This window comes from the organism of the source record quoted next, unplaced genomic scaffold (assembly GCF_019419815.1).
Source record: "Pyrus x bretschneideri cultivar Hongxiangsu unplaced genomic scaffold, Pyrus_bretschneideri_v1 Contig34, whole genome shotgun sequence".
Lineage (NCBI taxonomy): Eukaryota > Viridiplantae > Streptophyta > Magnoliopsida > Rosales > Rosaceae > Pyrus > Pyrus x bretschneideri.
Window position 1 is genome coordinate 3,228,597 of NW_025999657.1, and position 72,089 is coordinate 3,300,685.

A 72,089-nucleotide genomic window follows, 5' to 3' on the forward strand; every position below is an offset into this window, starting at 1 on the left:
ATTTTCATCACATCCATATTTACATTTTTCCTTTTAATTACAATTCGTGCATTTAGTTTAATTTCGTCAAAACCTCAATCCCCCTTTACTTGAGTGTCTAATTTAGTTAGGAAGTGTCTTAGTTTGTCTTTATAATTGTTTTGTATTCTTTGAGTCTTTTGATTTGTTTTAGTGTTTATTTGTTTAGTTTTGCATTCTTTGAGTCGTTTAGTGTTTTTAACGTTTGTTTTACGTTTTTGAGTCAGTTTCCAAGTGATTTAGTAATCCCTCCTAATCCCCGGTCTAGAACGATCCCTACTTGCATCTTTACTACAATTGTCAAAAGAGGGTTTTAATTTGTGTGCTTAATTAGTTAGCATCAAATTTTTGACGCCGTTGCCGGGGATTAGCAACTTTGCTAATCCCTTGGTTCTTTTCTTTTTGGTTTAGTTGTTTCCGTTTTAGTTTCTAACTTAGTGTTGTTTTCTTTGTTTGTTGTTACGTTTGATATTTGATTTAGTTCTCTTTCTTTGATTTTAGGTACTAGAGAAGTAAGATATGGATTTTGCTAGCATTCAAGCTCAATTGGCAAATCTTACTTCTCAATTGTCGCCGTATGCCGAAAGGACCACAATGCAGAGTGTCCCTACATTTGGTGCTTCATATAGGCAAGGATTTCAAGCCAATCAATGTCCACAAAGAGATTGGAGGGATCATTCCAACTCTACGTGGTGAGAAGCTCAACAAGTTCAACGTGAAGCATATTGGCAGCCATATGAGGAGTTCTATTCAAGACCTATGCAGCCACCACAACTTCATATGCAATATGCTCAATTAAATTCAAGTTCGTCAATAGATTATAATCAAATTCTTAATGAATTAAATTCTTTGGTGCAGGGGTCACAAAATCAAGTCAAGGAGGCTCAACAAGAAGCATATTGGCAACCATATGAGGAGTTCTATACAACACCTATGCAGCCACCAAAACCTCCCCCACAACAATTCCAATCAAGTTCAAGTATGTCCATGGATAATGATAAAAATTTTCAATTACTAACCTCTGTGACGCAGGACGAACAAAATCAAGACAAGAAGTTGGGTAAATTGGAGGAGCAAATTGGGCAGATTATGGAGTTCATGAAACAAATTCAAGAGCAAAGTGAACTCTCTAACTCAACTATTGAAAACTCGAAGGAAGATTTTGAAATCCATAATGCTATCACTTTGGGAAGTGCTATGGAGGTTGGAGCTGACCTAAAAATGTCCAAACATAGCCTAGAAGTGGATGAGGAGCTGCTAATTGAGGAGGAGGAAGAAGACATGCACACGGCAAGGGTAGAACAACCCTTGCCGCAGCCCCCTAAGCCCTCTAAACCACCCACCACAAGTAAGGACGTCCCAATTCCATGTTATTCTGATGTTATTCCACCCAATGTCCCTTTTCCTAGCAGGTTTTTGATTCCCAACCAAGAAGAGAGTAAAAAGGACATTGTAGAAGCCTTCCCAAAGGTGCAAAATGCTATTCCAATTCTTGGTGCAACACAACAAGTTTTAGATGGTGTTGAATTCTTCAAAGGACTTTGTACACCAAGAAGAATGATTCAAGAGAAGGTAGTGGCTGGAGAAGATGTAGAAGGCATCAAAGAGGACATATTTGAAACCACAAAACCCAAAGAAGTTGAATTTGATGACATTGGACAAGTCATAACCATCACATGCAATCTGGCCAAGTCCAATATCCCTGAAACTTTCAAAGGAGTGGTGTTTGTCATTGAGTTCTTGTCGGACAAAACAAGTAAGTCATCTTCTCCAAATTCCATTACATTTTATACTAACTGGCTGATTTTGATGAATCAGGCACCTACACTAGAATTCAAACCAATGCCGGTTCACTTCAAGTATCACCTTCCATTCAAGGATCCATTCTATGCCGTGAGCCCTAGTGGAGATTAAAAGAAGGTTTCGTCCGGCTGGAAGACGTTAAAGCAAGCGCTACTTGGGAGGCAACCCATGCAATCAACAAAGGAAGAACTTGGGAATCGCTCCACACTCAGATTTGCGTCCCTAAACCCTTTCCTTTGTTGCTTACTTTATGTTATGTGTAATGTGTTTAATTGTGTCTAAAACATTGAAGACAATGTTTAGTTTAAGTGTGGGGGGGTAACATTCTGTTTTGTGATATTTTTGCATGAAATTCGTAGGGTTTTACCACCTAACATGTCTAAACTTGTTTCCCACTGTTTTTAAGTGTTTTTAAGCTATTTTAGAGTGTTTTAGAGTATGTTGACTTAAAAATCCGAAAATACCATAAAAATTTGAAAAATTGTTTTGAAAAACCCAAAAAGAGTTGTTTTTGTGTGTTTGTTTGTATCGTAGGTTACCTTCCAACACAATGATGAGGATTTGGTTTTTAATTGCATGATGGTTAAGAAAGTTACAAACATGGATGGACGTTTGATATACTCTTTGGTTTATGCTTGTTTGTAGTTATAGTTTACGAATTCACATGTAATCACAAATGATAAAAATCAGTTTTTGTAACATGCTTGAAGGAAGGAACTCAAACTAACGTTACATCCCTGTGAGACTTGAGCCTAAACGTTATTTGGAGAGTTAAAATCTGTGCATTATTGTTTTCTAAAGTCGTTGCATGATCTCATTATTCATTGCTTGGTTACTACTTAGAAGGCGTTTCATCACTTAGTTCCAAATGCTAGAACTCATGCCCATTTCATTCAAAGCATGTTATTGATTTGCATAACACGTATTCAAGATGAAGTTGTGTAGTGACCACCATCTAAGCCAAACAGCCATGTGCCCTTCACTCATTTTGTGTTTAAGTTTAACCCCATTGAGCCGTGTTAGCCATGTTCTTTGTTAACCCATATCATCCTCACCTAGCCTAGATTAGGACCATCCGTACCCTTGTTCTTGAAGCATAGTAAGCATGAATGAATTCCTTTTGATTAATGTGCTGCAGGAAATAAGTGTGGGGGAAGGATTATTGATGTGAGTTATGTACCATAGGCACGGCTAGAAAAAAAAAAAAAAAAAAAAAAAAAAAAAAAAAAAAAAAAAAAAAAAGAAAGAGAACAAGAAAGAAAAAGAAGTGAAAAAGAGTTGAAAAGTATTGTTTGTTGAAGTAAGGGCCCAAAACAATGAATTAGGCCCTAAGAGTTGTTTGAATCTCCCCTATTTGTCTAAAAGTTGATTTCTGCATTCTAAGGGAATTCTAGGTCTTAATTTCATTACTTTGCTTGCTATTGCTTAAAGAACTTTTGTTTATTCCTACCTTTCCTTGTGAGCCAATACCCCAAGCCCCGTTACAACCCTTGACTTCTATCTTGAGTGTTGTGCATTTCAATTGTGGAGTTTGAGTTTGGTATGAGCATATGGTGTCACTGGTTCTCGCATCTAAGTAGTAGCATTCCATTCATGAGATCATATCTAAACACGTTTAATTACTCCAGAAATTGCTTTCTTTGTTATAACGTATGTGAGTATTAGTCTTTCATGTTTACATCAATCTTCTCACATATAACTAGTGTAGGATGTGTAGTCAGAAAATCTGAGTGAAAATTGAGTGTATAACTAGTGAGGAATTGAGGGAATTCTCTAAGGCATGTTACTACATTCAAAATGTGTTTTAATTGATTAAATGCGAACTAGTGAATGGTGACTATGATTAAGTATGTGCTCGAGGGGAAGGAAGACTAAAAGCTATGTGAGTAATCATTTTTGACATGTCATGTTTCATTGGAAATCTCTGAGGCAAACGTTGGAAGGTTTAGGTTATGTTTTGTTTGTTTTGTTTCGTTTTGTTTAGTTTAGTTGTTTTGTTTTGCTCGAGGACTAGCAAAAGTTAAGTGTGGGGGAATTTGATAGGAGCATATTCTTGCGACTTAATTAGCTTGTTCTCGTGCATTTATGTTGTGTTTACTTAGCTATTTTAGTGTTTAAGGCTACTTTTGTGTATTTTCAGATTATAAGGCCAAAGTGTGCAAGAAGATGCAAATTGGAGTCTTTTGGAGCGAAAGAGGAATGAATGAGTTGAAGACTTGAAGAAACGACGAATTCCTACTCCAACGATGAATTCTTACCAAAACGAGGAATCCTACTCAAACAAGGTTTCCTACTTGAAGTAGGAAAGTTAACCCTAAGTTTCCCGTTTTGGTAACCTTTCCTAATCTAGACGTCCGTATTTTCTAGCCACTTTGTAGACCTTGTAGGTACCTTAGGACACAAAACGAAGGCCCTAGGCTCCTTATCCATCCTTGCCGTGTCCTTTTATTTTCTTCCCTTCCCTTGCCGTGCAAGGGAGGGCAATTTTGTCCTAGGGTTGCACTTAAAACACATGCTTTTAAACCCTAGCCGCACCTTTTAATTATTCCCTCTTTAATTTCTGATTTTATTTCCTACATTCTAGCAGCCTCTAGGTGAATTTTAGTTAATAAAAATAAACTAGGGTTTAAATTTCTAAAACCCTAGGGTTTCCACCAATTAGCCGCACCTTTTTCCTAATCCTAGTGCAATATTCATTCATACTTTCATCAATCATTCAGCCACCAAAAGCTATTTCTACCACCTAAGCCGTCACTCCCCTAAAGAATCTATCCCATTCTTCTAAGCCGTGGCCCCCCCCCCCATCAAGTTTTCACCCTAATAAACAAAAAAATCACTTTTGCCGCAGCACAAAAATCCCATTCTTTAACCTTGCCGCAGCTTTTCCCATTCACTCCTAATTTTCCCACTTGTGCCGCAGCCACCATACCCCATAAAATTCCAGCAGCCTCCCATTATTGCCGTGCCTTCCTCCACCTTCCCAGCCACTTTCCACACCTCCACACACCTTCCACCAATCTTGCCGCACACCTTTACCACCCTAAATCCATCCCCAACCCAAATTAACATCCAAATCATCCATTTAACCTCACTGCCGCAGCAAGGAGAAGAGGAAAGATGACTTAGACACGCAGAAATTCAAGTGGATTCGTTGGGCGTTCTAGGTGTAATCCATCCTTTGTTCTTTATGTTTAAATTCAATTTTATTTTTCTTGTTGTGAACATGAGAGGCTAAACCCCTATTTAGCTAGGGGGTGATTCGAAACCATGTTTATGCTTGCAATATGATTTGATTACGTTTGGTTGGAATTTCATGAATGGTGAATTCAATTTGTTTAACTACTTGATCGATAACTTATTTGTGTATGTTTATTGAGAGTGCACGCTTAATTTTCATGCATGAATATGACGCTAGAATATAAGTGAGTTTCACCTAATAGTTATGAACTTATATTCACAAGTAGTGGAGGTTGCTTATAAACAATCGCGTTAAATAAATTCTTGGCATAAGTTTCATGCAATCATAGTAACGAATGCCTCGTCAACACTTATAGTTTTCATGATGCTTAATGATTCTTGCTTGTATCTCTATTATGCAATTCATGTAGGGAACTTGTGGGGAATGCTTTGGGTTGTCGCATGCAATCATCCAATTCATTAACTTAAGGAAAACTTGACGGTTAATTTAAGCGGACCTAATTAACCCGGGGTGTTGAGTTTCATAATTTATCGAAAGACCAACCGAAAATCATCTTGTATGCAAGTGTGACATGTGTGGAGAAGAACCTTCTAGCTAGCATTCATCCATATTTTCATCACATCCATATTTACATTTTTCCTTTTAATTACAATTCGTGCATTTAGTTTAATTTCGTCAAAACCTCAATCCCCCTTTACTTGAGTGTCTAATTTAGTTAGGAAGTGTCTTAGTTTGTCTTTATAATTGTTTTGTATTCTTTGAGTCTTTTGATTTGTTTTAGTGTTTATTTGTTTAGTTTTGCATTCTTTGAGTCGTTTAGTGTTTTTAACGTTTGTTTTACGTTTTTGAGTCAGTTTCCAAGTGATTTAGTAATCCCTCCTAATCCCCGGTCTAGAACGATCCCTACTTGCATCTTTACTACAATTGTCAAAAGAGAGTTTTAATTTGTGTGCTTAATTAGTTAGCATCAGATATGCAAGTGCTCAGGTATATATCTCATCAATAGCATAACATCTAGCAGCCGGAGTCACCTAACGTGACCTGTACGGCTGCATATAGAGCTCAAATCTCAAACTCAATAACTGAACCTGCCCACGAGTCGGAACCACCTAAAGTGGTCTGTACGACAGGCCTGGGTGTAATACATATGTACGCTCTAGTGCTACGATCACGTGAAGACTGTGCGAATAATCGCGGGTCACCTACGAGTCGGACCCACCTAATGTGGTCTGTACGACAAGACTGTGCACCTAACTTGGATCCAAGCTGAGCGTGTGGTGCGAGAGGTGAACATCACGTGAAGGACTGTGCCCTACTCTGGGCGGGAGCACTAACACCGGGGGTGCAGGTTATGAGCTCTCTAATCATCTCAAACTACTGCTGAATGTAAATATGAATACCACTTACCTGGCACTTACCTGTGCGTCCACAGCACCCAACATGCATATGTATATGCAAGCCTCTACTAATGCATGCAATTATGCATAAACGATAATAATAAAGTGCATGGCATAACATAATTAACCCTTTTTAAACAATTTCTGGGATAATCAATGTATATAGGTATATACGGAAAACAAAAGCCTACTCACTGGTATGTGGAAGGGTCGTAGCCCACTCACTGGTATGTGCATGGCATAACTATAAAAACGTTAACTTTAAAGCACATAACCAACTTCTCGTAATAACTTCTCATACATTGCTCAAAATGGACAAATGAATATACCAACGTGCTCTACACAACCTCAGGATCACAACCATATTTTTAAAATAATTTTTGGACCTTTCACGCGCCCCCACTCGCCAAAATAGGCACGGACCTACGCGCCCCCACGCGCGGCCACGTGCCATGCACACTAACGGTGTCAATTGACGCCGTCAGGAATATTCCGTTAAAATTCCGGAATATTCCGTTAAACTTAACCGGATACCGTTACTGCCGTTAGGCATATTCCGTTAAAATTAACGGAATATTCCTATTTCTTCTCCGGCCTACCCTCGCCGGACTCCGGTCACCGGAAAACTGGGAAAACTTTAAACTCACTATTCTCCTTCGTTTTTCATCTATTTTTCACGTAATTTATACCAAAATGAAGCCCTAATCAAAATCTACCACGCTGGACAAGTTTTAGGGCCTAAAAACAACGGGATCAAACTTTCCAAAAATATGAAAATTCGGCCAAACTTACAGTTCGTGGTTCCGACGTCCAATTCCGTCCAACGATGCACTCCCAAGCTCCTTGGGACCTCACCAACACATCTACAAGCTTCAAAAGTCCAAAAACTAACTAGATTAATCTTGCATGAACAGTACCCAAGTCGGACCACTTCGAATCGACGTGAAAATGTTGGTTTTCTTACCTGAAAATAGTATGGCTGCACTCGCACGAGCCTCACGAGCTCGAATGTGGTCCTGGTTCCTTCGATCTGTGGGTGAATCGTGTACTTGTGTGTATGTTCGTACGTTTTCAAAGAGAAGAAAGGGAATGGAGCTCGGGGGAGAGAGAGAAAAACAGGGAAAAAGAGACAGAGGGAGAGAGGTAGGGACAGTGTGTGTGTGTGTGTGTGTGTGTGGCCCAACACATGCCAACACCACACCACCCACCAAACAGAATAACGAAACGAACTAGGGGCAAAAATGTCATTTCACTAGTACGTTTTAATAATCCCGGGACGGGATGTCACACTCTCGGTCTAATCTAAGAATACCAAACCTTTGTCCGACGAACCTATTCGTCGGCAATAGTTTAAAAAATTTGACTTGTTTATTATGACCTAAAAAATTCGACTGCCAAACAAACCATTTCATCAGGCAAATATTACCTAGAAACGGCCACGCAATTAAATTATTTGCGGAAAAAAATCTTTGGCCGATGAATTTTACATTGTTTTGTCGGGCAAACTTTTTAATCTAGGGGTTGCGGAATAAGTGAGAATTCGAAAGTTTTCCTAACGAATTTAGTATTGTTGCCGGACGAAATTAGATAAGTTTGGCTGACAAAAATGGTAAATTTTTTGGGGCAAACCCAAAAAATTTGAATTCTTCTCAATTTTTTTATATATTTTCAAATGATTAAAATATCATCGAATTTGATGATCAGGTCAATTCAATGTGTAATTTTAAAGTTATTAAAATGAAAGGTCATATAGTCGTTTAAATCGTGATGATACATTTGTACCGTTGAACCTTTTGTCATGTTACCTAATCCCTAAAATTTTGGTTTTTGGTCATTTTTTACGTATGCGATCTTGTACTATATTCAAACACATTTGATGATTGAATTGTGGAAATTAGTTTTGTAGTTTCTTTATCCAGTCAATACAATAGGTTCAACAAACACTTATAGCTTCTTCTATGCTTCTATTAAGTAGAATGTAAGATTTTGTGGTAACCACTAGTGTAAATATTTATAGCTACTGATCGAATCCCTTCATTGTATTCTTCTAGGGTCGAGGAGTGTAATTGTAAAAAATCATCAAATTCGGAGCCAAAACCATTAAATCATGATGATATGTTTCTAACCGTCAAAGGATTTTGTCTCGCACTAACCTCTGAAAGTTAGTTTTGGGTGATTTTCCTGTTCCTTTTGACTCATGAAAAGCAAAACCTAAACCCTTTGTAAGATACAACTTTGCCCAAATTTGAGTTTGTAGTCGGGCATGGATTTTGCCCGATGACATTTGTCATATTTTTTCAAGAGAAGTCTTTCTAGAGTTTTTTAACGTGAAACTTAAATTGCGAACTGAAATTAAATTAATAGAATACAATGGATTGCACATAATATTACCACAATGAATGTACAAACTAAATTCAATCATTGTTGGTATACTCGTCTGATGCATTATTATCGTTTAAGTCAATTTTAGAACAACAATGAATTTAAAAACTAAATTCAATCATTGTACGAGGTGGTTGCTCCGTACTCCAAGAAGGTTTTTGGTGATTGCGGATAAATTCTCTCAGTAAACATTTTGGTCATCATTAGTATCCTCATCATCATCATATTATGGTTCTAGCAAGTCCAAAATATTTCTTATGTTGTATGAATTTTACTACCACCCCTCCCTCTTTGGATCATCGAGATAGAATACTTGTTTTGCCGTACTTGAAAGGATGTAGGGATCATCCCCAAACCACTAGGTGCTTGTGTTGATGGATAACAAAAAATTATCTCAAATTACATTGCATGAGTTGTCTGGGTTCGCATCATACGAATGACACTTGAACAGAATGACCTCTTTGTGCATTGTATATAAGAACCAAACCACACTTATAAGTTGCCGAAGACCAAACTATTTGCTTTTTTCCACAAGACAAAATCTCCATTGTTTTGAGTGCACAATTTCTCGTCTCATTCTGCTAAACTCTGTTCATGTGATAGCTAGAGTACATTTTGTCTTTAATGGGACCACATGCTATTTCCAGTATTTTCTTTGTCGAACAAGCAATTTGTCATTTCTTAACTGTTTCATCTAGTAAGATCCAAATACCACTATACATATAATTTAAAAAATACTTACATGCTGGGTAAACCAACTCAGAAACAATTGTTTGTCTATTTCAACCTAATTTGAAGGATATTGGGTCTTCATCAATACCTCATGATGTTCGGGGAATGGGTACACTTCGTCGTAGTTGTTTAATATGAGTGAATAAGCCACCTTCAAGTCACCATCTTTGAACGGTTTAGAAGAAGGTATTTCATTAACAAAGACAAATAGTTTTTTTACCCGTTCACACTCATCAAAATTGCTAGGGTGCTTGTTGAAGGATGCTTGAACATTCCAAAGGTACATCACACAAAACCCAAGTGATTCTTGTATACAGATCACCTTCACTATAGATCCTTGAAATCATCCCCTGTTGTGCTTGTACTAGCCAAGCAATTTGAGAACAACGTATTGGCAAGATTACCTTTCAAGAATATTAACAAACATATTGACAAGATTACCTCTTAGTTGGATACATCCAATGATGATGCACCTACCTAGCAAGCTTTGCCTCATCTGGCAGCTATATCAGAAGGTGAACCCTACTCATGAAAAATGTCAATGGATATATTTGCTCTAGCCAGCATAAGACGTACATAAATCTGAAAGAGTTTCTAATCTTTAATTATAATACTTCAAAAATCTCTCCATTTCCAAGCCTTACGGGAAGGCTTTTATATGTACATCACATCAACAACTTTACATATTAAATTACTAGGTGACAACATGTACACCCATGCCTCAGCACTATCTATACACCTTTACATATTAAACTACACACACATGCAGCAGCACCATCTGCTGTCTTCTGACAGTAGCTTTAGTAGTAACCAAGCACGCATGGGAATACTTCGGACAGCACACATGCACCTGCACATTCCTTCCTGCTGTTCATGAGTCAGCAAATGCTTGCTGTGCTGTCTGTACAGTTTGGCCTGCTGTCCTTCTTCCAATACTTGGGTTAACAAGAAAAGCTTGAGCTTGACTTCGTCTAACACCCCCCCGCAAGCTAACAGGTTGAGGAGCAACTGGAAGCTTGGACACCAACAAATTGAATCGAGACGAAGACAGACCTTTGGTAAATAAATCTGCAAGCTGATCTTGTGAACAAATATAATTAACCAACAGTTCACCACGAACCACTTTCTCCCTGACATAGTGATAATCAACCTCTAAATGTTTGGTTCTAGAATGAAACACTGGATTGGAAGCAAGAGCAATTGAAGACACATTGTCACACCATATTTGAGGTCGAGTAAGATGTAACTGCAAGTCCCGAAATAAAGACCTCAACCACGAAAGCTCAGCTGCGGTGTAGGCAAGTTGCCTATACTCGGCCTCAGCACTCGATCGAGAAACAGTTTTATGTTTTTTTGAACTCCATGAAACCAGATTTGAACCAAGATAAATACAAAACCCCCCAGTTGAATGCCGAGTATCCGGATTCCCAGCATAGTCCGCATCTGAAAAAGCAGAAAGATGAGTAGTACCTGGCTTATAAAGGAGACCATGACTATGCGTCATCTTCAAGTATCGTAGAATCCGTTTGACTGCCATCCAGTGAAGAGTTGTTGGAGCATGCATAAACTGGCATACTTGGTTAACTGCATAAGATAAATCGGGACGAGTTATCGTTAAGTATTGTAGAGCACCGACAACACTACGATACATTTCTGGTTTATCAAACGGATCTCCAACATATGCACTGAGTTTTTGACCAGAAGACATGGGTGTAGAAATCGGTTTGGCATCAGTGAAATGTGTGCGTGACAATAAGTCAAGAGCATACTTGGATTGGCACAAATGCATTCGATTTCCATCGTACTTAACCTCTACACCCAAAAAATAATTAAGTAGTCCCAAATCCTTCATGGAAAACAAAGTACCCAGCTTTTGAATTAACTGAATGATGTGAGAAGAACTGTTGCCAGTAATCAGAATATCATCCACGTAGATGAGCAGGATAAGATACACCCCTTTTTGGTTGAACACAAACAAACTATAATCACAAGTTGATTCCTGAAAACCAAGTTGAAGCAGGTAATCTGAAAACCTCTGAAACCATGCCCTCGGAGCCTGTTTAAGACCGTAAATGCTCCGTTGAAGTTTACAAACATGATTGGGTAACTGTTGATCAACAAAACCCGACGGTTGACGCATGTAAACTTCTTCGTTCAAGAAACCATGCAGAAACGCATTTTGGACGTCAAGCTGCCTAACTTGCCAACCTTTGGAAACTGCAAGACTTAAAACAAGCCTAATGGTGCTGTGTTTAACCACAGGACTAAAGGTCTCATTATAATCCACACCAGCCTTCTGATGAAAACCATTTGCGACAAGGCGAGCCTTGTAGCGCTCAATTGTTCCATCTGCATGTCTTTTCAATTTGAACACCCATTTATTTGGGAGCAAATTCATCTTTGGATGAAACGGGACCAAACTCCACGTGCCACATCGTTGTAGCGCATTAAATTCCTGTACCATGGCATTTCTCCATTCCTGAGACTTGACAGCTTGACTGAAACAAGTCGGTTCAATTGGAAACTGATCAACAGTTACATGCATAGCATATTTAGGGTTAGGTTTTTGGATGCCAGACTTTGATCGTGTAGTCATTCGATGGTCATTATTTTCTGACAACACTTGTACTGATTCCATGGATACCACAGCTTGTTCATGTGAAGGTATGGGTGATGACAGAGGTAAGGCCGACACGGGTGTAGTAGAGGGTGGACTGGAGGAGTCAATTGAAGGATTGGGGACAGGTTCAGACGGTGCAGTGGAGGGTAAGGAAAGAATTTCATTAGAAGGACAATTTTGACGGAGAGGAATAGCAGGTACATTAGGTGAGTGAGATAAAGGAGACGTGCTAATATCATCAAAATTAAATAATACCACGGGAGAGTTAAATGTACCTGAATCGACGACATTTTCTGAGGTAGATGTGAGTCCCTTAAAAGGGAAAGAGTCCTCATCGAATAGGACATGGCGAGACAAGTAAATTCGTCTTGTGGACAATTCCAAACATTTGTAGCCTTGGTGATTCAGTGAATAACCTAAGAAAACACAAGCTTTTGATTTTGGTTGCAGTTTATGTTGTGTGTATGGGACTAACCATGGAAAACATCGACAACCAAACACTTTCAACATGTCATACTTTGGAACTCTTTTAAACAACTTCTCATAAGGTGACATATTGGATAAAAGTTTTGTTGGCATGCGATTTATCAGGTACGTAGCGGTAGAACAAGCATCAAACCAAAACTGATTAGGAACGTGAGATTGAGAAAGCATAACTATACTGGTTTCAACAATATGGCGATGTTTCCTTTCTGCAAGTCCATTTTGTTCAGGATGTTTTGGGCAGGAAAAACGTTGTGAAATCCCACTGTCAGAAAGAAACTGTTGAAAAGCACGACTTTTATATTCCCCCCCTTCATCACATTGAAAAGTTTTAATGGCAAGATTAAACATGTTCTCGACAGTGGCTTTAAATTTTACAAATATCTCAAAAACTTCACTTTTATTTTTCATGGGAAAAATCCAAGAATACCTAGAGTAGTCATCCACAAACAACACATAGTAACGAAAATTTTCATTAGAAATAACGGGAGAAGACCAGACATCAGAGTGCAAAAGTTCCAATGGAGACGTAGAAACAGACTCGGACAAATTGAAAGGTAACTTTTTACTCTTTCCTAAGGGACATGACTCACAAAAGCTTACATGAGGAGGACCATGAAGTGGTACTAGTTTATTGGAAATTAAAAACTTAATTATTGAGTTGGCAGGATGACCAAGTCTAGCATGCCATTTTTGCACTGAACACCGTACCCCTACCAAGGCTGACATTGAAGACTGGAACCGTCCACTGCCATTTGGAAATGGGTATAACCCATTCTCACATCTCCCTCGGAAAAGCGTCTTCCGAGTCTTGATGTCCTTAACAAGAAAAAAATATGGGAAGATTAGCAGGTAGCAATTGTTGTCTAAAGTAAACCTATGAGCAGATATGATGTTTTGAGAAGCAGTTGGGCAGTGAAGAACATCATTCAAATCAAAACAACAAGCTTTAGTATTTAGTTGTTGGAAACCAAAATGAGAAATAGGAATGCCAGAATCATTACCTACACCTCCAATAGTTTCATTACCAGTGTACTCTTTGGGATTAACCAAATTTTGAAGGTCAGGAGTGACATGTGCATTCGCACCACTGTCTAACAGCCAGGTACCATTGGATTGCTTGTTGAGAGTAATAGGCGAGGAGGACATGGCTGTGAGTTTGTGAGCAGGAATTCGACCTTCATAAGCAGAATTCATCCTTTGGAAGCAATCAAGCGCAGGATGACCTGGTTTGCCACATATTTGGCAAATAATACGCTCACCAGAAAACGAGGATTTCTCACCATTAAACTGCTGGTTGCGCTGATTGGTGGGATTGCGAGGATTGTTGCCACGCTGATTTGACAGAGAAGCACGGGTGAAGGAAGACATTCCTCTTCCATTCCCACGCGATCGTCCACCACCACGTCCTCTAGTGGCAACGAAGGCGTTGACAGGTGCAGGTGCAGCCAAGGAATTATTCTGATCCACCATTCGTCGTTCAGTTGTCAACAGAAGTGCCTCAAGGGTGGGATAGGTGATCGGGGTATCCCTAGCTTGAGCAGCACTTACTGTCATCTCAAATGCAGGTCCTAGATTGTTCAACACAATCTGCACGAGTTCATCATCACTGACCGGTTGACCCGCGAGAGCAAGATTATCAGCAATCGCATTCATGCGATCCAGGTAATCCGCAACAGAAAGATTACCTTTCTTTGTCTGCAGCAACTCATTCCGTAGGAACAAAATTCTGTTCTGAGAAGTGGAGGCATACCTTTGCTCTAAAGCTTCCCAAGTGGCACGCGCAGTTCTCTTGCTTGCCACAGTAGCTAAAACAGACGCTGTCAAGGAGCCATTTATCCAACTCAAGATCATTTGATCTTGTTGAATCCACGCACTGTATGCAGGATTGACAGTGGTAGCACCAGGCAAGTTTTTTGGAGGGCACACCAAAGTACCATCAACATACCCCATCAGATCTCTACTTTTGAGAATTGGGAGAATTTGAGCCAACCACAGTGGGTAGTTGGTTCTGTCAAGCTTGATATTAACAATAGTGGAAAACGGATGAAACTGATTGGTGGTAGGTGGGTTGGTGGAAGAACTGACATTGTTTTCAGCCATTGAAGCGTGGGAAAAAAAAAAAAAAAAACAAACAGGATCTAGTCGTTAGACAATGAGAGGCTCAATACCATGAAAGAGTTTCTAATCTTTAATTATAATACTTCAAAAATCTCTCCATTTCCAAGCCTTACGGGAAGGCTTTTATATGTACATCACATCAACAACTTTACATATTAAATTACTAGGTGACAACATGTACACCCATGCCTCAGCACTATCTATACACCTTTACATATTAAACTACACACACATGCAGCAGCACCATCTGCTGTCTTCTGACAGTAGCTTTAGTAGTAACCAAGCACGCATGGGAATACTTCGGACAGCACACATGCACCTGCACATTCCTTCCTGCTGTTCATGAGTCAGCAAATGCTTGCTGTGCTGTCTGTACAGTTTGGCCTGCTGTCCTTCTTCCAATACTTGGGTTAACAAGAAAAGCTTGAGCTTGACTTCGTCTAACAAAATCTTCACTCATGTCATCTAAGTCCAACTTTCACAATGTTTTAGGATTGGTGGAAGAATTGGGACAAATATACAATTGTCTCAACAATCTCGTTGTCTAAGTTGGGCCGAATACCAAATGGAAGGAACTGCTAAAGTAACACATGACAAACATAACTCTTCTAACCTGACAATGTATCATTGTCCATTTTAACGTGACTTGATATATCGCTAGCATACCAGTCTGGAAATTTCACTTTGCAACCACTTGAAGAATCATTTCTTGCCATCCGGCTTGAAAGTACAATTTGGCTTGTCTCTTTTCGTATTTACCATTGACATATTCCACCAACAGGTTAGGTCTTATCCCTACCCAATCAAGTCTTCATGGTGTTCTTTGAATTCCCCTCCTCAATAGGAGAGTCATTCCTACCACATTGTCATAAACGTTCTTCTCAATGCATGGGATTCACAATGTGTCTGATTTTCAACTTCAACCAGTATTTTAATTCAGAAAATATACTCTTTCTTGCCAAATTCAGATGTTCCCTTAGTCTCGGTCTTTTCGTGAATTGGAGACTACTCAACTTAGACAATATGTCATTTTTGGACCATTCCTTTGGTCTAGGCCGAACTCCATTTTCTTATCAAATGCTTCAAGCTCTCTACACTACTCACAATCTCATGAGAACCATTCTCGGTGTCCCAAGTATCATACATTTCCAACGTGCTAAAATGACAATGTGTCTTCAGACTACAATCAATCAGTTACATATTACTTGGATATATTGTTTAAGCGTGTAACATTTAATGAGACAGCTTTAATCAATAATTGTTAACCTTAAACTAAACAAAATTAGTTTAACATGTGAAATGTCCATAAAGTAACATCTCATGATTGGCTTGATAGCATATTTCCAATAGCTTGAAAGAGCTTAGTTGCGCATGGAGGCGCCTGGCGACCTCCTAGCAACGCATGTGGTTGGCGTGGACCATTAACTTTTTTACGAATTCAGCTCTAGACTCCTCCTGGGGTATTCAATGGGCTAATTCAAATCAAAACTCCATTTCTCCAAATTCAATTGTTTTAAGTGAGTTTGACTTACAGGTACATGCATTGAATTTCTTTTCTGGATGGTGAACTACGATTGGCTTGATCACTTCATAGGGTACATAGGTAGTTTAACTTCAAAGTTAGATGCCGCCATAAAATTAAATAAAAATTAAATGTTGTATTCATGTCTCGAAGTTTAGGTGTGGCATTAATTTGTTTTGTGATAGCAGCATATTTATGCGACTTTGTTATCTTATTTTTTTGCGTTTACTTTAGTTAATTTCCATTTACTATAGCAATTTAAGTTATTTTCGTATTATTGTAGGTCCAGTTGGTAAAGATGACAATAAATAGTCAAATGGAGCAATCTGGAGCAGTTTTGGACATGGATTGGATAGCATGCGTGGATAGCATATGAGCTGGACATTTTTGGTGTTTAAAAAGTGTTAAACACATGCTAAAATCTGGAGAAATTAAAGTTGAGGCTTGGAAGGCAAGCAATTACACAAGAAAGAGGAATCCTAGTTGGAGAGAAGTTTAGGGGTTTGTTTTGGAGCTCAAATAAAGTTGTTACTTGTTTTGAAGTCCAAATAAAGAATCCAAGATGAATCTGGCTTGTTAGAAGACCAGGAACATAATGGGAAAGGAATTGGAATATCTAGCCTGATATGGAGGTTCCAAATAAGGCAAAAACATGCAAAATAAAGGCTAAGTTGCTGGGATCACTTTGGAATATCTTGCAGCCTCTTTTATCCTATAAAAACTTTCCTTTTAACCACTTTTACATGCATTTTTATTCTAGACGAATTACACAATTTGGAGGATCTATTTTCCTTTCTTTTCATTCACTCTAAAGAAAACCCTAGTCTTGCCCTGTATATATATATTAACACACCTCGACCTCAATTGAGGCATGTTGGCAGTCACGTGAGGGTGACGTAACCATGTGCGCTGTGGGGAAATGGTAACGATGTGAAAATGGGACTAAATAAAAACCACAAGTTATCTTACCTTAAACTAGCTAACAAGTACGAATGAAAGTGATTAGAGTAAAGACACACACAAACAAAGCATAGGTATCAAAGTGTAGTCCAAAAGACTAAATAATAATTATACAGATTATAAAAGAAACCCTACACTGGTGGATGTCTATCAGAACCGCTGAGAAGTCCTCGTGAGCCACCGACACGAACTTCTATCTAGAACCTGAAAAGGCACAAAACAGAAAGTGTGAGCGGGCAAAAACAAAACTTTCAAAACCATTTATCTTTTCAAATATAATAACCCCTCACTGTAAAACCCGTATAAGTTTCCCAGAAAATAATACTATAAACATATATGAAAACTATACTCGAGAATAACCAAACCATGTGTATGCCATGACAATCATCTCAACCATGAATAAGTAAGCCAAGTGAATTGCACTAATATAAAGTGACATATCAGCCGGAGTCACCTAACGTGACCTGTATGGCTGAATCAATAACTCAACAATTAAATCAAATCCTGCACACAAGTCGGAACCACCTATGTGCTCTGTACAACAGGCTAGGTGTAAATAAGTACACTCAAGTGCTACGATCATTTAAAGGCTGCGCGAAGTATTGCAAGTCACCTACAAGTCGGAACCACCTAATGTGGTCTATATGACAGGCTGGCACCTGCCTTGAATCCAAGGTGAGTGTGTGGTGCGGGAGGTAAACGATCACATGAAGGCTAGGCCCTATCCTCGGGCGGAGCACTAACACCGGGATGCATGATATAAATCACTAAAATCAACTCATCATAATCATACTCACTACCATCACAATCATCACTATATACTCACCTGAAGCTTACTTGAGCGTCCACAGTGTCAAGCAGTAATATGCATAGCTATAATAAGGCATATTCTAATATATAATGCATACAACATGGCATTTAAAACGTAAAAACCCATTTAAGCAATTTATAGGAAACATAAGGCATATATATATGTATATATATATAACCAAAAAGCCCACTCACTGGTATGTAGCCGGGTCGTAACCCCCAAGTCTTGTCTGGCTACGCTCGTCCTCTGGAAACGTCTCACCTATATGTGAAACAACTATTTTAATGTTACTTTTAAGCACATAACCATCACTATGAAATAACTTCTCATACGTCACTCAATTGGGGTGTTTGAATATACTATTGTGGCCTACTCAACACCACGAGCATCCCCATACTTATAGAAAAAAATTTCAACATCACACGCGCCCTCACGCGCTGGCAAAGGCACGGCTATGTGCCTGACACAATGGATCCCTAACGGCATTAAGGAATATTCTGTTAAATAACAGCATATTCTATCTAAAAACTAACAGTGTTACTTTACGCTGTTAGCATATTCCGTCAAAGTTGACGGAATATTATTCTTCTTCTCCAATGGTTCGCCAGATTTTGAAGCTGGCCGCCTCTGCACTAGCCGGTTTCTGGAAAAACTTTAAATCTTAATATCTTCGTTGTTTTAACACCAACTTTCATGAAATTGGTACCAAATTGAAGCTCTCAACTAGAAGAACATGATCCTACCTATTTAAAAGCCTAAAATCAATGGAACATGGTCAAAAAATTCTTCGACAGCCCGGCCAAATCTGCAACTTCCTAAACCCGTGTATCTCGACGTCCAAACTACTCCAAAATTGTTCTAAAAGACTAGGGAAGTTGTTTGAGAACTACCACGAGTGTTAAATCCTTAAGTAGATCCCACGATCACGTCGAAGTAGTTTAACTCCGCGCCGAAGTTTAAGGATTCTCAGGTTCTTGAGGTCTTTTCCCCAAACTACTGGTATGACTGTATTCCTCAGCTTGCAAGGAACTTAGAAGTAGTATCCATTAGCTCGATATGTGCACGACGAGATTGGTTGGGTGTGTGGGCGTACGGACTATACGGACGGGGAAGAATCGAGAGAAAGGGTGAGTGCAGGTACGTGAGGGTGAATGTGTGTGTGTGTGGTCCGGGTTGGGTGATAACAAAAAAGATAGGGCCTTAATTTGGGCCATAAAATTTAAGGCTAACAATTTAATCCAAACAAACCCAATTTTCCACTACAACCTAACAAGGCCCTTAATTCACGTCAGCATTCTCGTGGCATCAAATATAATTTGATTTCGTCAATAGAAAAATGATTCACAAATTATCTACGTACACCACGTCACAAGACCCACGAGGGCAAAATCGTCATTTTCACGCATTCCAAGGATAAAATATATATTAATTTGGGACGTGCCATCACATATATGAAGTGTCGTGCAACGTTTGAGGGGTGCCACTCCTACTATTCATCCATTGAAGTTGCTGGAATTTTCAGAGTTCTTTCTCTCTTTGTTTTAAGTTTCAATGTTTATTTTATATTGTTTTTCAGTTATGATGAACATCTGTAACTAAGTTTCTTTTTAGTTAGAGGTAAATTCGAAACCATAATCATATGTTCTATATAAATTGATTACATCCAATTATTGTTTCATAAAACATGAATACGATTTACTTATCTACTTTATAGAAAACTTATTCTTGTATGTTTATTAAGGATGCATACTTAGTTTGCATGCAGGGATTTGATGCTAGAATATAAGAGAATTCCACTTAATCGTTATGAACTTATATTTGCAAGTAGTAAAAGTCACGAGTTATGATCGAGTTAAGTAAATCCTTGGTAAGAGTATCATGCTTTTCATACTTACGAATGTTTTGTCAATGCTTATGATTTTCACAGAACTTAATGATCTTCGAGATGTATCTCTATCATGCTTTTCATAGTTAGCGAACTTGAGAAAAATAATTTGGTTGTGTCGTTGAGTCCAATTCAATGAACTTAAGAAAATTTGAGAGTTAATTAGTGTTGTTCACAGATAATTTGGGGCATTGTTGTTCATGGTTTATACGAAGAATAACTGGAAATCAATTTGTATGCATATGATTCATGTGTAGAGAAGAATCATCTAGTTATCCTTTCATCCATATTTCATTCACAACTTAATTTACTTGTTGCCATTTGCTTTTGTTTTAATTAAATTCGTCCAAAATCCCCCCAGTCATTGTTTTGTTGTTAGTTTAACTTAGTTTTCAATTTATTGAGTTTAATTTGTGTTGATTAGCATCCCTTCTAATCCCCGGAATAGAACAATCCCTACTTACTCATACTACGATTGCATAATTTATAAGGTTTAATTTGTATGTTAATTTCTACCACATCATTTTGATCTAGGTACAGACTAGATTGACAAGGATAAGCTTCTTAGGGGGGAGTAAGCTGAAGGTGTGAATGGATTTTATTTCAGAAATGTCTTACGTATCAAACATGCTTAGCTAATTATGATTGCAGTTACGTATGGAGGTGTGAGTGTGTAATCGTATGTTTCAGCTTACATTATTTATGGCTAGTGAACATGGCATTCATTCATGTCCATGTTACGGACATGACATTCAACTTACACATGTATGATTTATATTCAGCTTGTTCATATTACTGACATGACATTTAGCTTACATGTGTATGATATATATTCAACTTGTCCATACTACGAACAAGACATCCAACTTACATGTGTATGATATATATCCAGTCAGTGTTTAAAATATTGACTTAAGTGGAAGTATCGATGTACAAATTTATAGAAATATCTATGGATATATCGATATCGCTAACATATTAGTGCCTTCAATGAAAATTACGAAAATTTTCAATGGAGTGAGTATATCAACTCATTCAGATTTAATCGAAATAAAATAGAAATTTCTCCATAAAAATTCAAAGGTTCAAAATCTGCAATGGGTTCCGGCAAAATTTAGTAGTGAGTTTGTAAATATCGCTGATATTCATTGATTTTCCTGTGCCTCACCAATATGGAGTTAAGTTTGCGTTTAATCGAAATAAAATAGAAATTTCTCCATAAAAATTCAAAGGTTCAAAATCTGCAATGGGTTCCGGCAAAATTTAGTAGTGAGTTTGTAAATATCGCTGATATTCATTGATTTTCCTGTACCTCACCAATATGGAGTTAAGTTTGCGTTTCACCCTCCCTTTCTATATCAATCTTTAATTTTTTTAGATTTCGATGAAAATTTTAACCATTTCTTGGATATTTGAAACACAATATCAACTTACACGTGTATTATATATCCAGCTTGTCCATAATAAGGTCATGACATCCAACTTACACGTGCATGATATATATTCAGTTTGTCCATATGGGGACATGACATCCAACTTACACTGTGATATATATTCAGCTTATCCATACTACGGACATGACATCCAACTTACACGTGTATGCTATATATTTAGCTTGTCAGCTTCCAGTGTATGATTATATGCTCTCAACTTGTCATTACTTCTAGATTAATCAGTAACTACATAGTTATATTTCAACTTACACTAGTTATGGCTAGTGTATGAGATTGTATGCTAATAACGCTTAAACAACTGGAATAAGTAGCAATTGTTATTAGCATATTCGACGTCGACACACCTTCATAGGCTCTGGCATATTCTTACCGAGTAGGATATCTACTCAGTTTTACCTGTAGAATTGGTATTAGTCAACCGTGCTCTTAACATATTATCGTTTATGTAATAGACGGTCGAAGACCTATCAAGTATGGCCCTTCGGGGTTGTGTTGAAAAATGTGGTAACTTGCAGGTGTTTATTTTGGGCTTATCTCACTTTTCTCAATTGAAAATTTTAGTTATGACTCCATGCACATCATGGCTTCGTCACCTCTTCGGATGATGGTCAGCACACATCAAGTTCAATGTTCACAGAATATCCGGGTCAGAATGTGTCAATGAACCATATTGGTCGATTAAGATTATATTTTCTCACGTTGGAATTCAATTAGTAGCTAGTTTTCAGAGTAGATGCTAGCTGTGTATGCATGCAGACAACCCTGTAATATAGACTCTAAACAGGATTCAAAGAACAGCACATGCGTATAGGGTTTCACTTTAGTATCTTTGCCATTGAAGAGAAAACTTTCTTTAATTGCATAGCTCACGCATGTTAACGGATTTAAACCTTAAAGTTCATAAATACTAACACCTCATAATTTGGATTAACTACGACTAAGTAAACTATCAATTCATATTAGCACACGACTTACAGCAAAAAAGAATAACATCATCACAGAAATAGACAACTTCAAAACGGTAAACACCATAATATGCATCTTTGCACAAGGACAATTCAACTTGTTCGAATGAACGCTGCGCCCAGTGAGACCAAAACCAAGAACATGAAAGCAAACCAAAAACTAGACTAGAATTGCCGAATGCCCCTAACACCGAAAATTCCATCTGGATAAGTCAACATAACTAGGTACTAGAACATATAGGATACTCAATCACTCCACCAGTAAATCAAACCGAAACCAGAGGACATTACCACAAGCAAGCGTATTGGTGAAACTAATAGTGGGTAAGCACATTCACTATCTGTACACTCAGCTCAACTAGATTCATCCCAACATATCGGGGTCATCTACAAGCGACTATTTATCTCTCTATCCAGCCTTTGCCTAAAGCAAAATGTATTTTCTTCATTAGATATTCTTCCTATCTTTCCTCACAAATCACGCTACACATCAATTCAACTTGTTCGAAACACTTCGACCAGTCAGACCAAAACGAATAACATGAAAGTGAACCGAAAACTAGACTAGAATTGCTGAATGCCACTACCACTGAAAATTTCTTCTGGATAAGTCAACATAACTAGGTACTAGAACATACAGGATAATCAATCAGTCCACCAGTCAATCAAACCGAAACCGGAGGACATTACCACAAGCAAGTGTATTGGTGAAACTAATAGTGGGTAGCTTATATTCACTATCTTTACACTCAACTCAACTAGATTCATCCCAACATATCGGGGTCATCTACAAGCGACTGTTTATCGCTCCATCCAGCCTCTACCTAAAGCAAATGTATTTTCTTCATTAGATAATCAATCTTCCTATCTTTCCTCACAAATCACGCTACATAACCGAGAAGTTTTCGATACAACCTTACGGAAATAGCTAAATGCTTAAAGGAATCAAGAAAATGGGCAAAATTATTCCACCCCAAAAAAAAAAAAAAAAAAAAAAAAAAAAAAGAGGTAGAATATATTATAATTAACAAGCATCAATTCCAGTTGAATAACGAAACCAAGAGATACAAGACTATATCAAATCACATGCATATATCATTCATTGTACAGAATTTCGCTTAAGTAATCCATATAACAGATTTGAAGTTTGAATGAATTTACATTTGTAAATGACGGTGACGGATCCATCAGTGCCTCGCAGCTTTTCAACTTCTGAACACGAAAAATCAAATCCGAAATCCTTGTAATCTCTCTAATCTCTCTCTCTCTGTCTCTATATCAAAACTTTGTTTCTGAAATACCAAGAGAAAAATTCCCAAATCAGATTCAGAACAATTCCTAAACTTAAAACTTACTGGGGCAATTTGACCACTATGGGAAATTAAAGGCGTGGGAAATGATGAAAACGAAAAATTTTAAAAGGGCACACCTACGTCTGTTTGGAGTACGAAGAAGAAGTAGGGACGCGCTTGTTACGGAACATCATGTAACCGACGGGTAAGACCACTCCGATCATCATGATCGCAGCTCCGATTATGTATCTCAGCGGGCTCGGCGGTTCCACCTCTATCAATCTCCTTAACTGCACCGCACAAGATTAAGCCTCCATGATTCACAATTTTCATAAACAAAGAGATACAGATCTAGATCCATGATCAGAGAGAGAGAGAGAGAGACTTACAGGCATTGTTGGGGCTCTGAAGGTTGAGAGAACGAGAGGCCGTCCGGAGGTGACAGAGGAGGCGGCGGAGGATCGTTCAGTTTGACGATGGAGGGAGGAAGAGGATCGGCGTTGAGCCCTTGAGTCGGGAATCAATGGCTCCTCACAAAGTTGTTAACTCGAGCCGCTACTTCGTAATGTTGTTTTCTGCACTTCTGGGAGCGTTGGATGGGCCTAAGTTAAGTGGCACCAAGGCACAGCCCAAGTTAGTTAATTTCGTGCACAGTCCACACTTCTTTTTACTTATCACGCACATTTTTTAATTTCGTCTGTCGAATCAAAAGACAAGAATTAACAAGGAGTGTGCAAGGTAAAAAAGGTTGTGTTGCATAGCACCACCCTATAATTTTAGATTTTCAAGTATGCTTAGGATCTTATATATATCTGAATTTTTTGTCGTTGTTATAAATATTGTATTTAAGTGTGATTGTATAAATCCTAGATTAGATTTGATACTTGTTATTTTTCCCTATTACAACTTGTATTCCTTGGAGGAGAAGGATTCTTCCCTCCCTTATTACTATAAATAAAGGCATTGCGTAGGAAGAATAACACATCCTCTACACAACCCTACAAACACATCTCTCTCCCTACTCCTTCTATGTCGTGCGCCCCCTCTCTCCCCTATCAGATAAAATAAGCCACAAGACGTTATCAGCTCACTCATACTGCTGCACTCAGGAATCTGACGTGGAAGTTTTTTGCATCAAACCAGTTCATCAATGTCATCACACAATTAGGTTCTTCCAAAACAACAGTTTTTATCTCGCTATTTTTGCAGCCCTAATAGCATGAGCATTCACCATAATGCATGACCCAACTTTACGTTTTTCAAATTTTAGATTCTACATACATTGTGTCTGCATTATATCCATAATTGTTGAATTATGTGAATTGATATTGCCATGAATTGCATCAAATATATGTTCATGCATTGAATTATATGTTGAATATGCATTGAATTATAATCTAGAAATTTGAAAAAAAAAATTAAAGTTAGGGTTTTTCAAGAAACCCATCCTGTCACCACCATGTCGCGAGCAGTTGGCTTCCAGCCACGCCGCGTCGAGCCACTAGCACCAGCTTGTAGCTTACGTAGCTACGCTGAGCTGCAAGACGACATGCCGGAGCCATGGGCTCCTGGTTTGAAACCCAACAAAATCTGACGCCTCTAATGGCGTCTCTACCATTGCAAAAGGGACTGCAACCCAACCTTGACATTGGGTCATTGTCTCAACGTCCTCATGAACGTCTCCCGCGAGTTTTTCCAAAGATTCCTTCAAATCTCATCAGATTTTTTTTCGAAATTCCGATTTGAATTTCTAGGGTTTTTAGTTGAAACGTTAAGATTTCCCTACCTCCGTTCATATTCGTGATCCCCATTGATTCACAAACTCGCCTTGAGATTTTTTTGTCCAAAAACACGGCCGTCTAAAGCGGTGGCTCTGATTTTCTTCCCCAATGAGCGCACCCAGCTATGGCTGGGGTGTTTTTGGTTCAAACCTAAACCCAATTAGGGCTTGGTTCCTCTCAGCCCAAAGCTAAAACCAATTATTGGTTTTGGGCTTGCATATTGCAGCCCATATTCAATTCATGTGACACCAACATATAAGGCTATGGTGTCCTCGTTCACAGAACCACACCAGATCCCAGCCTGTAGCTGGTAAGTCGATGCATTTGCATCGTGACACACCTGATCACAGCCCCCCAAGGTTGTGATGTTCCCTTGTGCCACAACACATAGGATTGCGTACCCCTGATATGCGTACACTGTGAAACACCAAAGCATACCTCCGGATAGAGCCTGCAGCCCTAGCTTGCTTCTTGGTGCACCAGATGAGAGCTCCTTTTGGGCCTCTTTTCTTAGGCATGTTACCCATATCAACCCAGCCCATGTTTTTGGGCCTGGACCGCACAGTCTCAATCTGCTCAGCCTACCCATGGGCTTTGACCCATTATTTTTTAGGCCCCGAGTTTAATTGCCTATTTTTGCAGGCATTTTTGGGTTTTATAATTTTTCACCCACACTTTAATATTGGCCCGAAGTCCAAATAATTAATTCAATTATAATTCGAGACCTAAAGATCTATTTGCATATTTTCTTGTTGCATATTTCTGTATATATATTTATGTTTGTCTGCATGAACATATGAATCTGAAGTTCATAATTCTTTCAAAACCCGAAGTTTCTAGAAGCATCCCTTGTTTGAAAACCTGAAGTTTTCCTTAAAAACATCACCCGTGAAAACTCCAAGTTTTTTCATGTAAATTTAAACCAATAAATGTCTATTAGAACCTGAATGTTCTACTCCTATGTGAATGGATTGATTTTTTCTCCATTACACTAACCATATTCATGTCCATTAATTTTTTGATAGAGACATGTTGAATTTGAACAAACTCAACTTGACCGCTTTAGAGGTCTCCAGAAAAAACTACCTCAAGTGGGTCCAAAATGTGAAGCTCCATTTCACCGCAACGAATTTGCATCCTACCATTGAAGATGGGACGGACACCCCGGTTGGCAAAACTGAGAAAGCCACTGCCACGATCTTTATCCGAAACATTCATGATGCACTATAAACCAAGTACCTTGCTCAAGAAGATTCACGAGCGCTTTAGGTCGCTTTGACTGATCGCTTCGATCACCAAAATGATATTTTCTTATATGAAGCAAGACATGACTAGCAACATCTGTGCTTTCAAGACTTTAAGTCTGTGAATGAATAAAATTCTAAAGTTTGTCGAATCCGATCACTTCTCAAGTTCTGTAATGAGAACTTGACCGAAGAGGATCTCCTGGAGAATACCTATTTGACCTTCTCTGCTACCAATATTGTCCTACAACAACCATATAGGGCTTAAAAGTTCACTAAATTTTCAAATTTGATCTCTGTTTTACTTCTCGCGGAAAAGCAGAATTAGTTGTTGATGGAAAATCATCAAGCTCGACTTACTGAGGCGACTGTTGTGCCTAAAGCACATTATAGCACAAACCAACACCCAAAACACCAACATAGAAGTGGTACAAGCGGCCAGAAGCCACCCCATCAAGGTTAATAGAGCCAAGACCCATCTAAGGGAGGAAATCAAGCCCAGAAGCACCCTAACCTTACTCCTAAGACCCCCAAACTTCAAGAATAAAGGCAAAGCACCAAACACCATGAATATGTATCCCGTGTTTGTAGTACTCCCTGGAAGGTTGTAGCTGAATATCATTCTCGTCATAAAAAGTTCGAATCAAACTTTATGTAAGTAGATGACCTGAAGAATACCAAAATGTAGGTTTCTGACTTTCAAGAGGCTATTACCCTTATGAAAGATTAGAATCTTAATCATGAACTACTTTTAGCTGATTTTTAGACATTGACGTAGTAACTGCGTATCTCTATAGGGATCTTGATACAAAAATTTTTATGAAAGTTCTCGAAGGACTTACATTGATTGGATCAAATATTTCCATAACCTCATAACGCACTCTCAATTTGGCTGAGGTGTTCACTATATGGTTTGAAGCAATCTAGAAGAATGTGGTATAACCATCTTAGTGAGTATTTGACTAGTCAAGGATATGTGAACAACAAACTATGCCATTGCGTGTTCATTAAGAAGTCACATTCCAATTTTATTATTGTAGCAGTTTATATCGACGACATGAACCTCATCGGAACTTTTGAGTAACTCGCGAGAAATGCCACGCAATTGAAGTTGGAATTTGAGATGAAAGATCTAGGAAAGACTCGATATTATCTCAGTCTCAAGATAGAGTATCGTTAGGATGGAATCTTAGTACATCGATCGAACTACACCCAAAAGGTGTTGCGCCGTTTTAACGAGGATAAAGTAAAGCCTTTGGGTACTCCTATGGTCGTTCGATCACTAGATGCAAAACGAGATCCCTTCCATCCTAAGAATGATGATGAAGAGGTTTTGGAGCCCGAAGTTCCTTATCTAAATGCGATAGGCGCTTTGTTGTACTTAGCTCAATGCACTAAACTTGACATCTCCTTCGCTGTTAATCTTTTGGCAAGATACAGTAACACCCAGACACTGGACTGGTGTGAAAGACATCTTCCATTACCTTAAAGGTACTAGGGATCTAGGCTTACTCTATCCTTACAGATCGTCATATAATGTTACGCCCCCTTATCTCAAGTTGATTCTCGCCTTGTTGGTTTACGCCGATGCAAGATACTTATCTGATCTGCACAAGGTGCGCTCTCAAATAGGTTATGTCTTTACCGTTGGAAACACCGCAATCTCTTGGAAGTTAACTAAACAGACCTTAGTTGCCACTTCGTCCAACCATGCTGAAATTCTCGCCTTACACGAAGCAACTCGGGAATGCTTCTAGCAGAGAGCAATTGTGGGCTATATTTGAAGCTCCTGCGATCTTTACCTTATTGTTGATGATGTCCCGACGACGATCTATGAAGATAACGCATCATGCATCGAACAGCTCAAAAAGGGTTACATCAAATGAGACAACACCAAGCACATTGCGTTGAAGTTCTTCTTCTCACATCAATAGCAACAGCATTAGAAGATTGAAGTTACACAAATCCGTTCACAAGATAATCTGGTCTACCTCTTCACTAAATCACTACCAAAGGTGACATTTCAAAAGCTTGTTCAAGGAATAGGTATGCATAAACTTTCTGAGTTATAACAATGTTAGTTCTCTTTGGAATTATGTCAAACTCATGGGGAGTATCCTGAAGTATACTTGCTTGATCTTAATGTACTCTTTTTCCCTACGATTAGGAGTATTTTTCCCTTAGGGTTTTGGCTACTAGTTATTCTTCCCTATTAGGACTTGTAATCCTTGGAGGAAAAGGATTCTTGCCTCCCTTATTACTATAAATAAAGGCACGACGTAAGGGGAATAACACATCATCTACACAACCCTACAAACACATCTCTTTCCTTTCTTTCTCTCTCTCTCTCTCTCTCTCTCTCTCTCTCTCTCTCTCTCTCTCTCTCCTTCTCTCTGTACCGTGCGCCCCCTTTCTCCCCTGTTAGGTAAAATAAGCCACAACACCCATTGAATTTTTATTCAACAATTTAATTAACGAAGGCCTTGCTGCTTAACATCCTTCAAACACCCAAAAAAGTTTCACGCTAACAACATGCTTACTTGCAAGAATAGGAATTTGAATCATTTTTATTCTTGAGTTTTCTGTGTTTACTAAAATATGAGTATGAGAATCATTGCACTCTTTATTTTTTTTTTCCCCATATTTACTTACGCATATGAAATCAAAAAAGCGTAAGTTTCCCCTTAAAATCCGTAATCAAATATCCAAATTCTTTGATTTCTTATCACTTAGTACTATTGGTGTGAGTAATCTTTAGGGAAATAGGAATGTAAATATTAGAGTCCTTCATTAGGAAGGATATTTCTTTGTGTCCTTTTTTGTTTCCTTGGAGAACAAGGAATGTATGTACTTATATACCAAATTATGAAATACATGAAAATTAAGCTGTAAATTTCTATTTGGCATCAAGAGCTTGGTTTCGTTCAATGGTATTGTTGCGCTCGTGGGTTTTATAGTGTACAATTGTTGTGCAATTGTTAGTATACGATTGCTTTGCACCCATTGTCAATGTACCTTTTTTACTTAATCCTGTGGATAGTAAACAATTTGGCTTAGGCAAGAGTATTTGTATTCCGCTGCAGCAACTTCAAGTTCAGCCTGTGTAAAAGGGTTGTCTGCCGTGCTTTACTATTGTCTTTAGTGCGGCAGTAATCCAAATTATCTTTTACGGTTGGCTTGTTGTCCAATATCGTGCCTTTGTTCCTATGCGTGTAAAGTACTAGTATTTCATCCTTCTATTTGCAACATTATCCATGTACCAGTTGTTCTGTGTATCAGTGTGCAGATTCTGTCTACAAGTTCAGCAAAAATTTTGGAAAAAATAAATAAATAAAAGGAATCGTGGCTGCTTGCAATGTGTGAATTGTTCTCTTGTACCGTACGCTACAATTTATTCTAGCTATTTATGTCCATGGATCAGTTTGTCTACTGCTGGAATTGCAGTATTATGCCACGTGATTGTCTACAATTGCGTAGTTTGTTATGTATCAGTATTGTGCGTACTTGCTGTTTTGTCAGTGATGTGCAGTGTGTAATGACTGTTGTGCAATTGTTATTACAATGACCAATACAGGTTGGATTTTAGATTCCGATGCAATGGATCATATGACATATGATAGAACTTTGTTTCAGTCCATGAAAGATCCTCATAGAAAGTGTGTGGCAACTGCTAATGGTTCTAATGATGCTATTGTTGGAACGGGAACAGTGTCTCTTACACCCTCTCTTCCCTTACATAATTGTTTATTGGTTCCATCATTGTCCCATCACTTTTTGTCTGTACCCCAAGTCACTGAAAAATTGGATTGTGTTGTATTAATGTATCCTTCATTTTGCTTGCTTCAGCATATTTAGACAAAGGAAATCATTGAGCGTGGCACTAAGAGAGAGGGACTATATTATGTGGATGATGTGGTTCCTGGAAGAGCTAATTTGGTTCGTGCGTCGTGTAATAGTAATCTATATAAGGTATTGTTATTTCATCATCGTTTAGGGCATGCATCGTTCAAAGGTATTTTCTTGTCTCAACGAAAATATGTTCTAGATTTGTTAAAGGAAACAGGTATGCTTAGGTGTAAGCCTATGGATACTCCTATTGTGGAGAAACATCACTTGGGAATTTATCCGAGTCAAGAACCAGTGAATAAAGGCAGATATTAGAGATTAGTAGGGAGAGTAATTTATTTAGCTCACACTCGTCTAGATATAGCCTATGCAGTAAGTGTGGTGAGTCAATTTATGCATTCACCGAGTGTAGATCATATGGCTGCGGTTATCTGAATTTTAGCATATTTAAAGTCTGCTCCGGGGAAGAGAATTTTGTATAAAAATCACGGTCATCAAAAAATTAAGGGGTTTACTGATGCTGATTGAGCAGGTGATGTGACTAATAGACGTTCTACATCTGGATACTTTACGTTCGTTGGAGGAAATTTAGTTACTTGGAGGAGTAAGAAACAAAAGGTGGTGTCTAGGTCTTCTGTGGAGGCTGAGTTTAGAGGCATGGCACATGGAGTGTGTGAAGTCCTTTGGTTGCATAAGTTGCATTGGGGTCTTGGTTTCAAACAAAAAGAGGCAATGAATTTGTACTGTGACAATAAGTCGGCAAGAGAGATCGCAAAGAATCATGTTGATCGACACTTCATTAAGGAAAAGTTGGAGAAGAAGATTGTGTCAATACCATTTGTGAACTCGGAAGAACAACTTACAGATATTCTCACTCATGTTGTGTGTATTAAGATTTTTGGTGACTCACTTATCAAGTTGGGCACATGTGACATCTATGCTCTAACTTGAGAATGAGTATTGGCGTGAGTAATCTTTAGGGAAATAGGAACGTAAATATTATGTAAATATTAGAGTCTTTTATTAGGAAGGATATTTTTGTGTACTTATATACCAAATTATGCAATACATGAAAATTAAGCCGTAATTTTCTATTAGTACTGCAATCTAGTGGTATTCCTCTTCACTTGTAATAAGCCCACTCTCCTTCCACTTAGTGTTGATATTGTTGTTTGTCCAGAAAAAAAAAAAAAAAAGATAAAAATTTTCCCAATTTCTTCATCTTTTTTTTTTTTCGATTTTGTTAAGTAAACATACCCTAACAACGTCCAAAACCCTGCAAGGTCTCGAAAAGCACCCTAAAAGAACATGTCAACAACAATCAACCAACTCCTCAACATATTGATCACTTGATTGGAATCAACCGCACCAACCCTCATCATTCCATAACCCTAAATGTGTCTAATAGGTATTTGCCTAAGTGGCAGGGATTGTGAATAAAAGTGAGTAACGATTAGGATAATCGAGCATTGCATGTAACCAAACAAACACAATGCATAATATTAGGGATAAGTATTAAACTGGTCCAACTTTTCAAATCAGCCAAACCAAACCAAACTAATAAAAATCAAACCGTTTTTTTTACAAACGATATTAGGGGGTGAGGAAATGGGTTAAGCCTTCAATGGATTAGCAATAATGTGGTTTAAATTTGCCTTTGGCGAGAATCTCCTCTCACTTACAAGTGAAGAGGAATACTATTAGACCGTAGTACTAAGTGGCAAAATCAAACGGTTTTAGTTTCAAGAAGAAAAAAAAAAAGGTAATATAGGTCCGAATAGAATCAAACTGTAACTAGTTTGGATTGGTTAAGTTTAGGCTATATGGAAACCGTCAGTGTTTAATACAATGATATACTTACACTTTGGTGTGAAAACCGTTTATATTTTGGTATTAAATGTGTTATTCACGAGTGTCGAATTTAGACATCCTATTTACAAGTAGAGAAAAATACATTACATTTAAAAAAAATCTAAAATACAATGGACTGAAAGGAAAGACTATAACCACTAAAGTAATTCACCATTTTTTTTTTTTTTAACAAGCAATATTATCTATATTACGAGGTAATGGAATAAGTCAAGCCTCACAATGGGCTAGCCATAATAATGTGGTTCAAATTCGCATTTGGCAAGAATCAAGCATAAGACCTTTCACTTATAAATAAAAAAAATATCATTAGATCGCAGTACGAAGTGGCTTAAGCAATTCGACAATTGTCCAAAAAGAATTAGTTAAATCCCTCTTTAAGTCTTTTTGGGAAGTGGCAGTTGGAACTTGGCACCGAGTCGACTGTAAACAAAAACGACACCAGAGTACGGACTTAAGCTTCAGTTTGTGGAGAAGGTAAAAGGATAGGCGCGCCACCATTTGCAGCACAGACGGACAGAGAGATAGAAAATGAACCTCGTCCAAAGGGCAGCTCCAAGCCTCCCCAAGCTTTTCGGATTTGCCAAGAGGCCCTTCAAGTCCTTGAGATTCCCAGGGGAGCCCCTCGACTCTTCATCTTCTCTCCCCCCTCTCTCCTACGGAATCCACGTCTTCCATTGCCCCGTAAGTCCTCTCTCTGTCTCTCTGCGTGCAGATTTGCACTGGCTTTCATTTTCTCTCTTTCTATTTTCTGGGAAACCAAACAGGTTATAAGGGATTGAAAATGGGTTTTATTGGAAATAGGATGCAGTTGGGATTGTGGCCAAGCTATCGGATTGCATTGCTTCTAAAGGCGGAAACATTCTCGGCGCCAGCATCTTCGTGCCCGAAAACAAGCACGTTTTTTATTCCAGAAGGTACCCTTTTGCCATTTCTGCTTGATTCATTTGCCAAATTCCTCAGATTTCATTTGCAAAGTCAAATTTATTTTTTATTTTTATAAAAAGTATGAATTTTTCTGGTTGGTTTTGTTTGGATGGATTGATAACAAATGTCAAAGCTTGAAGTGAATTTTATATGATTGTTATTGGAACTGTGTGATATTTTTATGATGCGAAATCTAGTAATTCAATCAATGGGGTTTGCTAGTTAAAAGGAAATAAAGATTAAAGTACTCCAATGTCAGTTTGTTTTACAGAAATCAGTTTAGAGCAATGGAGCATGTCGGTTTCACAGGTTGCTATTGTTTGATGCAATATGTCAAATTGCACGTATTCTTTAGTTTAATAGAACCAGCTGCACAGATAAAAAATCTAACTCTCTGCAACTTGGCAGCGAATTTATTTTCGATCCTCTTAAATGGCCAAGAAAGGAAATGGATGAGGATTTCCATAAGCTGTCGTTAACATACTCTGCAATGAGATCTGTTGTCCGGGTTCCAAATCTTGACCCCAAGTATAAGATTGGTGTCCTTGTCTCAAAACAGGTGTTGCCATTTGTAAAGTTTCTTATAGGTGTACACACTGATAGTCATACACCCACGTTGTTTTAGATTATGATGTTGTGCGTTATAAAACCACCTTTATGCTGCTGCAGGATCATTGCCTGGTTGATTTATTACATCAGTGGCAGGAAGGCAGGCTTCCAGTAGATATAACTTGTGTAATAAGGTGAGCTTTTTGGAGGTTTTTCACTGTTTTAGTTCATAATTTTGGTTCTCAGAACTTTGACTGTGGTTGTAGCATTGTTTTTCCTCAGTAATCATCATCGAGGTCCGAACACCCATGTGCATCGTTTTCTAGAAAGACACGGTATACCTTACCATTATCTAAATACAACCATGGATGACAAAAGAGAAGGGGAGATACTGGAGTTGGTTCAAAACACTGATTTTTTAGTTCTTGCCAGGTACATGCAGGTAAATCAGGTTACGTTTTCACCATTCAATTATCATTTCGAACTTTATAAATTGTTTTGAAGTTTGTAGTGATGACTGGAGGAACACGCTTTCTCCTGTCCTTACATTATAACAGTCAAAATAGTTAGATTGAAATCTTTCAAAACCTAAAGCATCCACCCTTGTAGCTTTTACTCGACGATTACTATATGTTATAAAGAATCAGTTAATTGGTTTGATATTCAGGAGTCAAAAACTCTTTAAATTAAGGAAGAAAACAAAAGAATAGAGAAAGTGGACTATTTGTTGCAAAAGGGGTTAAACGAGCAGTTAAGAACTTAAGAATTGTTTTTATTTACGCAGATATTATCCGGTGATTTTTTAAAGAGCTATGGAAAGGATATAATTAACATTCATCATGGCCTTTTGCCGTCATTCAAAGGTGGAAAACCATCTAAACAGGTTCACACTTCTCGTCATTCTCTGTGTTTGTTGCCCTTTAAAGTATATCTATACTTTCATCCTAACTGTCTATACATGTTTAATTTGCTAGATTATGTTCGCAGGCTTTTGATGCAGGGGTGAAGCTTATTGGCGCAACAACTCATTTTGTGACGCAAGAACTTGATGCTGGGCCTATTATTGAACAGATGGTAAATATGAAGTTCTTTACTGCTGCTATGAAATTTACCCTTGTTTAGGCTTTGAAATCCTTGTGCTGTATTTTTGGTTTTGTGTCTCTGACAGTATAAGCTGATTTTTGGCGTTGATTGCTGATTATTCTCGTGTTTGTTGTTTTTTGATAGTATTACGCGTTTACTTTGATCCATAGAAAGCTTTGGTCTTTTCTAGGCAAGTTGAGATGAAAATATGACGAGATCAAACAGCTGAAACAAGTTACTTATAATGTAGATCATAGTGGAAACAATGACTTTGCTACCCACCCATGACATGGTTGGGTGGCATAGTCCTAGTTAAACATAAATATATCTAAGTTCTACAAGTCATAATGCTTTCAAGTGGCCTACTGTCAGAATCTCACTACAATATGGGAATGATATGGTAAATGTTCGTCTCTCAATAATCAGCGTTTACGAATGTTCGACCGCATTTTGGATCAATAATTCCAGATAGAATTCGCTAGGGTAGTAGGGACTTCCCAAATTGAACTCACTGTGTTCAAGTACTAGAGACAATTTGAATTGAAAGACTGTGAAGCCAAATTATCTTGGATAAAACCATGTATACTTCAGGTTTGGTGTGACAACTGTGCTTCTGTGCTGTGGGAAACGCTAGGTCCAGGGCAGAACTAGAATAAGGGGGCCACTCTAAATTTGTTTAAACTTGGGGGGTTCATTTACTTATTTCAAAATTTGTACCATGTTATCAAATATTGTACCATATTTTTTAGAATAAGAAATTAAAAACCGGTGAAGCCATGGCCAATACATAGGCCCGTCACTGTCTAGGTCATGTGATGGATGGATACCATCTACTGTAAGGATTAGCAGTGAACCCAGTTACTGAAATTAGTCAAGACGCCCTTATTAGCTTCTTGAATATATTTCTTAGTTCAAGATGCATTTCATTAACTAGGGAAATTGTTTTTGGAGGAGAACCTGATAATCCTTGTCCCTGGCATTTATGAGTGATGATCAAATGGTCAGGCACAGAGGGCCTTGGGTTAGCTTTAGCGCTCTATCGAATCATCATGGCTCGATCCACCAATTAATAATCCGTTCTGGTACCATGATTATAAATTTAATATGGAGGGGTAGTGGGTTACATTCTGTAATTGTTAGTGCATAAATTTTGTTATTGAAGGTAGTACGAAAAGTATATGCTTCTGAAGAATTTGTACAAAACTTGCTGATTTCTGTTATATGGTGACTCAACCAGTGGTTTGGTCATACACCAAATCATCTTAGGTAGTTATTGCAAATTGTTCAGAAACAGACTTGCATTTATATTATATGTTGTAAATAATATCTGTGCGCAATGCCCCTCAACGGAGCTTTGGCAATTAGATCTATTAACCAAGCATTGATATTCAATGAGAGTAATTGTTGCAATTCATAAAGTTATAAGACATCTGATCCAATATGCAGGTTGCGAGAGTTTCACACAGAGATAATTTGCAGACTTTTGTGCAGAAATCGGAGAACCTCGAAAAACAATGCCTAACGATGGCTATCAAGTCATACTGTGAGCTGCGAGTATTACCTTACGAGGATAACAAGACTGTTGTATTTTGATGGAAAAAAAGATCATAGATCTGTCAAGAGGTGGTTGAACTCTGTTTGTACATTAAAATCATTTGTATGAAAAGTTGCAATACATGTTTGCCATTTTTCTGCAAGTCTTACAAATTTGTTGTGTACCAGATTTCGAACGTTAGCGAGTGTACTTTCAGTTTTACCTGTCATGAAAAAACACTCGTCATACATAACAGGGAAGAAAATTTATGGAATACTATGGCTGTGGCAACGTATTTGACTCATCGTCGTTCTACAAATTTTCTTCCAGTTCACAAGTCAGAGAAGTTGCCAAAGGCACATCAGATCTTACAACTTGTTTCTTACACCATAACATCTCAAGTTATTTGACTTATCGTTCACACAAGAATCAAGAAACAGAAATAAATAGTGTGCAGAAGGAGAAAATACATGCGGAAACCATTTCACTAAAAAAATTATTTAAATAAGGACAGAAAGTTAGATTTTGTTTTCACTATTAAAAGAGAGATTTTATTTGTTACTATTGAGGGAATCCAACGTAATTAATCTCTCTTTCTCTCTCTCTCTTAAGTCAAATCTAAGGCCTTTCACTTAGAAATGAAGAAAAATACCACTAGACCGTAATGCTAAGCAGCCTCTGTGTGTGAAGTAATCTAAGCAAAAGTTTTGGATCCTAGGTATCCCATTGAGAAGGATGGTAGGAGCAGAAGCTGACCACGAGCAATACAAATGTGCCCATGATGCTGACTGCAGAGACAAATGTAAGGCTGATCACTGCAAGGAGAAATGTTTAGAGTTGCCAAGCAAGTGTTCTGCTGGCGTTTGTGTGTGCCCGTTTGGCCCTGAACACTCTGCTGAGAGAGTAATCTCATCTTCAAAATGTGCCAGCGATTCAGATTGCACCAACTTCTGTCCTACTGAATGCAATATCAAAACCTGCGTCGAGGCCAAGTGTTCATGCGGATGTCACAGGTGAAATAATAGACGATGTTTCTTTTATTGAATGATATGAAATAAAGCTTCTGAATTTTGAAATAAACTTTCTGGATTTCATATAGAAAACGAACAATTTCTGATGGCACCATGCACAAACACTCATATCCGACCACAAAATTCGCCATCTTGTAACCTATAAGAACAATGAATTGTTCAAAACCTAATATTCCTTCTTGCTTGTAAAAGAAGTATACTGCATAGTAAAAGTTTTATTTGTGGTAACTTGTACAAGTGACGAAGTGAATCATATACTATTACTTATACTTAAAAATCCCAAAGAGTGCTCAGCTTCATCAATGTAGCTGACTCGGCGAACAAGGCTTTTGATCCCATCAACCCATTTTTGCTTATGGACCTTGTTCTTGCACTTGAATTCCAGTAGACCCTGTCCGGTTTTGAGACCGAAATAGACCTGCTCTGAAATTCCCCTTTCTTTTTTGTATGGCCAGGCAGAAGTCTCATCACAGACTCCATAAACAACACCTAGTACCAACACAACAAACATACAGATCAGATATGAACGAAGACATAACATATAGGCCTCGTTTGATAGAAAAGACTAACTTAGGACTATTCACTACATTGAAGGCGTTTTGAAGGAAGAAATGGATGAGAACTTCCATATTTTTGTCCAAGTTGAAGGCTACTCATGATGAAAAGATATCCCTACTAATCTCCACAAGAATGGTAGTGAATAGTCCTATCCAAGCTAGTCCTCCGCCTCCCTATCAAACAAGGCCATAGTACTGTAAATAGAACATAGAATTTGTGCAGAAGCATTACATTTCTTCCTCTTGGAGAAGGCTCCTCCAACGTGCTTACGTTTGAGTTTAACTACGACCTGAAAAGATAACATACGAATTAGGAATGCCATTTTTCTATCTGAATCATTCTCCAGATTATTCCTTTCACTCGATTTTGTACCTGAGATTTATTGTTGATGTACACAGAGACATGCTTCCATTGTAAAACACCTGTATACACCCATTGCAACATGTAAGTCCATTTGACACATTCAAGTTTCGACTGATTTCATGAGAAGAACATCATGTTTATAAGGCTAAGAGGATTTAGTTCTTATGCATTTCTGTTTTTTCCATAAGAATTAGAGTTTCCGGTACTTTTTATATCATCTGGAGTCTGATTTAGTTAATATAGACGAGTTTAATACGTTACCTTTTCCTGTAAGTTGCAGTAGCTCTCCAACACAGGGAGGATCTTGCTGCTCTTCCACTTTACTATAAAAAGCACCAACCGAAGGACTTTCACCCATTCCTTTATCATAGGGACTAATTGCAGCATTCTTTCTTGCTTCTTTTGGTAGTCTTGTTTTCAACGCAGATTCTCCTCGCAAAGCTAAAGAAAGACTTCGTAAGTTCGTATCAATTTACAATCAATGGCATAAAACAAGAAGTTCATTACTTGGTACATCAGCTTTCCATTCGAAAGCTCAACTTTTTTTTTTTTGGGAAGTGAGCAAGTACCTGTAGCAGCTGCTGCTGTAAGAGTCATAAGATCACCGGGACTCCGGATGTCCACCGCTGATCTGACAGCAGATGCCACACGATCATGATCAGCGCCAGCTGACTCAGCCATTTCGATGCAATGTGATGCCAGCAACTCTGTAGCCAAAGCCAAAGCCATGGTGGTTTTCGAGCCAGAACCATTCGAGTTCTCTGCTGCTGTTACAGCAGCCAAGGCTGCAGCAACACCTGCAATGGAGACTGCAGAATGCACTCGCGCCCTTTCTACCCGTTCCTTGTCTTTCTTCTTCACTGCACTACTACTCAACTCCGTATGGTGGAACCATTTTCCGACAGACCCCGTTCTCCGATTGTTGACAGATTTTATGATCTTGCTTGCCTGCAAGAAAGAATCAAAACAATATAAAAAACAGAACCAAAATTGAAATTAAATCACGATTTATGTAGCCAATTACAACAACGATGATCACAACAAAGTTCAATACAAAGTAGGATAATACTTGACATGAACATTTCTTCGAGTTAAGGAAAATTGAGCTTACTAGCTGTGGCACAACAGTTGCTTCTGGGAATGTTTCGGGACTTTTTTCGACGGAAAATTGTTTTTGCTTTTGAGCAAGAGCCTTTGAAATTTCGGAAGCTGAAAGACTCCATGATCTGGACAAGAATTCCATAGGCTCCTGTGGGGTTTGTGGCTGGGGGATCGCAGGCAATGGTGCCGCCATTTTCAGCTCTTCGGCTTCTTCCACATTCAACAAGCCATGCAAAGAATCGGTGTTACTCTTCCAAGCTGAAAAATAACCACTTTCCATTTCTTAATTCTATGTCTTTCTGCAGAAAGATTTTTCCAAATGTTCTGACTAATTACTCAGAAATTGCCTTTCTTGTTTGTGCTCATTGGTAGTGGGCTCCTATCAAAACCCCCACAATTGATGGCTTTGGCCTGTCCTTGTTCTGTGATATAGATCAATTCAGAGGTAAAGGTTAGCACACAACGGTAGATTAAGACATGATTAAAAGAAAATGAGTATAATTATCCCAGAAATTGGTTTGGTTGAACCAAACCACAGTAAATGAACTGCTCCAACACTAAAAAAATCTACTTCTGATGACCAAACAGTAAGGGTTTAGTATTGGTGGAATTTGGAAGTGTACACACCAGCGAAACTGCTTTTAACTTTTGCTTTTTTTAAAAGCAGAAAGAAAAACTTCCAAACGCCAGAATTACGTATGGTTGAAAAGGACTGTTGGGAAATATTTTTAAAAAGAAGGAAGATTTTGTAAAATTGGCTTGGAAATGGAGGCTTCATAAAAACACTAGTGAGAAAGAGATTTGATTTGCTGTACTGACCTTCTTCCAATCTTGAAAGCTCTACACAAAGAACAAATCAAAACCCTTTTCTTTTCTTTTTTTTTCCCAACAGACTCCTTATATATAATGTGAGGATGTGAAAAGTTGTTTCGCGTCGAAAACAAGGACAGAAAGAGTGAGTGAATGAGACAGAATATATTACAAGAACACATACAGGAACCTAGTGCTTTGAGCTCCCATGAATTCAGGTTTCCCCTTACACAAAAAAACAGATCAAACCATGAAAAAACAAAGAAATGAAATTATGAAATTAGGGTTTCACCCAACTTGAAAGCTCGGGAACTCCAATTTAAAGAACAGGGACAAGGCACAACCCTGGATAAGTGGGGAATGGTTTCTTAACCCACGTACAAAACAAAGCTAATTCGATTTTTATATGTGTTAAATGCGTTTACAAATACTCTTAGTGGTTCTATGACTTATTGCCAATGGCCATGCACGAACGTTGACTGGACGGTGGGGACGGTTTGGGGTTTAGGCTTATGTTCTCTTCTTCCGAGGCCATGGTCCCTGTGGCGGTGCTGCCTTCTATGGGCCACGCGTTGTGTGTTCGTTTGACTGAACGGCAGAATGCGAACTTTGTATGGTAGTCTTGTAGCTATATAGAATATTAAATGACTGGTTGCATGGAAAGTTAAGATAAGTGGGTAAGATATTATCATTTTTCGTTGAGATCAAATTAAGGACATTAGTAAGAGCATGTTTAGCGCATCAGAAAATTTGGACTTAAATCTTATATTTGGTAGTATACGGTTCTCTACGGCATCAAAGATTTAAAACTCGTATATAAGTCTCCCATGAAGTTGAGATTTAAATTTGGGTTTCAATATAAGATTTGAGTTTAACCTATGCCAATTAGGAAAAATGTTATAACAAAAATCTAAGTCCAATCATCTTCAATGAACATAACCAAATTATAAAGAGTAATGCTATGGAAACTTAATTTGTAGACTAAATTTTGAAAACTAAAGAACATGGAAGTTGATGATTGGTTTATTACTTAGGCGTTGATAAACATGCTCATTTCTATTGGTGACACATCATTTAGTTTGCAAATTTAGTCTCCCTAACATTACCCAATTATAAACATACTCATTTCTATTAGAGATGCTCTAAGGAGTAAGGATTTCTCCACAAGTCCAAGAAATATAAATATTATATATAGTGCCAATCTAACACGTCCTTAGTTTTTTTTTTTCTTCTTTTTTCGTACTTAAATAATACTATGGCGTGACTGCAACTTACTTGGAATGGGTTTAATGCTATGTAGCATCCTGATTTAATAATATAAAATGTCATGTGTTAAAAGTTTTATACATATCATTATATTATTGGAAGAAGATGCACAAGGCCGATAAACCCTCTTCCATTTAAGTCTTTCCTCTAATGAGTGGGTAGCAAAAATCACCTACAAAAATTGAACAACTGTGATCAATTTTATTTTTATTTTTTTTTGTATGCAGAATAAAAATACTAAGTATATGGAGCTAAGATCATTTTTACCCCTTTTTATTTCTTTTCTTCATTTTCTGATTAAAAAGAGATCAATGATCCTTATAGCAGCACTTCCACCCCTCTCAAATTCCTGAAGGGATAGTGGATTAAATCTATGAAGTCTAGATTTTTAGGTTTGACTTTCCTTGTCAACATTGTAATTGTACCACATGCTTAATCTAGCTTTAGGCTTTTCTCTGTTTATGGGCTGTGTCTACTGGGAAGAAATGTTCAACGAAGTGGCGCATCTCTCTTCAAAATGTTTGTTCATGCATTTGCATTTCATGTCTACATTCCTGCTTCATTATGACTAGCTTAATTGTCTAGTCAAGCTTGCACACAGATTTCCAGCAAGCTAGGCACACAAATTAACACCTGCCCACATAGACTGACTAACACCTTTTTGCTGGTTACGAGTTTTTTGCTGTGGATCTGCCTAGATTGTTTTTTAATGTGACACATGTTCCTTGTCCTTGCTAGCTGAAATGAAACATCCCTTTTGCATATATTCTTTAGCTAGATTTTCACTTCTTCCTTGGGGTTTTCATATCATATTCCTAGAGAAAGAAAGAGAGAAAGAGAGAAAGAGAGAAAAAGGCATTAAAGCCTCACCTTCCTCTTTGTTCTTCATTTATGAAACCCTAATTGCAAAACCTTATTTCATGCATTAAACACCCAATCATTGAATGATAGAGTTGCATTGTTTTGTGGTTTTGCATTAAATTTGTGGTCAAGTGTTTCTAGTTTCAAATCTTTAAAACTGATACATTTTAGGATTCTCATCAAGTTCCTTCAATAGTTTGACTGGAGAAACTGACTGGACATTTGAATCCAAATTTGCATATGATTGACATATCATCATATGCATGGTTCGTGTGTTAGTCTCAGCGCCACAAGGTAAGAGTTCAGGAGGAGCTACTATCATGTGAAGACTGGAGACAATACATTTTCGGTGTCATAAGGTGAAGAGCTGAGGACTTTGTGAAGACTGAAGGAATCCATCTTGTGTGAGGCAAGGTTACACAAAGGTAAAGCTACCCTGTAGACTAGATCTAGGAATTGAGCTTTGTGGTACTTTGTAACAACCTTGATTATACTAGTAGATTGGACTCAGTGGAGAGTCCCCCGTTTTAGCCCAGAGGTGGATTTTTCCGGCTAAAAACATCTTGTTGACAAAGTTATTTATATTGTGTCACATATCTCACATACATATACAACTACATGTATCACTTGAATATTAAATTAGTATGTGCTCACAATTATGCTCACTTGACACATTAATTGGAACGAACTGAGGCCTTGCTAACAAGTATAGCTTTTGGTATTTGAAATTGGTTATTGAATCTTTGTTTATCGACTAACAAATCTATCTTAATTGACTAGCGGGCTTGACTAGTTAGTCCAGCAGATTATAATTTTTATATATAGGATATTCCTTTTGGTACCTATTTCAAAATCCCTTCCCTCTCCCCAAAACTCCTCCACCTCATCCCAATCCAATGGGCTCTGGGGGAGCCTAGTTGCTTACCTATGCTAAAATTGACTAGCCTAGTCCCTGGGACATGTTACGCAAGGCTGATATCAGCTACAATTAAAATTAATTAAAAATACAAATTATAAAAAATCATAAAACTTAATTAAAAATATTAAAAATAATAATTTTTTCTATAAATACTTAACCATGTTCTTTCACCTTACACCACATTTCAATATTTTCATATATTTTCAAATACTTTCAACCAATATTTTATTATCATCCGAAATTAAAAATAAAATTATCTTTTATTATTTTATTAAAAAATTTAATAATATTTTAATATGAATTGCCTAGGTTATTCAGTTTACGGGTGAAGATGCACTTGGACAGTTACTGTTCACTAAAGGCAGTTACCATTCACTTGGGAGATTGAATTGCATATTGCCCGTGGGCTTTTTAGGGGTGAAAATGTTCTTATTTCGTTCAAATTTTGATATCATCTTTTCGTCTTCCCTTTTATGTAAGTAATATTGCGTAAGAGACTCAAAATGAGAACTTCGGATGCAATTTCATTATTTATTGGTAATGGGCGTTAAGCCATTAGCCCAGGACAGTCTTTTTGGCCAGTTAGATCCTCTTTCCTGTATATTAGAATAGTTTAGATTATCATCCTGTTAAAATAAAACCATACTAAGTATGACTTTTTTTGTCAGTCAAAAACTTAAATTCATTAAACATAAAAATAGGGTTACACAAGGCCAACACAAAGTACATTTGGAGAATCCAAACACACATAAAGCCCAACCCAATAACCCAAAAGACATAAAATAACAAAACTCTAGTTCCTATCATCCAAGCACAGAGAATTGCCGCCACCGCCATGAACTCCTTGCTAGTAGCCGCACTAGAGAAAATGATTGAGTGATCAATTCAACCAAGACACCGTATCACAAAAGTTACAAACCTGCAACCAAATTTTGTCACCAGGAACGCTGTTCCGAACTATAGCCACTGAATCAAAATCACCTTCACTAACCCCTACAATTATATACAAATACAGAAACAGATGGTTGAGTGGTAAGGCTAAAGGGGTATATGAAATACCCCTACTTTGGTATAAGTCGAAGAGCACTTGGCCTCGAGGGAAATCTGGCATGCCGGTCCGGGTATGGGTAATGAGGACGAAAATGGACATGGCCTCCATCTTCGGCTCGTCGCTCGAGTATCTGAGCAAAAGTTGGGGTGAGGATGAATTATGAGGGTGGGCTGCTAAGGGAAAAGATAGAGGAGGCTGGAGGTTGGGGTTTGAAAAGGGGCAACAGGGAGCTAAGAAAGGTGGAAACCAAATGAATTTAAAGCAACAAAAGCCGACAATAAAAGCCAGAAAAGCGGAGAAGAACGCCGAGCCCACATGCCACCGACTCTCAAACCGGTAGAGACAATTGAGAGCGGAGCACGGGAGAAAAACTACAAATAGTGAGGGTTTTTTTCTTAGGGAGAAAGAGGGGGAAATTGAGGGGGGAAAGTAGATGGGAAGAAGGGAGATGGGTTGGCTCGCAGTATCTGGGAGGGAAAAAAAAAGGCAGAACATATGGAAGGGAAGGAGGATTAAATATGATTTTAAAAATTGAAATCATTTTTTTGTACCATGTAAATTTTTATCATTCACAAAAAAAAAAAAGTTCAAACTCCCAAAAAGATTAGTGGAACATTACACCATCCAATTGGTTTTAGATTTGATGTTCACAACCAATTGATTGTAGATTGATATTCGCATCCAATTAGTTTTAACTTTTAAATTGAATGCTTTTTACCTACGGTTAAAAAATAAATAAAATTAAAAAAAAAAACCGTGTTTGGCGTGCATTCATATTGATACATAAGCTTTTATAAGTTGGTGCAAGAGAAATTTTCTAAACTCATTCATTTTGGATAGTGGTGGATCAGTTTGGATCACTTTCACTTTCAAACTCATTGTTAAGCCTATGATTGAGTTCAATCTGAGGTAAAACCAGTAAAGAAATCAAGCCAGCATTAGACGCTTTATGCAGCTCAAACCTAAGACCGCCCTCTTTTCCGTTTCTTTAGAGATTTTTAGCGCAATTGTATATATGGTATGACTACTTAGATGATCATTATCAATTTGAAATTTTAACTAAGTTAGATTCCGCTCGATAATAGTTTAATATCTGACTGTCGAGATAATGATTATATATATATATATATGTGTGTGTATGTGTCACTTGATTTGTGCATGGTCATAATAACCCAATAATTTGGAAGATAATGAAATAAAAAAAGTTTGGTGATGGGTCGAGTTAGGGTGGTATACTCACATTCCAAATCTTGGGATAATATGCAAGCTAGACACACCTAATTGTATTTATATGGCATGGGTTCGGTTGGATACGTATATACCAAGACATGTGCCACATTTATCAGTGATTGTCCCACTTACAGCTCATGTTTTTGGTAGCAAAAGAAATGGCACATATTAATATTTGATCAATTCTTAGTTCTTACCTACCAAAATGTTCCAAGTCATCAAAACTTAAAATTGTGTGGAATGGCACATTTCAATTATCATAAAGGCATCATCTTAGTGTCCCCCGCCCCCGCCACCAACACTCCCACCACACAACCCACCCCCCCCCCCCCCCCCCCACCCCAAAAAAAAATATTCCTCTTTGTTTTTATGATAGAGTGGTAAAGTAGAAGCAAAAAAGTGACTCAAATTTTCTTTGTGAGGCATATTTCAATCAATATTGATACGTTTGTGCATATATGTAGGATTGAACATAGCACATTTCAATTATCATAAAGGCATCATCTTCGTGTCCCCCGCATCACCCACCCACCCCCCCCCCCCCCCCCCCCCCCCCAAAAAAAAAAATCCCTCTTTGTTGTTACGATAGAGTGGAAAAGTAGAAACAAAAAAGTGACTAAAATTTTCTTTGTGAGGCATATTTCAATCAATATTGATACGTTTGTGCATATAAGTAGGGTTGAACATAGTCTGGTTTGAAGTAATTTAGGGTTCGACCTGTAGTACCAAACCAATATGGTATTGATTGGTGTAATTTTGAACTCTAATTAGCAACATAACTGAACCAAACCAGTCCCAGTCCATTTAGCAACTGGTTTGGTTTGGTCACTTTTCTTTATAAGCACTAGCAATTTCAACACATGCGCAGGAAGTTATTATAGAACAAGTAACAAAAAGAGAAAAACAAAACAAAACAAAAATAGAAGAAAATAGGACGCAGGGAAGCCAGTGTAAAATTACTATTTCACCTTTATTTATGGAAATTAATATTAAACTTATTTGATTAAAAAGGGATACAATGGTGATTTTACCCTCACAAAGAGGGTGTTCTTAGGTAATCGTCTATTATTAAGCAAATATTTCATGTTTTCTTATGTGAATGGAACAATAGTTGAGAAAACTTTTCACTGTCGAAGATGAATTGAATTGTTAAGGATGTTTAGAGCATCTTCAAATGAGGTGTCAAATTTTAGGTAGAGATGTGGTTGTGCATATTTAACATAAAAAATCCCTCTAACCGAAATGTTATTTACTGACTGAATTTAAAACCTTTGTGATTAGGAGTTAAATTTGACATCAACGTTAAATTTATTTTTAATTAACTTTAATTGTGGGTTCCTTATTCCACTAATATTTCAACTAATAAATTTTTTGTTTGAATAGTTTTTTTTAATAAATACATGCATTTAAAGCCCTATATTAATAAGAAATAACATTTAACAATTCGGTTAGTTAAGTACAAAATTTGATATAAGATTTCAAATTGTCACATCAGTCGTCAATTGTAATTTAACTGTTATATATGGTCTTCTGTTATGCGCTTTACCGGGTTAATAAATAATGCAAACCGAGTTAAAGCAAACTAATTGTGGTTTGATTGAAAATAGTGATTTATCTTGGATAGAGTTTTTTTTTTTCTTTTACTTACAGCATCTCGAGTACAACGTAGAACTGATTGGATCAACACTTTTTTACAGCCAAACCATACTAATTAATACCTAAAAACAACCATGCTAATTACTTTGATTTGAACGGTTCAAACGTTGTTTATATTATTTTATTTTTATTTTATCAACCTATGGTGTTTAACAAAGCTCTTCGAGGCATCTCATTCTGATAAGTGATAACGAGTTGACAAAACCACTATAAAAGATTAAAGGAGTATGAGTGTCATCTTCCACAAACTCCATGCATTCACCTTCACCTAACTATAAATCCAGCTTTACACTCAACACAAAAAATAAAGATATATCCACATCATAAGAAAGAAGTGAAAAAAGAAAGTATATAATTGAATATTAAGCATCGTTTGATACAGATGATTGGATTGGATTAAATGAATGTTTTTATTTTAAAGATTTGTGGTAAGAAGAAACAAAAAATTTGTGGTATGGAGTAGGAGATGGAGTAGATAAAATCGCTCTCCTTTACTGTTAAATACCTTAAATTTATAGGGTTGTCCAGATCAAATCCTTTACCCAACATGACCTAGATATTTTGTTAGACATTTTAGCCAAAATGGTATTGATATAACTCTTTAGTCCATGACATGTAAGATCCCACATCGTCCGGGTGTGAGGATCTTGTAAGCCTTATATGTATATTCACATCTCTACCTAACACGAGGCATTTTGGGGGCTCACTGGCTTCGGAGTTCATTAGAACTCCGAAGTTAAGCAAGTTTGCGCGAAAGCAATTCTAGGATGGGTGACCCACTGAGAAGTTCTCGCATGAGTTCCCAGAAACAAAACTGTGAGGGCGTGGTCGGGGCCCAAAGTGAACAATATCGTGCTACGGTGGAGTCGAGCCTGGGATGTGGTGGGGGCCCGGGACGGGATGTGACATGACAAATATGTTAAATAAAGACCAAAATTACAAAAATATCCTTAATTTAATAAACAATGAGTCAAAATGCTTTGACAAAATTTGAGAGTATTTTTATTATTTTGATCTTATTTAACGGAGATTTTTCATGAAATGATCAAAATGATTGATTATGAACACACTCAATGATCACTTCTATCGATTTAAATTTCAGATATTAAAATAAAGAATTATATCAATCTCATAACTATTTTAACTAACCCTTTATCTTATATGTTGTAGTGTTAATTATCATCTCACATAAGTACAACACTTTGCATCGAATAAAGTTGCGATGATACATGCATGAAAACAGTTGCCATATGTCTGCAGAAAATTTTGAAATAGTTCTTCTCCAATTAATCTTCTTTACGTGTGACTACTTGATTGAACCCCGCCATGATCGGGACTCAGGATAATGTGCTTTTGATTGGTGAAGGGTGAAGCGTCTACTTCAATCAAAATCCATGTCTTCTAATCCAACAAAAGGACAGCAGGTCTCCTAAAGTCTTCATTTTGAGAACATGTAAAGTTCTTCATTATATGATTCCTCATATCAATTTTTCGGTAGATTAAGTTATTAAGTTAAATACGGAAAGAAAATATTAATTGATGAAATAGAAAATAATAAAAAAGGGAAAATTAGAATCCCCATCACCTTTTTAGTACTCTTTAGATTAAACATTGGTTCTAATACAAAATTTGATTATGACGTCTAAACAATAACCATGTCAACATTTTTATATTTATTTAGATTACAAGTCATTATTGTGTTTTTTAAATTTAATATATTAATTATTAAATTTCATATATATCCTTTTATGTAGATATATTTATGTACGTGTCTATTCTTTAGGAAGCCGGTTCTCCCACGTTTTTATAATTCAATCCCATCTATGAAAGTCTCTTACACGTGAAACGTGAAACAACACCTGCCATTGGATGTGCTGCCTCATTACATTCGGGAGGAGCAAAACGAAAATCTATTGACCTCAGTTGTGTTAAACATTTGATATCACATACCAAGCCTTCAATCAAAGCCTCACATTCTTTTCTTCTCTTTTTTTTTTTTTTTTCAAAATCAAAGCCTCCGAACAGAGAACCACATTTCTTAGTTGGCCTACTATATATATCGATACTAGCCCAATGGCGTCGTCCATTTCCAGCTTTTAGTCTAATTTCTTTGTATAATCTCGTTTTGATAGGAGCTAATGACCAGTGAGTATAACTTTGCCCCTATGCAATTAACTTTACGTACCAAATGCCTTGAATGATCTAATTTAACATTATATCATGAACCAAAACATTAAGTAACATACCAAACTCCTGGTACATTACAAACACACTGTATAACGTTTTTTTTTTTTCAAACAAATACGTTTCCAAAAAAAAAAAAAAAAAAAACTTTACATACCAAATGCTTGGAATGATCTAATTTAATATTATATCATGAACCAAAAGATCATTATGAGTTAGTGTAACATTAAGTAATGTGCCAAACTCCTGTTATATTATAAACACACTGTACAACGTTTTTCCAGACAAATACGTTTCAAAAATTACTGAAACTTTTACGTACCAAATGCCTGGAATGATCTAATTTAATATTATATCATGAACCAAACGATCATTATGAGTCAGTGTAACATTAAGTAACATACCAAACTCTTGGTAAATTACAAACACACACTCTATAACGTTTTTCCAGACAGATAAGTTTAAAAAATAAAAAAATTTTACGTAACAAACGCCTTGAATGATCTAATTTAAAATTCTATCATGAACCAAATGATCAATATGAGTCAGTGTAACATTAAGTAACGTACCAAACTCCTGGTACATTACACACAATATATAACATTTTTCCAGACAAATATGTTTCAAAAATAAAAAACTTTATGTACCAAACGATCAATATGAGTCAACATAACATTAAATGACATACCAAACTCTTGGTACATTACAAAGTTGCATTCCAATAATGTACCAAATTAAAAATGTTAACTAGTACATTACAAAGTTGTAGTCCAATATGAGTCAGCATAACATTAATAGTGTACTAATCATAGCCTTGCTAAGGACCCTCAACTTCTTATACTAGCTACGTACGTTGCGGTGTAACTCCTAGCAAGTTGGATGGATCTGAGATCCAACCGAAGCTCCATATAGGATTCTTAATTCGATTAATACTAAAACCCTAATTAACAATTTGGCTAATACACAACATGCATCGACCCTAACGTGTGAATCATGTTTTTTTAACTCGATAACAGCTTCAGTTATACCTAGATTAATCAAGTTTTCATCTTTCATTTGTTTTCGTTTAATCAAAACCTTCGACTTTGAAAGACAATCAAAATCAATGCACCCAATTGATGATTGAATAAAAATCAGTAACTGGAACCTGAATACCAACGTTGACCTTGGTACGAAAAGAAGGCTTCTGAAACTTATGGTATGTTCATAGGAAGGAAGTGCCGCTAGAAAATAAAATTCACTAGAAAAATAACATTATAAATATCCTTAAATTCAAATCCTTCTGATATTCAACAAGTATTCTACTCAAATTAAAACTCTGAGACATAGTTAGCAAGAATCTAGGAAACTTGCGTGCATATTGGGGTGAAGAAACTAGATACAGTAAAGAGATATGTTAAAGGTTATGGCAAAATATGTAATTTAGGTACATTACAATGGGTTAATTAAAATACACATGACACCAAAATTGTCGGAGAATGTTTAATCAAATTGTTAAATTGAACAGATGTTTAATCTAAGAAGCCTAAAAATGAGGGGTCTATATCAAAACGTCCCAATAAAAAATTAAGAAGAGAGAAGAAGGTTTCACGTCATGTTGATTCTCTTTCATCTGCAAAACCTAGTCTCCTCATCGAATATCTAAATTCAACAAATCCAAATAAAACCGTATTAACTTTACACATACAATTTTATTCAAATCTTTTGTCAATAATATTCAAACCCAGTTAGTTCCAAGGCACCAAAATTGAGATTGTGTTGTTTTGAAAATTGGAAACCTTTCTTCTTGTATGCATGAACCCTTTTTTATATGAAATTTTCCGACAGTGGTGAAAATTTTGAAACAAATCCTTTCCCCCTTTCATAAGCAAAAAACAAAAACCAAAAATCTCAGGGGGGGGAGAAGGGGAGTGAACGATCGCAAGAGAGATGGAGAGAGGAAGGAGATGTGGAGAAGAGAGATGGTAGGTGAAGAAGACGGAAGGTTTTACGTTTTTCATTTAATCACTTAGTATAATTATTATGTTTCGTGTAACAAGAATGATTTTTAAGTTTATAACTTAACCTACCATAAGATTTATCCGAAGCTCGTATGAAAAAGGACCTCACATGTCCTCTAAATAAAGACTTTAGGAGAGTAGTTTTGTCTAATAAAATATCACAATTATTTCAACAAGTGGCATAATGTTAGGCAACACCGGTGAAACTTAGTTTCTTCCAAACGTTGTGCAAATATAATAGTTAGGGCTTTGTATTGAAAAAAAAAATATAAAGAACAAATAAATATTGTTAAGGGTTCAGTGGTGTGGTTTATTATTTTGTTATCGATTAAAAAAAAGAAGAAAAAAGCCGAGCTATTTTTATGATTTTACGATTTTATGTGACAACTCGTCCTTAATTTTACGATTTTATTAATTTTGAATGAGGGAATTGATGAAAACGTCCTTAGAGACGAGAATATTGACTTTCGTTAACCGTCATTTCGTGACGCATATGGGTTATTATTTTATCGTATCTCGAAATATGCAACGGTACGAACGTGTAGGCGCAAACGGAATTGAAATCGGAGTTACGATGAAGATTTTATGGAGCTACGCATCAAAGAAATACTTTTGTGAAAAAGTACTATTTTATATTTTATATATTTTTCGAATTATTATATTGTTATTTTAATATTTTTTGTTTGAATATTTTAAATATTATATTAATTTATATTTAGCCTGTGGGACCCACAATCACACCAAGTCACCACTCCCTCTCTCCCGCATGGCTTCCCCTCTTAATTCTTTCAAACACTCTCTCTTCCCTCTATCTTCTTCCTCAGCTGTCTCTTCCTCTGCAAACATTAGTGCCTAGACCATCACCAGCACACTCCCACTCCGACGAGCACTACCACCACAACCCCAACTATCACCTCGTTTCACATCTCTTTCCCCGAGCCTATAGATTCAAACTAAACCCTCAGGCTTGCACGTAAACCAGGGAAACTAAGGATAGAGAACTTCGACGAGTTCTCAGATTTTCCGACCGAGGTAAGACTCGAAATACCTTCGATCTCTTCCTCTTTGACGTGTTGAGTTGATCTTTTGAGTTGTGCACATGTTTTGGTGACGATTTGGTGCAGAAACCAACTCTAGGAAACTTCCAGTTTTCCGGTGGAGACTTAACGGTTTTCGAGCCATTTTCCAGCCAACTCCGGCCACGACCGAAGAAACCAAGGTTATAATTCAATCCCTTGTTCTTTGATCTTGATTTTGGTATATTACTTGGATAGGTTTGGTGAAGTTTTCAGTTAGTCGGAACCGGGATTTACTCTGGCCATTTCATTCCCAGATTCCGACAGTTGCAGTGACAATCGGCCGGAGAAGAAGAAGAAGAAAAAAAAAAAAAAAAGGCTTTAGGCCCAAAGCCTGGTCCAAGTCCTTGGCCCAAACCTTTGGACTGATGTTTTAGGCCAACCAAGTTTCAAAATGGGCTCATAATATTCTGGGAATATTCTTTGGAATATTCCTTAGGTTGATTTTTTCGGAATTTTCTCGGAAACCCTCCTAGGCTAATTTTGACGCCCCGAGTTCGTTTTTGACATCCATTTAGTAAAATCCCAAAGTTTTGACGTAGTTGATCATCAAGGCATCTTTATTGACTTTTTAGGGTTGACCGTTGACTTTTTACAAAATTTGCTGAGGACCTTCCTTAGCGTATTTCGATGCCCTGATTCAAAATCCGCACTCCATTTTCCCAAATTTAATTGTCTTAGTGGAGTTTTACTAACGGATCCCAATATTATGCTTAGGTACGATTACTATTGTAGGCTCCAGCTTCTCACGTTCGAACGACTACTTTTTTGCAAGTATCTGTGAGTGGGTCTTTTCTTTTATATATAGTGTGTGTGTGTGTGTGTGTGTATATATATATATATAATTGTTAGTTTCCATTTATACATTTCATAAAGAGTTTTCTACAATACGCCTAGATTAGCTTGATGTTTATAAGTTTTAGCACATTGATAGAAATTATGACGTTATGATGCATCCTACAGGATGCACATGTATGCGTATTATTATTATTGATGGCTTAGTTATATTTGTGGACATGAATAATATTATGTTGACTAGAATTATCAAATCATTGTGGCATGATTATATTTATATTATCTGCTCATCGTTGCTACACCGGTGTTAGTACTCACCCAGATCAGGGCCAGTCTTTCAAGTGTATGTGCACATCGCATCGTACGCTCACTTTGGATCCACTATAGGTGCCAGTCCTGTCCTAGATTGCTATAGGCAATTAGGACTTGTATGTGTTGCACATAGCGCCAATCTTCCCATGATTGTAGTACTAAAGTGTATATCATTGTTACACCCAATTCTGTTCATGTCAGAATATCTTTGCATGAACTCATGTGTTAGCATATGTCGATGAGCACTCGATATGAGATGTTTACTTATACGAGATTATGTTGATTACGAAGTCATGTGTTTACTTATGAAATATTGAGCCATATTGAATTCTTGAGATATTTCAGGTGACGGTAAGTATTTTCACACAATATGTAGTATGTATATTTTGGAAATTGTACTTGTTTTACGGAGAGGGGTTATAATGTTTTCAAAAAGGTTTTTATAAAACTTTATTTTTAGGCTCACTCACCCTTGTTTTTCTCCCCTCCAGGTTTTAGCAGCTGAACTTTCATATCGACAAGGATTCTTGGCAAATCTGGTATTGGAGACTACCTCTGATGGTATAATTCTCAATCCACTCTGCTATACTTTACTTATGCTTTGACATCACGTGTGAAATTGGTTCATTCCCGCTCACCAGCGCACTCTTGTGTTTAGGCACTTTTAGGTTTAAATTTAGTCATATTTTTCACATCACTACACTTTATAGCTTCATCACCCTTTTTGTGTCAGAGTATGTTGTAATTGTTTTTTATTTAAATTCTAATTCATGGAAGTTTTCATCTACTAGAGAGCAAATAAAATATTGTAAAAGGGTTTAGTGGTTTAGTTATTGGATTAGGTAATGTTAGGAAAACTTAGATATAATTCTTTAAATTAAATGATATGGAAGTTAATGATTGGATTATTACTTAAGCGTTGATTAAAGTACTCATTTCTATTGGTGACACTTTATTTAGTTTGCTAATTTTTCTTGCAAATTTAGTCTATGTAGCATTACTTATTGGATTGGATACTTCTACATTTGGATATTTTTCCAATTGAACATTTAATTTGTTAGTTTAGTTTGACATAGTAGTTTAAGAGCCTAAATTTTAAGGGTCATTAATTGTTTGAACAGTCGGATCTGTGGCACTATTTTTTGACATGACTTTTGACATGTTTTTGTGGGCCTTTTTTGGTAATGTAGTTTAACGATTTGAATCGTCTATTTTTTATATCTTCCCTCAAAGATCATGTCTTCCAAAATCACCCAGATTTGAAACCATATGATCATTGAATTAAGTGTTTAGGGTTTCTTTGCAGTACTGTACTCATTCATTTTTCTTCACTAAAAATGAATTTCTTAATGGTTTTGGTTTGTCTAATTTTTTGCAATGATGATCTATAAATGATGTTTTAAAAAATAAAAGGTTTGGATTGTTAAAATACATTATGGAGTGGGCCCTATAAAAATTTGTTTCAAAAATAGTATAAAAAAAGTGGTGTGACCAATCCACCATCTTATTTGAAATGATCAAATATTTCAGTAGTATATCAACAACATCTCGCCAGCATTTAATTTTACCAGGTTTACAATTAAAATTTGTAATTTAATTGTTTCAGCCAGTTTTTTAAAATTTTGTAAATCAAACAACCATATAAAACCACAAAAGCATCAAACATAATTCACAATATGTACATTTTTTTTATTCAAGCCTCGAATTTTTCCTTTTTTTCTTTTTCCTTTTTTTCTTTTTCTTTCCTGGAATTGACAAGTACCATCTTAGATGCTCAACCAGAAAGCAAGAACACAGCTCACAAAGGGAAAGCATAAGCAGGGAAGCAAATAAGAGGAGAAGAAACCACAAATCACATGAACAAAGCTAATGAATTACGCATAGTCCTCAGATTGTGGGACTGGGGCATAGGACGCAATGAAAATGTCACCATAGACTAGCCCGGCAAGCCCACCACCAATAAGTGGCCCGACCCAGTAGATCCAAATATTTGAATAGCTGCCGCTGGCCACTGCTGGGCCGAACGATCGGGCCGGATTCATTGAGCCCCCGCTGAAGGGGCCAGCAGCGAGAATGTTAGCGCCAACAATGAAGCCGATCGCTATGGGCGCTATGGTTCCCAGTGAACCCTTCTTGGGGTCTGCAGCTGTAGCATAGACTGTGTAGACGAGAGCAAAGGTTATGATGATCTCAAACACCACACCTTCAATAGCACCTACTCCTGCACCGAGTGCATGGGTTGGAACATCCTGCCAAATACAAAGACATATAAGAATCACGTTCTATCAGACAGTCTAACATATTATATTGTTAGGATGTCGACTGGAATGATCAATCATTTGAATTCTTAACAATATGTAATTCAGATTGATAATCATTTTCCTTCTATCTAACGTGTCAAACGAGTATGAAATTTGTTGAAGGAAATATTATATAATACCAATTGAGTAACAAACTTGACGAGAAAGCTAGCAACGATGGAGCCCAAGAGTTGGGCAATCCAATAGAAAATGCCAGTGAGGATGGTGATGTTGCCTCCGATGGCCAATCCAAATGTAACAGCTGGATTCAAATGGCCACCTGAGATGTTTGCAGCGATGGAAACCCCCACAAACAGCGCAAATGCATGGGCAACGGCAATCGCTACTAGCCCCGCAGGATCCAAGGATGCATCTGTGAGCTTACCTGCATACACATAAAAAAATAATTTAATTGGCTTGAAATTAAACACTTTAATTATGAAATAGTTAATCAAGTAATTACACTACTAAGTTGTAACAAACTTTTGATCATATTAGTTTCAGCATATCTGAAACTACATGATTTTTTATATGAATCATTAATCTGATTAATTTTGTCTAATGGTTTAAATTCACGGTTGTAAATTTACAACATACACAGTTGTTCAACTATATTTACTTTTAACATAGGTTAACCTTTATAACCATAGCCCGTGCCATCTTTTTATTTAACTGGTTTGGACAAGTAATCTCTCGTGCAAGTAAATTTATTAAAAAAAGCTTCATCAGTGCAGTCTTGCGGTGTGCTATTATAAGAGAGTGCGTGCACATAAACGCTCGGAAAACTTTATCGACGCTATTTTAACATTTCAACACACAAAAGATCATGAACGCATGATTGTGAGAGTTGTTGACACACGTTTTAGCAAGTCTACCACGCATGATGATTGATGTTAAAAATTATGATATATAGTAATTATGACGAGTGCAAATTAATAATTAAGCACAGTTAATTACCGTAAGCAACTGCGGATCCAACACCAGCAAACACAAAAACAAGGGTGGCAATGAACTCAGCTATGTAAGCCTTGAGGGAGCAAACACTAAAAGAGTCACCAAAGCTACCAAAAGCTAGCTTCACCATTTTGTCACTAGAAAAACCAGGAAGAGAAGCAAAGAGTGTAATTTAGAAACTTAAACCAGCTGCAGCTGCTAATTCAGTTTAATTAGTGGCTTAATTACACATTCTTTCAGCATGATCAACTATATATAGTGGTTAGTGACTGTCGATAGTAGTAGGTTATGCAACTCTGCGGGCGCCAACCGTGTGGGACCCGAATGAGTAGCTGGCATTGTCCGATTGGGTCCAAATGAGTCGCTGGCATCGTTCGATTGGATGCCGACCGACCGCCAGATAATTGTTTTTTAGGAATAGAGTTTATGTCATATAATAGGGGCATTATGAAGATAAGACAACTACATTAATTACTAGTTTTAATTAATTAGTGAACCGACATTGTATATTATAACTCTTTTGAGGAGATAAGCATGTTTATTCCGATGGAATATACAAGAATTTCATGAGCACCACGACATAGTATATTTTGATTTAATTTTGGACGTGCAATGTCATTTTCCTAGGAACTTTTAGATTTAATATGTTGTAGGTTATGATGATTGAATAAATAACAATGTTGTTAATCAAAACTCTCTTCAATGCACCGAAAAATATGTCATATTTGATTTTAAATTTACTCACTCTTTCTAATGCTTCATAAAAATTGAGGTTATGAGTTCGTTAGGAAATGCTTCTAAATTAGCTAAAAGCAGTTTTAGTGAAAATATTTTTGGAACCTATTCTTAGTAAAAATGTAAGTGAATTTTGGAAAAACAATTAAAGTGATTCCTACAAAAAGCAGATGACTGGTGCTTCTTGCAGAAAACACTTTTGAGTGATTTTAGAACCTAAAAACATTTCGTCTAAAACCGCTTTCAGTCGTTTTAAAAGTACTTCCAAACAAGTCTTATATATGACATTGGTGCTATATCTAAAGTCACATTTGAATTTGGGTATATTTCTAGAGTTAATTTTTGGATCCCCACCTCAGAAAGATACGAAAATTATATTTAATTCTAAGGTTGGCTAAGGTTGAGTTTGGTAAAGCATTTACAAGAATCACCTGTTGATCAAAACTTAAGGGCAAAACTGTGAAAAGCGCGCGGTAATATCGACCTTGAGGAAAATTTGTTTTCCATTGCCAAAGAAATTGAAACAAGAACCTCAGAATAGAAAACCATTATTTGAAAACCTATCAATTTTTATCAGCCCAAAATAATTGTTACCCATATCCATGATAAAGATTAACACCAGCCTTTTAAGATCAGTCCTTACAAAAGTGATCTGGTTCAAACATGCATGGGATTTTTTTAGAAGATTCTAGGATGTGAATATGCTAGAAAACTCTAGCAAGGTGCAGCAACAAAGGTAGCAAGATGGAAAAGCCAAGTCCAACGCTAAGAAAATCTTGAAAAATGTCTTTATTTGTAGAAAACTCTAGAACAAGTGAACAACAACTTATGGCTAGGATAAAAGGAACCCAATTCCACCTAGTAAGTCGGTTTTGCATATGTATAAATATAAGGTGTGGTGCTAAGTAAGAAACCACCCAATCAAGAAACTAAGAAAGTAAGAGAGTAGCAACCAAAAAGAGCAGCAAGAAAATAACTTAAAAGTGAGTGTGGTCTAGAGTGTGTTTCTAGAAAGAGAGAGTGTCATATCTTCTAAAGTGTGTCTTTAAGAGTTTTTGTGTTGTAAAATTTTGTGAGTGTAATACAAGTAATTTGTTACTTGTTTTGTCTCTCCAACACTTGTGTCAAAGTTGTGTACTCTAATTTTCCTCAACAATTGGTATCAGAGTGATACAATTAGGGATCAGCTCTAATGAAGTTTTTGAGAACTATGCAAAGTTTAGTACTTCACAAAATTGTTGGCTAATCTTGTTCGGCATATTGAAGCTCTATTGACACGATGAATGATCGTCAAGTTGTTGGAGGAATCAAGAAGTTGAACAACACAAATTACAACACATGGGCGACATGCATGGAGTCGTACCTACAAGGCCAAGATCTTTGGGAGATCATTGGCTGTAATGAAGTTACGCAACTGGAAGAAGACACTAGCAGCACTTTGCGTAAGTGGAAGATCAAGGCAGTCAAAGCCATGTTTGCCCTAAAAGCTACGGTTGAAGAGGACATGTTAGAGCACCTAAGGAAAAGCAAAACATCAAAAGAAACATGAGACACATTCGCCACACTCTTTTCAAAGTGGAACGATACAATATTGCAACTTCTTGAGAATGACCTGTTATCAGTGGCCCAAGGGGACATGATGATTGCACATATTTTCATAAGGTAAAGTCTATTTGCCATGAAATTTCTAAATTAGATCCTAGTGTTGTCATTGTAGAATCTAGGATAAAAAGAATAATTATTAATGGGTTGAGACTCGAATACCGAAGCTTTGTTGCTTCGTACAAGGATGGCTGACCCAACCATCACTTGTTGAGTTTGAAAATTTGCTTGCCGATCAAGAAGCTTTTGGCAAAGCAAATGGGAGGGGTCTCGACAAAAGGTGAAGAGGAAGCGCTCTACACCAACAAAAGTAAAGGCAGCTTCAAGAAACATGTTGGTGAAGGATCTAAAATAAATGGTAGCAAGTTGACAAGTCATTGGACGGAGGAGAGTTCTCGGCAAGGGGTGGCTCCAAAGTATCATAGCAATTATGGTTAGTCCCAGAATAATATGTTTGAGAGAAAAATGCTACAACTGTGGAAAGAAAGGCCACATGGCGAAGAATTTCTGGTTCAAAAGGTATGTAAAGAGTAATGTTGCCACTTGCAGCTTAGAGAAGAAAAGTGAAGATGATTGGGATGCCGTAGCATATCACCATAGAGGAAGAATGAGACGCAGAAACATCTTCTTATTGGTGGTCAAAAAATGCAGTGTTGCCTGACTCGAGATAGATTCAAGATACGTTGCAGGAGAAAATAAGAGAACAAACTGCCCAAATTCAATCAAGTCCATATGAGCCTGAGGATTTGCTTGATGGTGACGATGTTAAGCAAGAAGTGCCTCATAATCCTATAGAACCGGCATGTACCAACAACCAGAAGAAGATAGACCTAGTGAAGGGGAAGTATCAACTCCACAATCATAACTAAGGAGGTCAACGAGAATACCAAAGCTAAATCCCAAATACGCCAACACAACCATAGTAGAAGAAGCAGTTGAAGCTGAGATGCGTAAAGAAGTGTCACAGAATTGCGAGTGGCGTACAACTGGGTGAAGCCAAGAAATGTGAAACCTATATCTCGTAAATGGGTGTTCAAGATAAAGCATCCACTCAGCGTGGAGAAAAGAATGAGCTGGTGTTGAAGGGGAGTGTTAAAGATCAACACCAGCCCAATAAGATCAGTCGGTACAAAAGAACTAAATTGGTCTGGTTCAAACATGCATGGGATTTTTCTAGAAGATTCTATAATGGGAATATGCTAAAAAACTCTAGCAAAGTGCAGCAACAAAGGTAGCAAGATGGAAAAGCCAAGTCCACTGCCTTAGGCTAAGAAAATCTAGAAAAATATTTTTGTTTGTAGAAAATTCTAGAACAACAAAAACTTATGACTAGGATGAAATGAACCCAATTCCACCGACTTAGTAAGTAAGTTTTGCACAAGTATAAATATAAGGTGTGGTGCTCAGTAAGAAACCAACTAATCAAGAAACTAAGAAAGTAAGAGAGTAGCAACCAAGAAGAGAAGCAAGAAAATAACTTAGATGTAAGAATGGTCTTTCCAAGGAGTGTGAGTGGTCTAGAGTGTCTCTAGAAAGATGGAGTGTCATAGCTTCTAATGTGACTTTGAGAGTTTTTGTGTTGTAGTATTTTGCGAGTGTAATACAAGTAATTTGTTACTTGTTTTGTCTCTCCAACACTTGTGTACTCTAATTTTCCTCAACAATCCATACACACCTCGCATGAACAAATAACGGTCCTGCTCAAGTTTAAATTTTTCTTAAAAAAAGAAAAATATGAATTGAGGCGTTGGGAATTAGAAAACCAAATCTGAAAATACTAGAAAGGCAAAATACATCAATGTGGCTGGGCTTAACGATGTGGATGCCGACAATGAAGAGGGTGCGAGTGAGCTGATCAAACAACAAGAATGCCGAAACGGTTATAAAATCCTTAGATGCTACATCATGACAAACTTATTCTACAAAGCTACGAAACATTATATTTCGGTTTTTTTTATTTTTTTTTATCACAAATGGTCCCTGAAATTGAAAATCAATCAATGTAATTCCTGAGAAGGGATGTCACAAATCAATGTGATTCTTCCATCACAATTCTATTAAAAATTCCGTTAAGTGCTGATGTGGCACATAAATGGGCTCCACAAGATTTACAGGTTTTATTACAAATGGTCTTTGAAATTAACCCACACCATCAAGATGATCTTTGAAATTGAAAATCCATCAATGTAGTCCTTAAAAATAGGTGTCGCAAATCAATATAATCATTTCGCCACAATTCTGTAAAACATTTTGTTATGTGCTGATGTGGGTTTAATTAGACTTGACATTCATGTCGTGTTTCTCGCGTTTGTGTCATACCCGATAGTTTAACAGGTCGTGTCGTGTAACACCCGTTAAAATAAACAGATAATATGACCTGACCCAAAATCAACCTGTTAATATTATCAAGTAATATGATCTGACCCATTACTCGTTAAGAAAAATATATTTTAAATCAATAAATAATGAAAATGAAAAACATAATTTGACCTAAAAAAATGTAAAACATAATAATAAACTAGTATATGCATGCCACATTTTCACATAAATATTACTTCAAAACATAAAATAAAAAAAAATAAAAAACATTTGTCTTTCAAATTTACATACCCCAAAATAAGAGCCTAATGAAAAAACATTGGTCATACTACAAAATACAAATGTTCAAAGATATGCAAAATGAAGAGAGTTGTGTTTCAAGGTTGAGGAACCTTGCACGTTTTTGACAATAAAACACTTCAATTTAAAAAATCACCAAGGGAAATGATATTGGAATTTTGGCTTGATATATTGTCTTTAAGGGTTATATTGACGATATTTTCACTAAGGTTTTCTGACACACCCCGTCCCGAAGGAGGGCATGCTGGCCGTCACGTGAGAGTGACGTAACCATTTGCACAGTTCAGAAGCTTTAAAATATACAACTTCTAAAATGAAACACCCGAAGGTGAGTCCTCATTTGGTCCATTCTGTCAGAACACCGTTGAATTTCCTCGTAGTCACCACACCTTTGCAATTCTTGAACTTGGAGGGGCGCAAAACCAAAAGCGTGAGTGGGCAAAAACAAAGCTCTTTGAAAACTCTTTAGCAAAATACATTCTAACCCCTCGCCGTAAAACCTGTATACTTCCCAGAAAATGAACATATATACGTATGTATAGATATGCCAATCATGCTCCAAAATATGCCATTCATGCTCGAGAATATGCCACATCAGAATCTCATAATAAATGTAAATGCTCAAGCGTAATTCACATCAATAGCATACAATCTGACAGCCGGGAGTCACCTAACGTGACCTGTACGGCTGCATATAGAGCTCAAATCTCATCTCAATAACTGAATCTGCACACGAGTCGGAACCACCTAACGTGGTCTGTACGACAGGCTTGGTGTAATATATATATGTATGCTCTAGTGCTACGATCACGTGAAGCTGGGCGATAAATCGCGGGTCACCTACAAGTCGGAACCACCTAATGTGGTCTGTACGACAGGCCTATGCACCTAACTTGGATCCAAGGCGAGCATGCGGTGCGGGTGAACATACACGTGAAGGCTATGCCCCAACTCTGGGCGGGAGCACTAACACCGGGGGTGCAGATTATGAGCTCTCTAAGCATCTCAAACTACTACTGCATAACAACATGAATACCACTTACCTGGCACTTACCTGTGCGTCCACAGCACCAATACACATATATAAATGTATGCCGCTACTAATGCATGTGATGATGCATAAGTGATAATAATAAAGTGCATGGCATAAATCAATTACTCTTTTTAATCTATTTCTGGGAATTTAAATGTATATAGGTATATACGGAAAACAAAAGCCCACTCACAGATAAGTAGCCGGTTCGTAACCCTCACGCCTAGTTTGGTTACATTCATTGTTCGCACCAGTTTCACCTATAAAAGAATAATTATAAAATCATCAATTAAACGCACATACACAAACATTCGTCCATAACTTTCTCATACGTTGCTCAATTTGGGTGTATGAATATACCACGGTGATCTACACGACGTCACGAACACGTGACAATTTTCAGAACTCAATTTGGAGCTCTCACGCGCCCCCACGCGCCCTGTTCACGCGCTGCCCACGCGCGCGTCTTCTTCCTTGCGTCGCCGGACTGGTTTCGCCGGCGGTGGGTGTTTTGCCGGAATTTCTGGGTAAATTTCAAAGTGTCATAACTTCTTCATTTCTTAACCATTTTCGACGTAGTATATATAAAAATGAAGTTATTGACGAGACGAACACAACCATACCTGCCTCAACCCCTAACTCGGTGTGGATTCACCAGAAAAAGCCCCGAAAGCTCCGGCCAAACTTTGAACTTGTCGTTCTCCGTGTTCCTACGTCCATTTTTCACGTAATTTATACCAAAATGAAGCCCTAATCATAATCTACCACGTTGGACTAGTTTTAGGGCCTAAAAACAACGGAATCAAACTTTTCCAAAAATACGAAAATTCGGCCGAACTTACAGTTCGTGATCCCGACGTCCAAATCCTTCAAACGAAGCACTCCGAGCTTCCTTAGGACCTCACCAAGCTTCCTACAAGCTTCAAAATCCCAAAAAAACATCAAATTTTACGTGTGCATGAACAGTGCACATGCACAGTGAAATTGAAATCCATGTTTTCCGAAGTGAAACTCACCTGAAATTGGTACCATCGTGTTCGTGTGGTCTTCAGGAGTACGATGGTGGTCTTAGATCCTTCGTTGGTATAGTTTTAGGGTGGTTTGTGGGTGGTCCGTGTGAGTTCGAAGGAGAGAGAGAGAACTGACAGAGAGAATGAGAGGTTTGTGAGGGAGGAGAGAGAGAGAGACAAGATGCAGAAATGGGGGAGAGATTTGAGGGATGTGGGATCCTACCCAATCCCCAAATCATCAAGTTATAACATATAAACCTAGTTCTAAGTCTTAAATTTAAGTCCCTAAAACTAATTAATATTCCAATTAACATTAGTTTAGGAACTTCAGGTAAAAATCAATGCCAACTTTACGCCCCTTAGTCCCGTTTAAGGGCATTTTCGTAATTTCACATCCTCGGAATTAAAAATTCCGGGACGGGTTGTGACATTTTCCATAATCCATAACCTATAGATCTAAATTTAACTGTTGATTGCTGTTTATATTTATGCTCCATTCTTCTCACCAAATTTTGTTTTTTTTTTTTTCTTCGGATCTTCTTTTTTGAAAACATGATCTCTTAGAGGATGCAGGAAGATGAATGATTCAGATCGTTGATATTACGTTCAAAGTTTTACCATTAGTTAAAATATAGCTCGATGTTTATAGAGTCTCTAGAAACTATATAACATCAACTCGTATTTTAGTTAATTGTAAATATCTGAATGTCGTATCAACAATCTGAACTGTTCATTTTTCTACATCTACTAAAAGATCACTTTTCAAAAAAAAAAAAAAAAATCTAAAAAATGAAATTCGGTGAGTAGAATAAAGTGTAAATGACAATGGATGGTTAAATTTAAATACAAGGTTTATGGATTATGGTGTCAAATTTTAGAGTTGACCCCTGCACGAAAGTTGTAAAGCTTGTCATTACGAGTGATTGTATATTTTTTTTACATTTTTCACACTTCTACAATAATTATTATTAATTTTATTAATTTTGCACTCAAATAAAAAATACTATTCATGAGATTTGGAGGGTTTTAAAAATCTAAACAACCATGTAACCATCGTTTAAGCGTAGAGGATGCAATCACAAGCATTTATATATACTTTCACATTTTTCAGACTTATATATTAATGATTATGAATTTTATTTATTTTGAACTCCCTTAAAAATATTATTCATGAGGGTTTGTATGATTTTAAAATTTCAAACGGTGATGTACCTATCCTCAAAGTATAGTGGATGCGATTACGAGCATTTGCTTTATTTTTTTCACATTTTTTGCACTTACAAATTAATTATTATAATTTTTTAAATGTGTTTGGTATTTTTAAATTACTTGATATTTTTATTTTTAATGTGTTTTATAATTTTTTAATCTCACTCTTTGCCTAAAAATAATTAATTAATTAAAACTTAAAATTTTAAAGTTTATATAGAATAATTATACAATAATAATTAATAAACAATATATACATATGACATATGCACTATATCTTTTGTATTTTATAGTAAGTTTTTTAGGTAGTTTAAAAAATTAAAATCATCAAAACAACTTTTTTCTTATCGTGTCGAAATAGGTTACTAGATTGTCACTCTCGTGTAATGTGTTAACCCGAAACCTGTTATTTTAGTGTTGCTTATGTGTCGTGTTAATGAGTTGTGTAAGAAATTGTCAGGTCTAGGTTTAATAATTAATTTAAAAAGTTGTCTAAATACATTTTTGCACAATGAAATTTTTTTATATTGTAGGGCCTACTCTGAAGAAAGATCCCTTCCATAAATTCTCAAAGGTACAAGGCTTAACCGAGGCCTAATATGGGGTGTGGAAATAATTTTCAACCAACAAGAGATGCACATCGATTATAACCTCACTATCTCAAGACAGACCTTGCCGTTCTTTGCATCACCAGACCAACAGGGTAGCGCCGAACAAGCTCTCCAAGATTAAGGTTGTGAGGATGTTGATCACTTAATGTTAACGGCGGTGAAGGTGTCGAAGTGTGTAAAAATTGGTGTATTAAATTTTATTTTTTAGAGAATAGAGAGCGAAGGATGTAGAGAAATGTGGACTGGGATCAGAGGTGATTGCAGGACTGAGTTTTTGGGTTGACAATTTTCTTTATTAACTATTAAATTATTAAGCCTATTTGTAATTTTTTTTTTAATTTAATTAAACTTGTGTGACCCATTTATGCCTCACATCAGCATATAATAATTGACAGAATTGTGATGGAAGGACTACATTAATCAATTTTCAATTTCAATGACCATTTTGATGTCGCGGGTCAATTTCAAGAATCATTTATGAGAAAAAATAACTTATGGGACCCATTTATGTGCCACATCAGCACTTAACAGAATTTTTAATAGAATTATGACGGAATGACCATATTAACTTGCGACACCTATTTTCAGGGACTATATTGATTGATTTTCTATTTCAATGACCATCTTGATGGTGAGTGTCAATTTTAGTGACCATTTGTGATTTAAAAAAAAAAAAAAAAAAAAAAAAAACCTCTTATATTTATAGAGAACAAACCTAATCCTAATACTAACGCTAGATCCAAACTAAATTTAATAAAAAATAAAAATAATAAAAAATAATAAAAAAAAAACCTAAACAATATAATACTTAAAATATTAATATTTCCGCCGGAAACGAGACAAGGGATTGTGGAGGGAAGGAGGGTGGCCATTGGGAGGACGTCGACGCCGTCGACGAAAAGGGCGCGACAGGTTATTGATGGTGATTGTCATATGAAATTTCCAACTACTGAAGTTTACCATGAGATTGGCACTACCAAGTACTCGGTCGCGTCATGACTATTGTTTCTAGTTTGTGTTTGTTATCGTCTATCAGTTATATCGAATACAAATATCATCACGTACAGTTTCGCTTGAATTTTTATTTGAAATGCCCTCCGAAATCAACTATTAGAAGTACCTTTTCTCTAAGCATGAAGTTTCTCTCTAATCACTATGCGAAATATGAGAAACCCCACAACCAACCAAAGCCCACAAAACATAATCATGACCATTTAGGCACCATTTCCACATCTCCAAACCCCATTTCACTTTTGTTTTTAGAAAATCTAGGGGTTAGGGAGCATACCAAATAAGTCATTATTATGAGAACAAAGTCCAATCAGTTATAGCTTGCTTGTTTATATTTCTCCCTCTTTTTTGTGGTGTGTTTACGTGTTGTAATCAGAATCAATATACGAAATTAAATTTCGATTATGGGATACCCTTCTTGATTTTCATTATCCTTACGTAAACGTGTCATTATTTACTTAACTTTGAAGAATTAAAATGTATGTGGGGTCCTCATGAATTTAGGAATTCAACTCCTCATTTTGGAGGAATTTGACTCCCTTGATGAGAGAGGTACTTGAATTCCTTGACATGTGGGGAATCGGAATAGATTTCTTTTGCCAATTATGCCCCCACTTGGTTCTTATTATTGCAAGTTGGCCTCACTTGGTTTTCTATTAATTAGACTAAAAAAAATTTATAAACAAAAAAAATTATAAAATAATAATTTATTAACCATAAAAAAGTGAGTAACACTAATCGAATTTTTATTTTATAGGGATAATAAATTATTATCTAAACTATATATTAGTAAAACTCTGTTTGTCAACTAAAATTTTAGGATATAACTACTCTAACCCTCTGAAAAGAACTAAATAAAAATAAAAAACGTGGACAATTTAGTAATTACGCCTAACACAACTTTTATTGTTTCTTGTACTAACATCATAGCTATGTAAATATAATATATCTTATTTAAAAACTAAAAAATAAATAAATAAACCCCACTTTTTCTCCTTCTCTTCCTCTCTCTACATTATCTTTTCTCTTCCTTTTTTTTTCTCTTTTTTTTTTTTTTTTTTAAGTTGTCATACATGCTCATTAATGATAAGTCATAATAAAATAAAATAAAATTTAATTGCAAACAATAAGAACATAAAAATAATTTATTTGGAATAAAAACATTTTGGTAATCATATTGACTTTCATTCCAATTTAGCTAAACCAGTAAACAATTTATATGGAATTAGTACTGTTCCTATCCCTATTACAGAAAATTTTAGTAAACAGTTTGAACAATAATTTGATTTTGAACCTTTCCCATTTTAGCTTCTCCTAAATTCAATTCTTCTAATTTTGATTACGTATTGGTCAACAAGCCATCATCGGTGCTGTCCTTGCTTGCCGTCACATGAGTACAACGTGAAACATAGTTGAGTCAGCCTTAAATAGGTCGAGTCGAACTAGACTGATCACTTGTTGTACACATGTAGTTACTAGCTTGGGTTCTCTGGATTTGTATCCTAGTAAACCGAGTCTTAAGCCTAAAAACTTTCAAGTATATGATGAGATTATGAATAATTTCTTCAAAATAATCAATAAAATATTTTGTCACATTGTTTATATAACGAGTAATAAAGTGCTTATATTCCTATTCAAATATCATGCCCCATCACAACGAAATTTAAATCATTGAGCACGTTTAACTTTTAATAATTAGTCTATATTTTCAATTTCAAATTTTATTGGTTTTCACAGCTATTTAGCTTTTCTACAGCATGTGCTAATTTCACATGTCTTTTTTTATTGTCACTCCACTTACAACACTATCATGTAATTTTCACGAAAGATATTATCCAAAGTTTTGCACGAAAAAAGTTGGGTACTGATACAAGCAAAAGTAAGGATAAAAAAAAAACTAAAATATTTGCAAGAGTATAATATAATTGCAATATAGATAGCTCTAGCAAGGTCGTTCTCTACAAGGATTGAATGAATAATTTAAGGTAAAACCAAATCTTAATTAATTATTTGAAAACAAAGTTTGGAAGATGTTGATTTTATGACCTAAAATATTAAAAACGAATTTAATTAAAAACAATTAAATAAATTGGGAATGTAAAGAAAATAAAAGAAAATAGTTTTGAAAATCTATTTAAGCACTAAGGTTCCGCCATCATCTTAACAATCCAATGTAGTTCTTCCAATTACTTACTTATACATGCATATTTGAAGGTTAGGTTTTCCTAATATGTATCCTACTTGGAACCTCCAACATAGAATGTATATCTAACATGTAACCCATCCATGGCATCCAAATTGAATATGAACATGCAAGACTCATCAAGTTTTGTGAAAAAAACTTTTGAAAAACCATATAACCCTTAAGACATGTCGTCCATCCTAAGAAGTTACATATATTAACCACAGGAAGCCTCAGTCAATTCCAGAGACAACCCTCCACCAAAATTGCATCAAATTACTTTTCTAAATATCTTAATGGTGGCCAATCCTCAAGACTATTAGATAATTTAAACCGGGGATTAATAATTCAAAACTTGCATGCATAATATCATAAGCAAATTGAAAAGAAACTTCATATTCTTGTTAAGGCTCGTGGTCTCACCTTAGCAAACTAAACTAGTTACGAACAATCATAAACAAAAATATTATTAAAAACATGGATAGAAAACACCTTGAAAATAAATTTGAATCCAAAAGCTCTCTAAAGTAGTGCGTCCTTTCTTCTCCTTTTCCCCTTTAACCCTAATGGCTATATCTTGATGTATACTACTACAAAATAAAACCCCAAAAGGTCTTAGAATAAAGGAAACATAATAAAATAATAAAACAGAAAATAAAAGGTTTCCTATTTGAACAAAAATTCGGATTGCTCAGAAAATCAGACTTTTGACCGACCAAATCAACTACGATTTGGTCCCAAAATGCCTCTTTTGAAAGCTTAGTTAAGTCATCCCCTACAAATCCTCAGAAGGAATCTTCCTTAAAATATGCCATCTTGACCTTTAAAATGCCCAAAACGTCCAAAAACGTCAATCTGGGTTATTTCATTATCACGGTCAAACAGCTAAGTAGAAAAATCTGAAACTTTGATACAATTATCTTGAAAGACTCACAAAGATCCTCAAATTAGAATCACTCCAGAATTCATCCGTTTGATCATGTTTTGCTCTAGAGGAAGTCGAATGTCCTACATTGAAAATATAATCCAAAGTATCAAAATCTCACAAAATAACCAATAAATTAATACTAAGATTAGGGTAAAATATATAGTATAATATGGACACATCATGTACCATCATAAAATCAATTGACAATATGAAAAGCCATTGCAAGATTTTTTTTTCTTTCATAAATATGAGACTCTTATACGTTCACATTCTCACATTACATAACTTGACATGTTACCTAATGGGTTTAGGGTTCCATAAAGAATTGAATTGCATTTGAGAAGAAAATTAGTTGGACAGTAGGGTTCCATAAATAATAGATTAACAAAGTTTTTCCTATATGAAAATATTTTCCATTGATCACTTTTATGAAATGGTTTCGAGCGAGCAATACTACGTAACATAACACAAACACACATAATAGATTCTGGCGGGAAGCGGGTGGAGAAGCCACCGCCACTGCCGCCACTACCACCACCACCTCCAGGCCCACCACAGAGTCTGCAGCTGCCTTTATCGTTCCATTTCAAAATCCAGAGAGAGACTTGACCGAGTTGACCCATCCGCTCAAATTGAATGCTCTCAACGACCCAAAAGTGAAGAAATTTAATATCGTAGCAGCAGTGGTACTGCAGCAACTCTACTACTACCTCTGCTACTTTTTTGTTTTCTCCTGGGATTATTAAATAAAAATATTTATTGTAAAAGCTCTTAAATTCAACACAATCAATCCAAGTTGCAAACTCTTGCATTCAAACAATATCCCTTCAGGAAAACTATTTTATATTCTCTTTCCTTCCTCCCCATTGCATGATGTTTATCACATGAATATTGTGTGATTGAGGAAAAAGTAGGTGAATGGTTTGTGGGTTTTCTTAGAAAACAAAATAAATATCATATACAATATATATTATGGTTGGTTTTATGTGTAACAATATAGTTGAAGAACAAGCTGCAGTTGGGAAGAAAGAGAATGGAGATTCAGTTGCTCATGGCCAACACAGGCGCTCAAAGAGGTGTAATTTCAGTACTGAAATCATCGTTGTTAGTTTTAGTGTTATGAATATGTTATCTAAAAGTGAGTGTTTATTAATTTTATTTTGGTGTTTATTTATTTATCTCTGGTGAAGTGGATGTTTGCATTTCTATCTTCTTCTTCCTCATCCATTTTTCTAGGTCGTTTTCTTGTTCTAAGAATCTAAGATTTTTGTTATTAAGTTACATGGGACATTGGGAAAGTATTTTCTTTATGTGCTGCATGATCTGGGAAGCAAAAAAAAAAATTTCACCCAAAAGGGTTGACTGTTTGAGTTGTTTGGGGTTCATTTGTTTGTGTTAAGTACAATTTTTGTAATTGTGTTTGGATTTGTGGTTTAGTAAGAAAGGAAATTTGTGAGTACAAGTAGACGATGTATCAAAAGACTTTGGTAAGGCGATTTTGCATTGAGTTCAAGAGACTGATGAATTTACAGATTGTTTCGGTGTCTCATTTCCTATATTTATGTGGTTCTTCTCCCTTTTCCTTCCAGTGCTTCTGACAGGAACTCAAGTGTTCCAAGAGGTCGAGTTTTAAGTTCCAGGAAGAAAGGCGAAAATGAAACGCAGGTGAGAACACATCTCACTTCAAATTACCATAATAATTTTCTCATGCTATATCATAGGACTAATGCAATTATTGATATAAGTTAAAACTTGACAATGAATAAATTCATAAACGACCGCAGTTTGAGTCTTATTTATGATCATGGATGTAAACAAAGATAGAATCGTTTACTATTTTCTCGATGAATTTACCAGGTTTCATTACCTTCAACAAGTGCTTCTAGGGGACAAAGTCCTTGGCACGACAATCCTGCTTATATCAACAAAAATTCGCCATCACACCACAGAGCCTCTTTGGAAAAAGATGTAAGAAATGCAATTCAATTTCTGTCTCTTTTAAAATTGTGTTCGATGAATCTTTCTGTAACACGATGTGTGGCAGAGGTTAATCTTACTGCAGTAGGCTTACCTGTTAAATATATTTTATTGATGAGTGTCATAGATTATATATTGCAAACATTTCAATTCATATAGCTTCCATTTTTTTCTTCTGGTGACTGTTACCGAATATTTGCAAAGATTCCTCGATTATTACTAAATACT

At 36.6% G+C, this 72,089-nt stretch overlaps 5 protein-coding genes across 15 annotated transcripts in view; 2 read left to right on the forward strand and 3 right to left on the reverse strand.

Annotated features, from left to right (window-relative positions):
- Positions 1-22,900: 22,900 nt before the first annotated feature.
- LOC103938008 lies at positions 22,901-24,203 on the reverse strand. 4 transcript variants are annotated; one of them, XR_007260943.1, is made up of 4 exons: positions 24,034-24,203; positions 23,786-23,934; positions 23,514-23,644; positions 22,901-23,172 (listed from the first exon to the last, which is right to left on the reverse strand). XR_007260943.1 is itself a non-coding variant. In XM_009348000.3 (3 exons), the coding sequence occupies exons 1-3, from the start codon at positions 24,037-24,039 to the stop codon at positions 23,626-23,628; spliced, it is 174 nt and encodes a 57-aa protein (XP_009346275.2). In that variant the 5' UTR covers positions 24,040-24,203; the 3' UTR covers positions 23,431-23,625. The 4 variants fall into 4 exon arrangements, 2 of the variants coding, with proteins under 2 accessions (XP_009346275.2, XP_009346276.2); XR_007260942.1 differs by having other exon boundaries at positions 22,901-23,176; XM_009348000.3 differs by lacking the exon at positions 22,901-23,172 and having other exon boundaries at positions 23,431-23,644.
- An 8,587-nt stretch (positions 24,204-32,790) lies between these two features.
- On the forward strand, positions 32,791-36,664 carry LOC103938009 (formyltetrahydrofolate deformylase 1, mitochondrial). 3 transcript variants are annotated; one of them, XM_048591466.1, is made up of 8 exons: positions 32,791-33,068; positions 33,189-33,301; positions 33,720-33,870; positions 33,981-34,054; positions 34,143-34,302; positions 34,645-34,743; positions 34,848-34,934; positions 36,435-36,664. In XM_048591466.1, exons 1-8 carry the CDS (start codon positions 32,916-32,918, stop codon positions 36,534-36,536), a joined length of 939 nt encoding a protein of 312 aa, XP_048447423.1. In that variant the 5' UTR covers positions 32,791-32,915; the 3' UTR covers positions 36,537-36,664. The 3 variants fall into 3 exon arrangements, 2 of the variants coding, with proteins under 2 accessions (XP_048447423.1, XP_009346277.2); XR_007260901.1 differs by having other exon boundaries at positions 32,792-33,068; positions 34,835-34,934; positions 36,390-36,453; XM_009348002.3 differs by having other exon boundaries at positions 32,792-33,068; positions 36,390-36,664.
- Positions 36,665-37,545: 881 nt separating this feature from the next.
- Positions 37,546-40,728, reverse strand: LOC103938010 (VAN3-binding protein). 6 transcript variants are annotated; one of them, XM_048591621.1, is made up of 7 exons: positions 40,638-40,728; positions 39,541-39,952; positions 38,999-39,377; positions 38,691-38,870; positions 38,439-38,488; positions 38,298-38,355; positions 37,546-37,997 (listed from the first exon to the last, which is right to left on the reverse strand). In XM_048591621.1, exons 2-7 carry the CDS (start codon positions 39,808-39,810, stop codon positions 37,759-37,761), a joined length of 1,176 nt encoding a protein of 391 aa, XP_048447578.1. In that variant the 5' UTR covers positions 39,811-39,952; positions 40,638-40,728; the 3' UTR covers positions 37,546-37,758. The 6 variants fall into 6 exon arrangements, with proteins under 6 accessions (XP_048447578.1, XP_048447576.1, XP_048447577.1 ...); XM_048591619.1 differs by having other exon boundaries at positions 40,525-40,680; XM_048591620.1 differs by having other exon boundaries at positions 40,513-40,644.
- Positions 40,729-55,497: 14,769 nt separating this feature from the next.
- LOC103938012 (probable aquaporin TIP-type) lies at positions 55,498-57,156 on the reverse strand. The gene is made up of 3 exons (XM_009348007.3): positions 56,948-57,156; positions 56,131-56,375; positions 55,498-55,939 (listed from the first exon to the last, which is right to left on the reverse strand). Exons 1-3 carry the CDS (start codon positions 57,072-57,074, stop codon positions 55,565-55,567), a joined length of 747 nt encoding a protein of 248 aa, XP_009346282.2. The 5' UTR covers positions 57,075-57,156; the 3' UTR covers positions 55,498-55,564.
- Positions 57,157-70,351: 13,195 nt separating this feature from the next.
- Positions 70,352-72,089, forward strand: part of LOC103938016 — a 7,762-nt gene continuing 6,024 nt past the window's right edge. Inside the window, exons 1-3 of the mRNA XM_009348010.2 lie at positions 70,352-70,960; positions 71,474-71,549; positions 71,742-71,852. Coding sequence (XP_009346285.2) covers positions 70,857-70,960; positions 71,474-71,549; positions 71,742-71,852 — 291 coding nt within the window. The 5' untranslated portion in view covers positions 70,352-70,856. The remainder of the gene's footprint in view (positions 70,961-71,473; positions 71,550-71,741; positions 71,853-72,089) is intronic.

Coding starts and splice junctions, on each gene's coding strand:
- LOC103938009 (XM_009348002.3), top strand. CDS start 32,916: ATGAACCTCGTCCAAAGGGCAGCTCCAAGCCTCCCCAAGCTTTTCGGA. Junction 33,069..33,188: donor TCCACGTCTTCCATTGCCCC/GTAAGTCCTCTC, acceptor TATTGGAAATAG/GATGCAGTTGGGATTGTGGC. Junction 33,302..33,719: donor CACGTTTTTTATTCCAGAAG/GTACCCTTTTGC, acceptor GCAACTTGGCAG/CGAATTTATTTTCGATCCTC.
- LOC103938010 (XM_048591621.1), bottom strand. CDS start 39,810: ATGGAAAGTGGTTATTTTTCAGCTTGGAAGAGTAACACCGATTCTTTG. Junction 38,871..38,998: donor TACAGCAGCAGCTGCTACAG/GTACTTGCTCAC, acceptor GTCTTTCTTTAG/CTTTGCGAGGAGAATCTGCG. Junction 37,998..38,297: donor CTTCTCCAAGAGGAAGAAAT/GTAATGCTTCTG, acceptor TGTTGGTACTAG/GTGTTGTTTATGGAGTCTGT.
- LOC103938012 (XM_009348007.3), bottom strand. CDS start 57,074: ATGGTGAAGCTAGCTTTTGGTAGCTTTGGTGACTCTTTTAGTGTTTGC. Junction 56,376..56,947: donor TGGATCCGCAGTTGCTTACG/GTAATTAACTGT, acceptor ATGTGTATGCAG/GTAAGCTCACAGATGCATCC. Junction 55,940..56,130: donor TCAAGTTTGTTACTCAATTG/GTATTATATAAT, acceptor TGTATTTGGCAG/GATGTTCCAACCCATGCACT.